The 72,089-nt window shown below is 43.8% G+C and overlaps 3 non-coding genes across 3 annotated transcripts; 2 read left to right on the top strand and 1 right to left on the bottom strand.

Annotated features, from left to right (window-relative positions):
• Positions 1-47,363: 47,363 nt before the first annotated feature.
• On the top strand, positions 47,364-47,435 carry Trnah-gug. The gene has a single exon. It is a non-coding gene; the product is annotated as a tRNA-His (tRNA).
• A 6,665-nt stretch (positions 47,436-54,100) lies between these two features.
• Positions 54,101-54,172, top strand: Trnah-gug. Its single transcript has one exon. It is a non-coding gene; the product is annotated as a tRNA-His (tRNA).
• Positions 54,173-54,742: 570 nt separating this feature from the next.
• On the bottom strand, positions 54,743-54,814 carry Trnah-gug. The gene has a single exon. It is a non-coding gene; the product is annotated as a tRNA-His (tRNA).
• Between the last annotated feature and the right edge of the window lie 17,275 nt (positions 54,815-72,089).

Genomic DNA, 72,089 nt, shown 5'->3' with positions numbered 1-72,089 from the left:
CTTAAAGGCAACGGTAGTGAAGTACGATGTTTATACCTTTATTCAGAAACAAGGAGTATGTATTGGTTCGGCAGTAGCCCCAGTTCTTTTGCAGATTTACCTAGGTTATTTAGATCTACCACTACATGGTGTCGTTCAGAACGTGCCTTCTGATGACGTCCTTATCAGACGTTATGTGGAAGAAATCGTTTGTACTATTGATCCTCCCTTGTCCGCGTCGTTAGCAAGCTTCGTGTATGAAGGTGCTCCAGAGCTAGTTTTCAGTGTAGAGGCCGAAAAACGATCATCTGCAGGTTTTAGATATTCAGCTGAAAACTCCGTCTAGCTTGTGTTGGCAATATGGCAAAACTACATCAAAATCACTCTTACCAATTAGTAGCCGCCATTCGAAAAATGTGAAGTCTGGCATTGGGGTCCGAAACCACATGAACGTGCCTTGAAAAAATTATGTTCGCATTCCATTAAGTCTTCGCTACAACACCTTTTTGACCGTTTTGGTGCGGCTGGCTATCCGGAAGATTATGTTTTCAAACAGTTATTGTTCCCTTAAAAAGAAGAGTGAGGGGCCTCCCAAACCCACCAAACGCGTAGTTCTTCCTTTGTTCCATCGCATCTCCCGCAATCTTAAATCATTTGGCAACCGTCACTGTATGGCAAATTGTTGAAGGAGAAGTTGTGGCTAAACAGATTGACGCCGTTAATTTCCGGGAAGACTTCATGTACAAAACAGCACATAGAGAAATATGTCAAGTGTGTGTCGGGTGTAGTCTAATGAACTCCTTCTTATTGTGGCGCTTGTTACCTAGGGCAAACCAAGCGTTGCCTCAATGACCGATTAACCAAACACAAACGTTGCGTTAAGAGCAAGGACGCCTACTCATAATTGTCAAAACATATTATTAAGCGTAATAATTTTGTACCGCTTTGGGAGTCCACCTTAGTTATCTTAACCGAGAGGGGTGACAACAAACAGTTAGTAAAGAAGTGTCGCAATATCATAAATAATGGTGATGCACTTAATACTAAATCCCTTAGTTTAGATACAGAGTTAAGAAGCGTTCTTCAAATCTGATCGTTTTGTTTTGTTTTCGAGCAAGGTCACCCACCAACACCCTTTCAGTCGCAACGTCTCCATTTGCAGACGCAACTAGTTTCGTTTTGCTGCTGCCAGTAACGTCACAATATCATGCGCGAAAATGGTGCGGCTGATTTTCGAAACACTTCTAAAACAGTCCCATAGCGCCATCTCGTTTGAGGGCGATTAAGCATAATGAGCTACCTCATCGAAGATGGACGCGGCACATTTTAAGGGAGTGCCGGTGAGTGTGTGTTCGAACTACCCCATTGCGACAGTTTGAAGATGCTTAGCGAAGTTCAATGTCGTAATTCCTGTGTGTTCCTGTGTTACGTTCTGTTGTAATTAGACGCTGTCTGGTTGTTCCTCAGACAGCCAGATTGTTAGTAATGATTTTGGTTTTTAGCTAATGTGAAGTCCTCGTGGTGACTGTGTACAAATGTTCACACCGTGACGTAGTTAGCCCTTTGAACATAAAAATGTTGCAATACGTCGGTTCATTCAGTACATACAGTACAGTCCTCTTTTTTTTTCTATACTCAGGCATTGAGAGACATGGCGGAAGACCACGGAAGGTCCAGATATCCGCTGCAGAACGAATTTTTGAAGCAATTGCCGATAGCAATGTATCTGACGCCAACCACTCGGACGACGGGACTGAAGTGTCCGACGACTTTGTCCAGGTGGTACGGTCCAGTCACAAAAATAAAAAAAAAAAGATTTTGGGAGGTTTCAAAGGGTAGATTACACAACTGTACTTTTTTCTCTTTTTTTTTTTTAGGATCCAAATTTTGATCAGTTAAACGATGCTTCAACAGCTTCTTTCTCGCGAACAAGCGAGTGATGAAGACGAAGGTTTCACGGAGGCCCTGAAAAAGCGCAAAATCCGGGAATCAGAATTTGTTAGCAACAAAGAATGCGGATCGCCGAGGTGACCGATACAATGTCGCTGAAGAAAGTTTTCAAGCTGCGTTCAGCTCTACGTGTTACTGAATCAAATAATCGAGACTCCAAAAGCCACGACAAATTCTGAAAAGTTCGGCCACTAATGGACGCTGTTAGAAAGTGATGTAAACTGCTTGCCAAAGACGTGATCAAATTCAAACCGAACCCCGAGGGGGTGAAAATGTTTGTGCGGTGTAGTTATGACGCACTCGCACATGACTTTAAAATCTACCAAGAAAAAGGAACAAGTATTGACACCAGCTATGCTCAATTAGGGCTTGATGCCTCAGTAGTCCTGAGGCTCTGTCAGGAACTCCCAAAGCATAAAAAACGTCGTGTTTTTTGACAATTATTTTACGCCAATCGCCCGGCTTTGAGACTTGCGAGCAGTTGGCATACTTGCCACAGGGACAATCGGAAGAAATAGGCTGATGAGATGCGAGCTCAAAAGCGAAAAAGAACTGAAAAAGGAGTGCAGAGGGGCGATGGACATGAAAGTGACAAAGAAAATTTACGTCGCTCTTGGCGATGGCTTCACAATGAAGTAGTGAACATTGCGTCGACGCATGTTGGTTGTGGTGCTGTTGGTGTAGCCACCAGGTGAAGCAAAGCCGCTAAGGAGAGGGGAGATCCCGCTTCCAGAGGCTGTACATTAGTACAACCGCTTCATGGGAGAGGTAGACGGGCTGGATTTTGTGATGGCCTTGTATCCAGTGAAAGCGAAAACGAGGAAGTGGCCTGTGAGAGTGATGTCTCACTTTATAACATTGACAGTGGCCAATTCATAGCTAGAACATTTGTGTGACGCCGGCAGCCAAGGGCTCTCACGAAAAAAAAACCAACAAAAACATGGTATGCTCTCCTTCAGAACTGAGGTGGCACTGAGCCTAGTTTGATTAAACAAATATACACAAAGAAGGAGAGGGAGGCCAAGTAGTGAGTCGCTCGAAGTTAGGAAACGCCATGTCCAGAACGCGACACCCGCACCGCCAAATGCTGTGAGGCATGACAAGAAGGACCAATGGTATCAACATGTACAAGCGCCTTTTCAAGAGTGGTGCAAGTATGACCGCTGCACGTCCAAAACAAGAGAGCGCTGCCAAAAATATGATGTGTTTTTGTGCGTCAGCTCTATTAACCACTGCTTTTTCTTTACCACAAGGACTGAACCAAATGCATAAATCCCATGTGCCATGTTGAATAAAATTAATTGTTCGTTTTTGTGTAATATCCCAAAAATGGTCACGATTACCACATCAGGATTGAGGCACAGCGTGTACATACGACGACGCAGCAATAATCGAACAATATCCATTCCGGAAAGTTTATATTATTTCTGAGTAGTATATAGTACTGAAGCATAAAGATGAGAAAATATAAAATTTTGATCAGCACCAGATCATAAATCAGGACTGAAGGGGGGTGTCGGCATGTTTCTTTGTTAGCCATAGCCGTCTATCGTTTTGTGTCCTTTATTTTGTTCTGTTTGGGTGTTTTCATGTTCGAGGCTTTTGCCCACCATCCTAGTGGTTTGTTCCGGAAAAGGGTGTCTCTAGTTTTCTTTGCGTGTCTTATCAGGTTTATCGGATTAAATGCTTAAGGTTCAACCCAACCTCTTTTTGCACTGGTTTCGGCTTTGTACGGTTTCGGCTTTGTGCCTAGTCCTTTGAGTACTTATGCGTTTCTGTAAAAAGTGTTCTCAATTTTCCTTATTATTTTTTTTTAGTTTTAAGGGTCAGTGAAACCCTATCTAAACACGAACTTTTGTGAAATAATGCTGAGCTGTGTTTGAGAATTTGTTTTTTCTGTTGTCCTTAGTATTCTTCCCAGTCTCGGGGGAAGAATACATCTCGCGCATGTGTTTTGAGCTCATTGATCAACCGGTGGCGTTTTTGCTGTTTCCGGGCGCGCTTTCTGAGTCAGAACCGTGCGCTTTGGTTTGGACGGGCAAAACTTCGGGCGAGCGCGCACGCGCGCACAAGCAAAGTGCAACTGCGACAGACTGGCCGACGAGACGGCGAGAAAAAGGGAGAGAGAGAGAAATCGCGTTGTCATGTTGGAAGGGAATAAAAGGGGGGGAGGAGAGGGCAGCCAGACGGCGAGAAACGCGGAGCCGGAACTAGCTTGCCCTCCACCGATTGGCCGGGACACAGGCGCGGCCTGCTACGTCACCGCGCTTTTTTGTGCGGCTTGAGAAAGAAGTTGAAATCAACCAACTTCTTCGTGCGCGCCCGGAAGGAGCGAAGAAGCGGCGCGACGTCACGAAAATGCGTCACATCCGCAGCCGCACGACCTACAGGCGCAAAAAGAAGCGTTGGTTTGGATCGCGCTTAAGTCACGAGGTCGCTGCTGCCGCACCCATCGCCCGTCGCTCAGAAAGGGGATTTTCTCGGCTTCTCCTCTCAGAAGAAGCCGGCGCAAAAGGGGACCTTTCCCATCGCCTCGCCGTGCTGCAATACAAGAAGAGGGCGAGGAGGACTTTCCGCCAGGCGGAAGAATATTTCTGCTGGTCCCCCTTTAAACTATTTCTTTTTTTTTTTGTTTGTTTGTTTCTCGGAGATTTCTTTCGTTCAGGTATGCGTGCAATGTGCCGCATACCTGAACTCCCACCCGATTTTTTTTCCTTTTGTGAATGCTTCGTTCAGACCCTCTATACAATTTTTAGTAGCTTGACACTTTTCGTGATGTAACGCGTTTGTAACAATAACCAAGATTGAATGAACCTCTTTCTTGCTGCCTTTAAAGGCAGGCCCGGAAGCAGAGAGAAGGAATCCGACCCTCACTTTCCTTCTCGCCACTGTGAAAGAAGGATATCGCCTTTCGTTTCCTCCTCGCCATTTTCCGATTTTTTTTTTTTTTTTTTGCCGGTTGTCTCTTTTTTTTTCTTTTTGACAAGCTTGGGCTGGAGGAAATGAAAGCTTCAAGGATTTGAAAAGATTATCCGGAAGCCAGCCGGCACACCTGCGACAAGGAGCTGAACCAACCGAGTAGCTGTTTTGAGTGAGCTCGGCACTTGCTGTTCCCATCGGTTTGGAGGACGATTCTTGCTGTTGTGAGAGCACAAATACCTTGTTCTGCTCAAAGAAGTAGTCATTGAATTATCAATTTTAATATAAATATCTGATTTGGCGTTTTTCGTTGTTTAGGGGGATTCATGGCGATAACGGGAAGTACGAGCAGCGTTTTCTGTATATCAGGGGTGACGCTTGTGGGATTCTCCTTGTAGTGGGGGTACCACTTAGAAACACAGAAGCTTCCTTGGTCCGGATAAAGACGTGTTTATTTGACTTAGATGCAACACGCTTGCCCGAAGGCCAACAATCTTGGAGATGACGGCGCTGTCTCTTTTGACAAAATCACCGGTCGGAGTCCGCGCTGCCGCTATTCACAGTATCACGGAGGGGGAGGATCAGACAAGGATATGAAGGCTCTGTCGAGCAGAGCCTCCCCCAGCGAGAGTCTTCCCCGTTGGATTTGGGCCGTGTTATATAGCCTGCGGGAATGGACGCGACCGGGGTGGGTCGGATGTAGGTGGCTCCCCGGAGGGGCGGACGCGTCCAAGTCATGATCCCGAGGGGTGTGCCTTAGGCAAATCACCCGAGAAGGACGAGGGAAAGCCGCCCACCAGGGAATACGGCTTCGCCCTCGCATCCGGGACGCGCCCCCACGTGGCGACGTCCCACGGCCTGCCTGAGCTAGGCCTAGATAGGGATGTGGGGAACCCGTGGTTCCCACACTCCCCCCTCTTTAAGGCTGAGGTAGGTTTAAGAAAAATGAAAATTAACCTACCGACTCTCGTAAACAAAACAAAACAAAACAAAAACAACGCGGCGGTGCCGGCTCCCACATGCTTGGGGTAAGAAATAGGCTGACGTCCTGCGTGACGTTCCCGACGACGTAGTCGCTCGCTCACCAAGGCGTAGGGTTCTTGGTGGAAGGTTTGCGGGGCCCTGGGACAGGTCACGGGACGGACGCGAACAGCTGGTCCCTGGTCGGCGAGTTGTCCGACCACCGCGCAGGTCCCGTGGTCGTGGATGAAGAGCGGGCTGTCCGTGGCCAGATGACGATCCCGACGCGCACGACGACGAAAGGTCGCTGATTCGGCCCGTGGCCGGCTGGGGTAGTGGGGCAGCCGCGCGGCCGTGGTCCATGAACGCCGCTGAACCGCCGAGGCCAGGAGACAGCAGCTCCCGAACGGCGCGAAGCCCCGTGCTGGCTGGAGATCCTCTTCGTGGATGCGGGGACGTACTGCGGTCGAATGACCACTGGGTCTCCGACCGCTTGTGACGACGCTCGCACCGCGCTCTTGCGGTGACGTGTAGACACGTGAGCGTAGGTGGCAATAACTGACCAATGGCCGTTATGCTACCCTTTCCCTCGGATGCCGTAGTTCGGGGGATTCCCCTACGGGTTGATCCGGGAGCTAACGCTCCGGGATCAACTCCGAAAACTTCGGATATTAGTTTTTCCGAGTTCGCAGATTGTAGCGAGACGCCTGTTGTTCATCGTCGGCGTTGTCTCGCGTTTTGCGTGCATATTGCTGCGGGGGTTGCGTTTGTTTGTCCTCTTCTTCTTCCCTTTCGTTGTACACTGTTAGCAAAAATAACACGCCCAGACGTGTAAACCGTTGTCCCATAGCGGACACGTCGAAACGTGTTCGTTTTACACGAGGCCATCTGTGTTTTTTGTGTACACATGAGGTGCTGAGTAAACTTAACACGCTACACAGTGTCTGCCTTCCGCAAAACCGTTTCGAGCGTGTTCCTTATGAAACATGGCGGCCAGCGGCCGAGAACAGGCGAGAGACGAGCCCAGCGAGCCGCGCGCCTTTCAGCCGAATTGAAAGCACACAGGGCGCGTTAGTTCTCGTTCGATGTCTTTTATACACAGTAAAGTCTCCAAGCGGCGGACGTAGCTACTTGCAAAGGTACGTACGTGCGTTGTCGGTGGTCGGCGGCGTCGGTAGCTTCAACGAGCCGCTAGACAAAAAAAAAATGCCGAACTCACTTAGATAAATAACTTGAGCGAACTATTTAGAATCGGGCGGTAACTTGCGCCACCTATCGAGATTTCTAGCAGCCTGTTTTTTAAAAAAAGACGAGTCAGTTAACACTGCGAACGACCACGACTACACAGCAACCCTACATACAACGCAGGCAACACAGCACACAGCTACACAGCACCGACATGTACACAAACACAACAACCGACACTCCGCCCGACACTTCCTACTCGATATCAATTTCTCCCCGCGGCGCATATAAGCTTGACATGTGCGGGTGAGCTCTTTGGTCGCTGACCATTACAGATTTATAGAAGAATGCACAAAACACGGCGCAATGGACAGCCGTGTGTTAGAACTGTTTGCATTTAAAAAGTATGAAGGCAAAATCTATAATGTTAGTCCGTTGCAATAAATAACGATACGTTAGCAATAAATCTTAAACCGGTGATGAAAAAGTTCAAATTTTTGTTATTTTTTGCTTGACCAGTGTTATGAGCAGTCCGACTAGCTTGAATCAGATAGGAAAACAAATTATTGGGATTTTGTCATTACGCATACAATAATAAATGAAAATGATCCTTGCGCAAAGCATTTTTTATATATTTTTGTGAAGGACATCCGGACATCCGCCCAACACTTCACTTCCGCTAGTTGCAGCAGTTGCAGTATGCGGGAGCAGACGCCTTCACTTTTGGGGCGTTTTGATGCAGTTTGTTGTCGTATGTCGTGTCGGTGTCGAGAAGAGCGGTGGGGCTTGGGAGTGTGACCTGTGTTTTTCGTGAACACTGGTGTGGGGCGCTCATGCTTCTTTTTTTTATACTGCCACCACCCCGAACGTTGAAGATACACGGGCCCGTAGCAGTGCATTATGCTGAATCGCGAGCTCCTTCTCTGTTGACGTCGCTTTCCTGGTACCACTCGTGGATACTGCAAGCGTTTAAACAGTGTGCACCGTCTCGCCTGCATCCCCGGTGACGTACTCGACCTGTTGAAACTTATTGTTTCCGTCATTTTAGAGTACGCAAGGCAGTTATCTCGTTGGTCTGGTTTCGGTTATAAAAGCAAGGCAAAACGCTCGTAGCTCCCGCCCTCAGTACACGTTGGACATCTTTCACACTTTGACACCGGATAACTGAATGAACGAGGATTTACATTCATTTCCGAGGTTACTCTCGCCGCTTCCTCACCGTTGAGCAGCAGGATGAGCTGGCGACAAGCCGCGGATGAAAGGCTTGAGCATCAACAGCCCAAGCGCACTCGGTGCCGATGCGGGCGACGCGGGTTTCTGTCAACCGGGAGGCCAGCACAAACCGTGACCGTTCCAGCTCTTCGTCATGACACGGTGTTGCAGAGAGCAGGGTAAAATACAGCTACACGGATCACCGAAGCAAACGACTGCTATCTTAAATCTTGGCTTGTGATTGCGCCTTTGTAGTAGATCATCTTATTCGTTTTGCTGGAGAGACGCAAACGACGGGCATAACAAAATCGCTTGCATATTCCGCATATCTCACAAAAGAATTTACCCTGTCACCTTGCGAAAAGCGCGAAACACGGAGTCCGCACCGTCCTAAGCTTCCCGTTTTTTACCTGCTTTAGAGCAGTTTGTACCTGCTAGTAGATATGCCTACTGAAACTGAAACAGGGCAGTGCCAGAGAGAAAGAGACAAACTTGAGAAAGCTTGCTCGCTCTCCAATTTCTCAACTCTCAAGTGATTGTACCATAATAAATGCACCAACGCGTCTTCCAAAATCAAGAAAGAGCTCTACGTTCACAACATAAAAAAATGGTCTCTGTACAAGCATCTGTGGGCAGGTAGGAAACCTTGCCCTAATTTATTCACGCCGCATGATTGGTGCAACAAACTCCTTGCAGGACCGAATCATCTACTCGAGCGGTGTGCGTCGCTATGCAAACGCAGTCCAACACGAAGCATAAAAAACGGCAAATTTAAGACAACAATCCGGAGTCCATTATTCAATTAAAACAACGTAATTTTGTTGAAAACACCCGCTGCTTCTTACTCACTGTATGTGTCGGGATACTTCCACAGTTTGAAACGGAACGAAGGAAGATTTACTTTTAAAAACGCTCGCTGCGTCCTCCCGGACCAGCTGGACCGGATCAGCTGACGACGACGGGACTGTACCCGTTGAACCTCCACCACGCAACAAACAATTTGCGCTCCGTGTTAAAAGCGTGGTTCAAACAGACCCGGAATACAAAGCACCGCACCACACACGACGAATGTTTCAGCTCTTTTTCACATCGCCGGGTTGCACCAAACAGAACGAGATCGCCGAAGTCAACGCCGCGCTGTCGTGAACCTTGGCTTGTGGTTGCGAACTCGTGGACCCTGTGACTCCCTTCGCTTTCAAAGCACACACGACGATTACGAATGCTACTTTCCGTCTTCCAGGAACATCACAGGGGCACTTCTCCGGTCACGTCTTCACTATGTGCTCGCAAACTTCGAAGCTCTATGCGAAGCTTCTCGCGTCCCGTCAAACCAAAACAGTAGCGGCGCCATGCGTACTTGCCAGATTTTCTCCGGTCAAACAAAAACAACGAAAGCCAACCGGCGCTTGCTTCCAGCGTACATCGGCGTTGCGCTTGCGCCGTGGCCAGATCGCTTGCAGTTGAAGGTTGAAGCAAAAACGAAACCAACTGCAATGTCACGTGTTCACATCGAGGACACGCTTTTTAGATTCATTTTAACTGTTTGGAGCAACTAATTAGACCCATGACTTTATTTGTGGTGTCTAAGAAACTGTTATCAGGACCCCTAAACTAAATACAAACATGGGCGACATGAGGGAAGCCGCATTGCCATCGACCAGAAGATGGCGGCGAGCACGGTAAGCGCGGGTTTCGCGAACGTCCTGCGACATGGCGCAATTGCTTTTGGTGCATATCTGTCTCCGAAACATGTTTCTTTCGCGGCATTTGTCTCGACGGTCCTTTCTAAGTGTGTCCCCAAGCATTCCGGTGCTTCGATAGCCGGCAATGCCGAGGTCGTCGCCGGGGGCGATGCGTGTTATCGAGGTGGGCTACACGGTTATGCGTGTATGACCGAACCAAAACACGTTTTTTACAACCTCGCATGATTTCTGAACGAATTATCCGTTACTCATGGTGTAAATTTATGGTAATTTGTGTAAATAGCGTGTTTATCACCCCAAATATTCGCCAAATACACGGGACTTGCTAACAGTGTAGGGTTTGAGAACGCAGACATGCACAGGCCCGCTGACTTTTTTTGAGTTCTTCTCAGTCAGCTTGTACACGAGTGGTGAAAATACTTCGTGCACTCGGTACGGGCCCAACCACTTTGGTGCCAGTGAAGCAGAAAAGCCTTTGCCGGCGTCGCTTAGAACATGGTTTCGTCTGAGCACGAGATCGCCTACTTTGTAGCGGAGATCCCGGCGTGAGCGGTCGTACTGAGCTTTTTGTTTAGCTCGTGCTACCCCGAGATTGCGACGGGCCTCCGAGAAAGCTTTCGTCATCCGGGTTTGTAGCGTACGCGCATGTTCAGTCTGTTTCGACTGTGCGTCGCTCACCCCAGCGTTTGCCCCCAGGACGCGGTCCATTGGATTCGGCAATTCTCTCCCAAATGTGAGGAAGGCGGGGGTGAAGCCTGTCGAACGATTGACAGTGGAACGGAGTGCGAACCCAATCTCGGGAATGTATGCGTCCCAGTCGCGGTGCTTTTCGGCAAATGCTGTCAGCATGGGTTTGATGTTTCTGTTAATTCGCTCCGTGATGTTCGCCTGTGGGTGGTAGGGTGTGGTTGTTCTGTGCTTGATGCCCAGCGCTTTGCAAGCGTCCAGAAATACCTTTCCGACGAAGTAGCTTGCTCTATCTGTTAGAAGAGCTCCAGCGAACCCGAATCGGGTGAACACCTCCATGAGCTTTTCAGTGATTGCTCGGGCCGTCAGCTTTCGTAGTGGGAAAAGTTCTACCCATTTGCTGAAGTGGTCAGTGACAACCAATAGATACTGGTGTCCTTTGGGGCTCCTTGGTAAAGGCCCGACCACGTCGCAAGCCGCCAAAGACCATGGTTCTTGGCTGTGGATCGGCTGCATTAGGCCCGGAGGTTTGCCGCCTCTTGGTTTGAAGCTTTGGCAAGTGTGGCAGGTGCGGGCGTAGCGGAATACGTCCCTTTTCATGCCCGGCCAGGTTGCGATGTGGCAAAATTTTGTGTACGTTTTGGAGCCGCTCGCATGTCCGGCCAAGTGCGAGTCGTGATAGTAACGCATTACTGCGCACCTCAGACTTTTTGGCACTACCACCTTGAACACATTATCTGTGTCCTCCTCAGATGGGATATACTTCAGCAGGAGCCCGTCGGCGTTCAGCAAATATTGATCCAGCGTGTCAGTACCAGTACCAGATACATCCCGACACTCGGCGTTTACTGCAATACTAGCAGTCGTACGCCCGGTGGACGCGCCGCCCGACTCCACAGAGTCCGACTCACTCGAGAGTCCGTCGATCACCTTTCGACAAAACGGATCATTCTGCTGAGCTTTCAGTAGCTGGGTGATTTCAGATAAGATCGACCAAAGGATGGCTAGTCGACATTTTCAAATCAACTGATGTTTTTATATGTTATTGTCTAGTGTCTGGTATGAACGAATCCAAACTTAGTTTTGACTAGAAAAAATACTTGGGGACAGGAAAAATCGTAAGGCATGAGGTGGTGGACAGTTGCATTAACGCGCACTGATGGAGGGGGCCCGTTTGAGAGTGAATAACTAAAGCAATAACATTAGGAGAACTCTAATACGTTTTAGGCGCAAATTATGGGTATAGCTTGCTTGTAATATAAAGTAATCATATTTGTTTAAATTTTATTTATTTTTCTAAAAATTGACAAACATGCCTGCTCGAACGACAAATGGCAAACTTTGGAGGTCTGTATCTCATGAAATAATTTAATCATTATGATATAATTTGCAGATATTATTCTACTAATATATAGCTAATATTTAAAAAATAACTAAGGTATCTGTGTGATAAAATAGTTAGGATATATTTAGTCAAACATGGAAAACAAATCAAACAAAGAAAAATTCCGATGCGAATAAAAAAAAAACACCACCCTCGATTTTTTTTAAATTTAAGTAACCTGTTATACTCTATTTCGGCATTCATTTCCATTAAAAACATGTTGCATCATTTTATTGAGAAAGAAGATACAACTCCCCAAAGTAGGGTCCTTTTTCAAAGCCTACACTTAGCAGTGTTTTATACAAGAACTGACTCTGAGTTCCAGTTTCATGAAACCAACACACATCTTTTATATATCTTTATTCAGATGAGGCCAATAATAACTAAAGAAATCGTTCACACACTTAAATTAAGGAGAAACTACTGTGTTCAAAGAGGTATCATATTACGGACTAGTGATCCGAGAAAAGATCATGCAGCCATCGGCCACTAGGAACTTTGTTTACTTTATTCTCCTGCGACACTATATGCTATTCCCTCTTCCGCTCTACCTTCATCTCTCTCTCTCTCTCTCTCATATATATCCCTGATATATATCCAGAACAAAAACATGTTCAAGCATTCCCTTTCTGCGTGGTAGCGTTCTGTGGCTAGCAAAAATCATTTCCTCGCTAAGCTCACGATTATGGCAAAATAGTTGCCGGAAACCGCAGACGACACTCGTCGCTAGTTCTGGCAAAACGGCCGATACAATCTTTTTTTCGCATTTCCCCGCTCGCTGTCAAGGACAAGGGGGTTCGCTTCAACCAGCAAAACATGGCCGCCGACGCCTGTTTACTGAGCAGTCATGCCTGTCGCCATCTCACTCGCTGGCGTCACGGGCGATAATATCAGGCACAATGGGCACACCAACCGGCAGCATTATCCCCAAATACTCGAGCCTCGCGTAAATACCCAATACATAGAGTGTAAACGCTGTCGCCATGTTATCGTAGTAAGACCGCCCCCCCCCCCCCCTCCCCCAACGGGGGACTGCAGTACGCGACGGCGTACTAACACAACGCCGACGATATCGACATCCCGGGCTCCGAATTTTCCCATAGTTCTACTCCACGGGCATTTCTCGAAACGCTTGATATTGTGTACGCCCGCCTGGAAGGATTTCAGGCGCGTAGTTAAGATAAGGCGGTTCTCCGCGGCAAAAGAAAGCAATTTCACAAAAGCTTAAAAGCGGCGGCGACGCGTGTGCGGTGAACGCTTGTAGTTTTGGTGTAGACAGGGTGTGTGTGTGTTCTCGTTGTTGACACCAGCCGGCGATAAGGCACTGCAGGCGGTAGCTCAGTACAGCAAGGGCTAATCCGAGTGACCATCAACGTAACCCCACCGCCAACCCCTCGCGAACCGGTCGCCGACATGGCTCAGGCTGTGTCATGAACCACGTGGTAGAAGCTCGGGTGCTTTCATATCAGCGCGTGGAGGGACGACAGTGCGATTCCGGAAAGTCTTTTTCGAAGGCCGCTGACCACAATTTTTCGTCTGGAGACTTTCCCTCTTTCTTCCTTTGACGTGGATCAAGCTTTGCCGACAGCCTCAGTTGTGACCTCTCTTTTCAAATGTACGTTTGCAGTGAGTAAGCTCCTCAGCCTCGGACTTGTCACTTGTGCACCCAGTAGTTCTTTCACTTGGCAATTATATGCCATCAGTTGGGGTTTAATTCTATTATTTATGTATACATTATGAAGACGTCCTGGAGCTCCGAACGAGTGTTTTGTGCAGATTACTTTTGCAAACACAAAAAGACTATACCAAAGCAGCGGAATTTTCGAAGTGTTGGCGAGTTGGACCTAAACTCGTTGAAGCAAATTCTTCCGCCTGACTGTTCCACCAAAGTGAGTGCGACGGACTACCTGTGCTACCATTGCTTCATGCACATCACTAAGGAGATCTCGATGCGAAGCTCTGAGCAGTGCCCTGACATATTCGTGCCAGCTGAAGAAGCAATTGAAGATCTAAATCGCAGCATACTACCTACAGATGTGTCGCCGCTGAGACAACCAAGCGTCGTAAGAAGTCGGGACAGGCCTGCCTATGTCAAGAGAAAGCAGACAGAACTGGAGCAGGTTGCTGTCAAGAATATACGCTCAAGGCTACGTATTGCGTACGACAGGGACGCACCATCGGGGTCGTCCGAACCAACATGCTCCACATGCACTGAGTGGGTGGACAACTTTCGGCAGGCCTTTGAAACCGCCACCTCTCTCCGGGAACGTTGTCAACTGCTTACACTCCTGCCGTCAACACTGACAAAGAATGAGGTTCAAAAGATGATTCCACAGGCCTCAATGTACCTCATCAGTAAATCCCGAAAACTCAAGGAAAAGCATGGCGTGTGGTATGAGCCGGATCCTTACACAAGGTGCAAGGTGAGCCCTGAGAACCTGTCTGCTGCCCTAGAGCACTTCACGAAAGACGAACTACAATGTTTGCGCCAAAGTCCCAACCAGAAGGACGTCATCTCTGTCATGCTCAACGGAGAGAAAACGTTCGTGCCAAAGCGCTTCATGACACGCTCAATACGAGAGGCCTTCCGTATATACAAAGACAAGCATCCCGATTCCGGCGTTGGGCTAACGAAATTTTATTCGTTGCGCCCTTGATGGGTCCAATGTATTCCACACCAGGAAGTGTGCGTTTGTGTGCGCTGCGCCAATTATTATCTTTGTATTGCCGCTCTAGAGAACGTTACAGGCTCAACATTCAACACTGGTGAAATGAACTCGGCATTTCTGTGCGACCCAGCAACAGAACTGTGCCTTCAAGGAGACTGTGATCACTGCCCAAAAGGCCAGTTTCTTACACTCCAGGAACTTGATATCCCGGAGGATGAAGAGATTGTGCTTGCAACATGGGAGTCCGGCGACCTTGTGAAAAAAACTTTGGAACCTGAGACTTTCCTAAAAGTCATCCAAGTGACGGTTGGAAGTTGGGTACTTCACAACCATATCCGGCAAACGCAAGGTAAAGCGATCTACGATGAAAAACAGTGCATGCAACGCGGGAGCATTGTCTTTCATTTTGACTTTGCTGAAAACTGGACCATCGTGCTTCCTGACGAAGTGCAAGCATATCACTGAAAAAAAAAACAAGTTTCGATATTTACATGTGTAGTGACGACAAGAAAATCTACAAACAGCTTTGCCATCATCAGTGAGGACCTGTGTCACGACGCCGCTCACGCTTGCTTGGCTCTAGAAAAAGTGAAGGAGTGGGTTGAAGACAACGTTGAGGTATACTCGTACGTGACGTACGTAAGTGACGGCGCCGCCAGTCATTTCAAGAATCGCTACCAGCTTCACCAATTTGCAAAGGACGATTGCCCACAAGCCCAGTGGTTATTTTCTGCATCTGGACATGGGAAAAATGCATATGACGGAGTTGGCGGACTCGTGAAGCACCAGGCCACGCTGAACAACCTGAGAGAACGTTCAGTAAGCGAAATTCAGACGGCCAGGACAATGGTGAGCGTTCTATCAAAGAAACTGAAAGGCGTGCATCTTGTATATCTGGACGAAAATGAGGTTGTTCGGTATCGTGAACAAAAAAAAGAAGAGTGGCTGACGGTGCGCGCCTTCCCTGGCATTCAGTCTTGGCACGCGTGGCGGCTCAGCAAGTCATCAACAGAAGGGACCTGTGACGTATATGTAGCACGGACAGTCGGATCTGCTTGGAAGCAACTTTATTAAATGGGTACAGCGAGGAAAACCTTAGCTTAAAGTGCCGAATTTGATTTCCCAAGGACTGCTCATTTTGTATGCAGGGACATCTTATTTATAACATTTTTCTTCACGGGGTATTTAACCTACTGTTTTTGTTGGTGGTTACTAATAATTTTTATCTGATCACTATAAAAAAAAAACCCAAAATGTTATCCTCGAGCAGGATAAAATATATCGGCTTGCCACGATTCATTCATACACCGAGAGCATCGAAGCTGCTCCAGTTAGGCACTATGGCATCCGTCACCTGAAATTGTTTGTAATCGTAAATACACAGCCAACCTAAATATCTTACTATTATATCTTTGTTTTTGTGTGTGGAAGTAAAGTTATTTATTTTACTCTAGATGTAAAATATACCGGAAGGTACAACTTCACACTGCATCATCTTTTCTCAAATCATTAGTCTCTAATATGATACCACTTTGTACGCTTATGTAAAATGCTGTATATAGTTTCTCCTCCCTTTTACTGTGTGACCGATCGCTCTTTTTATCAGTGACCTCATCTGAATAAATGTATATAAAAGATTTGTGCAAGTTTCATGAAACTGGAACTCAGAGTCACTTCTTGTATAGGACACTGCTAAGTGAAGGCTTTGAAAAAGGACCCTACTTTGGGGAGTTGTTTCTTCTTTCACAGTGCAATGATGCAACATGATTTTAATAGAAATGAATGCCGAAATAGAGTATAACAGGGTACCCAAATTTTAAAAAAATCGAAGGTGGTGTTTTTTTTTTTATTCGCATTGGAATTTTTCTTTGTTTGATTTTTTCCCATGTTTGCCTAAATATATTGTAACTCTTGTGTCACTCAGATACCTTATTTATTTTTTCAATAATAGCCATATATTATTAAAATAATGTCTGCAAGTTATGTAATAATGATTAAATTATTTCATGAGATACAGATTTCCAAAGTTTGCCATTTGTCGTTCGAGCAGGCATGTTTGGCAATTTTTAGAAAACTAAATAAATTTTTAATAAATATTATTACTTTATATTACAAGCAAGTTGTAAACATAGTTTGTTTGTAAAAAGTTTTAAAAGTCTCCTAATTTTATTGTTTTAATTATTCACTTTCAAACTTGCCCCCTCCATCAGTGCGCGTTATTGCAACTGTCCACCTCTCCCTGCCTTACGATTTTTCTTGTCTCCAAATTTTTTTTCTGGTCAAAACTAAGTGTGGATTCGTTTATACCAGACACTAGACAATGTCATATAAAAACATCAGTTGATTTAAAAATGTCGACCAGCCACCCTTTGGTCGATCTTATCTGAAATCACCCAGCTCTTCTTTGCTGAACACGATCCCCACTGCGCTCACTGCGTCTATGTGGTTCACGTTTTCGTCCGAGGAGGTCTGTGGTGTTGCCTCCATTTTGGACTGATTTTCGGCTCCGCGTGGCTTGGGGTTTGCCATTGGCTCGGCCTGGGTCCTCGCGGAAAGATTTGCGCAGTCTACGGGGGCTCGCGAGAGTGCGTCCGCCACCACGTTTGTGCAGCCTTTCCTGTACCGCACGACATAGTCGTATTTTTGCAGTTGCAAGGCCCATCTCGCTAACCGTCCTGCGGGTTCGCGAAGTCTGGACAGCCATATTAGGCTCTGGTGATCTGTTTCGATCGTGAACGTGGTCCCGTCGACATATATGTCGAAGCGCTTCAGGGCGAATACAATGGCCAAGCACTCTTTTTCACATGTGCTGTAGTTCACCTCAGCGGGTGTCAGCGAGCGGCTAGCATGCTACCGGACCAAGCACTCCCTCGTGCTCTTGGAGCAGGACCGCTCCCAAGCCCAGTTTGCTCGCGTCCGTTTGGATCACGAAAGGCTTGTTCAAGTCGGGCAGCTTTAGTTCAGCTGTGTCCTCGAGCGCTTTCGAGGTGCAGCGAAATGCCGCCTCCTGCTCGGGACCCCAACTCCATCTCACGGTCTTTCTCAGTAGCCGTGTCAGTGGCGCTTGGAGTGATGCGCAGTTCGGGATGAATTGGCGGTAAAAGTTTACCATTCCCAGATAGCGACGGAGCGAGTTTACGTCCGTCGGCGCCGGAAACTCCCGGATAGCGTTTAGCTTCTCGGGGTTTGGCGTGATGCGCCCGCAATCGAGCGTGAGCCCAAGCAAGTTGATTTGGGTTTCGGCTATTTGGGCCTTTTCTGGGTTTAAAGTAATACCCGCAGCCTTTCCCATACAAAAATGGTCTATGGTCGGCTATAGAAAATCTTTTGTATGGCCGGCTATAGAAAATTGGCCCAATTAGCTATAGCCGTTTCTATGGCTGTCTATAGCTTTTCCTATGGTCTGCCCTATGGTTGTCTATAGCTTTTTCAATGGAAATTTGTCTATCGAATTTTGTATGGCTTAATCTATGGGTCTCTTTGGAAAAGATGCTATAGCCGCCTATGGCTTTTCTTTTGGTTCCTTTGGCCGTCTATAGCTTCTTGTATGGTCTTCTATAGAGATCTCTATGGCTTACTTTATGGATCTCTTTAGACACCGTGCTATAGCTGCCTATGGCTTTTCCTGTGGTTTCTTTAGCCGCCTATTGCTCTTTGTGTGGTTCGCTATAGCTCATTCTATAGTTCATTCTATGGTTCTCTCTACCCATCGTGCTACGGCCGCCTATGGCATTTCCTATGGTTCCTTTAGCCGCCTATAGCTTTTTGTATGGTCTGCTGTAGAGATCTCTATGGCTTACTTTATGGATTTTTTTAAACACCGTGCTATAGCTGCTTATGGCTTTTCCTATGGTCTCTTTTGCCGCCTATGGCTTTTTGCATGGTCCGCTATAGCTCATTCTATAGCTCGTCTTATGAGTCTCTGTACCATCGTGCCATAGCTGCCTGTAGTTTTTCTTTTTACCGCAATCGTATGAAATGTGAAACAAATCATTTGTTGTCACTGGACATCTTTAAAAAAAACCTTGTGAGACGTGCCGAACTTCATAGCCCCATTTAAAACAAAGAGCTAACATTTCAACAAAACAACAACAAAAAACAAATGCACTCACTCAGGTGTTTGCAAAAGCGCAGGTAAACAGACACAAGGTATTGTTTTGAAATCTCCTAGAAGTTTATTACACACAGCCCATTCTGTAGACAAGCACACACTAAGCAATCTCTACTATGTGAAGAGGTACTACTGAGCTGTTATACAACTGAGAATATTGTAAAGCAAACAAGAACCAAAGGCAATTCCTGGGTAGTGTCTAGTCCCCCGGCAGCCGGCCGAATTCCCCCCACCCCCCTTCCCCCCGAAATTCTAATGCCAGTCGCCACTCATTGGCGCTGCAATCAGTTTATCAAAAGATGTTTCATCGAGATCGTTTCATCAACACGTGACGTTTATAAACAACTCAAAATATGCTTTTTTTTTTGTTTTTTTTTTTGTAATGATTTGCCAAGAAGTGGCGTGAACGGGTGGGCTGAGTCGGTGTGCACGCGCCTCAGGAATACAGGCGCGACGAAATGTCCCTGCAGCGTGCAATTCGCGTAACGAGTGCCGACTAAACGTGTGTCCATGAAGCGTCTATCCACGAAAAGGTGTCCATGAAACGTCTTTTCACAAAACGCAGAGAGAACAAGAATGTCAGTATTCTAACTACAATTTTCACATGATTTCAGAGAGTTAATGGCAGGCGACTGCGGTAGAATTACGTTGAAATTATTCTCCCAGCTGTCAGAAGATAGGCACTGCCAGGAGATAGACACTACAGAACGGTCAATTGTCGCCGAGTAGGTTGCAGCGCACTTACGTTCAAAATACCGGACTTGAAAGATGCAATCCGAAATATACGTCGACACGGGTACGGCAGACCAACCACTCAAACACAAAACCGAGAAGGAAGGGATCCGTGAAGATTCACCACGATGTAGCACAAGCTGTCATTTGCCGAACCGAACACTGAACGCACCACAAGGATGTCTTGGGCTTCTTTGAAGAAATCGCTTGTTGCCGACATAGGGGTAGGACTTTTCGATCGGGATACCTTTTACCATAGAAGCGAAATCCACAGCAGCCCCGCGGGCCGCACGACACGCGAAACTAGGTCCGCAAGCAGCCTCATTCCGGGATTGGCAGCGGCTATTACATCATCCGTCAAACCACGTGATCACGCTCCTTCCGTTACATGCGCACAGAGAGCGGAGTGAAGCGATAGAAAGTCTATCGCTTCACTCCGCTCTCTGTGCGCATCCGGCGGATGTCGCCGGATGTAAAGAACTGCCTTACAATCGTGCTTATACAGGACGATTTATTTTTTTTAATGACTGGACATTTTTTTTTAAAGAAGAGATGTCAGAGTTACGCAATTGCGGTTGGTGCCTTATCTGTCGTCATCAAAAACACCAAATCATTCATTTTTAAAGAGATGTAGTGCACGTGAAGTGGTTCACGGCGTCCTAAAAAGCCCACTTTGGACGTTAATCGCGTTACCGCAATCTTTTCGGCCACCGCAGTCCTCGCCCCTTCTACGTGGCGTTGTCACAGCGATGTGCATGATTTGTCGCTTTGGCTTCATGGCGTTAGGCTGTGCCACGCGGAGATGGAGCCCACATAAAACCAGAACTGTATTTCCGCGCCCAAATTAGGAGGACGCCGTATCAGGACGCCGTATAATAGTGTACGCGCGTTACTTCTTTTTAAGAATGGACGGTTTGGTGGCTTGCGATTATGGCCAACAACTTTCTAAATACACGATGCCGTTTTTTTTATAATCAGAAAGTTCATCAACAAATGTTAGGTAATCAGTCGGTTTTTGTTGCGTTCTTTCTTGAACCCAATCTTCACCTGGCCTTATAGCTCACATCCACAAAACGTTAATTTGCACGTTTTTTCGAATATCTAGTAGGTGAAAAAAAAAAAAAAAAAGACAACAAAGTTGTCTATAAAACAGAGGGCAGTTCTTTTCTGATATAAATGAAGCGTGGGGCACGCGTCTTGCAAGCAACTCTTTTTTTTTTTTTCCGGCCTATAAAAGCAAGCTCCCGGACATTCGAAATTGAGTTTATGAGGGGGCGGGCGCTTTTTCAACGGGGTATTTTGTCATGTTTCATAAGCTTTATTACTGGTCAGAAAAAAGCCACGCGAGTCGTATCACGTTGCAAACAGCTAATTCGGGTGTTTCTCAAGGAGCTCTAGAACTTTCCAATTGACATTTTGGTTCTTAATACATTTAAAAATGTTTGGTACTTACTCCTAAACATTTAGTTTATGAGGCATAATTAAAAAATACTGCAACTCTCGCAAGACGTCTGCCCAAAACATAAAGTTGGTTTCATTTCCGTAAAGTGGCTGCGCTCTAATTTTGCGTCACAGAGATTTGTAAGCGTCTTTAATTTTTATGCTTGGTCTTTAAAGATTCGTGAAAAGCATTCGCGACCTTATCTGTCAAGCCGCGTACACGCGCAGCGCGGCCTCCTCGGCAAGTTGTTCCCTCATCGAAGACGACAATGAATAAAAGGTACGATCAAATTCTTAATGCCTGAAGAAAGCGCAAGTTTAAAATAATTCTAAGAGTGCCAGTTGATTTTATTTCTACTATATTGAAATTTCAACACTCGTCGCAGGCAGCATGAAAGGAAGCACTGCACTCTTGGAGCAAACCAGTGCCCCAGCCAACGGTCCTACACTCAAACACGCATCACCGCCCGACCTGTTTGAAAAATAAATAATTTCCAGTACTTTTAATAGAAAAGGCGAATTTTCTACTGAGCGTTATATTTTGTGGACCCAAAAGTCCTGTAGCCGAGATTGGTAGTTCATAGCTTCAGGAAGACGAAGAACGACAGATGCATTACTTCCCGCGGAAGTACTGTTTTGACGTTGAATTCCTGATAAAATTGCATTTGCACAAATTGTGGCACATACCGAACTTGCTTCATTACTTTTCTTTTAGAGACAACATAACCAGGCATAATCTACAGATATTGCAGAATTTATTTTAATTGGCGTACAGCGCGAAAGATAAGTATGGGCATAAAGAACACAATAGAGCTCTGCGTTTCTACTGCATTTCTTTCTGTACTTTTAGACATAGTCCGCATGACTATTCGCGACTCCAACTAACTATAGGTGGCGCCACTCGTTTTCCAAAATGGCGGTTATAGTGAGGGTCCGAGATGTGTGCCGGCCGTTGAGCCTGTCTATAGTGTGCTGGCTTCACTGAGCGAAACAAATTATTTCTGGTAATACGCTGAAGCTAGGGTGTTTTGAGTGCAGGTGACCTCTTTACCCTGAAAACAAGAATGGTGTTTAGCGTAATATTTACGCAAGGATGCGCGTTTTAATTCTGGAGCGAAACCGAAACTAACCTCTATTTCGGATTAAATTTCTCGATGTAGCTCTTAATTTTGGATTCTTTCACAACTCAAGATGTGCCTCACATCGTAATTATTTAGCTAGAGAAGTTCTGCGCGGAAACTTTATTTTGTGACATACATGTCCGATCCAGGCTGATACTTGTTGTTGTTGTAGCTGTCGAAAAAATCAATCCTGATATTTGCGCGTTCTCGCTGCATTTTCTCGCTCAGATAATTGTCATGGGAAATAATGAACTGCGGGACTTTTAATGGGTTTTTGGGAATTTAGATGATTCACTAATTTAACATTATTTCTAGCACAACAATAAGAGAAGAATTCCAATTTTTACAATATGTCCACAAAACGTATAAATTAATAAACGCTGTTTACACTGCAACAACCCAAAGGCGGAATCCGAGTCAGACAGCTAAAATGTTTGTGTTTTTATAGCAAAGCGTGACGCTTAGCACTTTATATTACATCCAGTGTTTGAATGTTTCTCTATCTTGATAACGATGTCTGTGTTTTTATATTCTAAGAAGAAAGCAAAATTATACTTTTCTGGAAAAACTATTATGGTTAAATGGCGTATTTTCGTGATCTTGGCGTTAATTGGGAGAATACATTTCTGCGACTTGTATTAATATTATAATTCAAATAATATAATACACAATTTTTAAAGCTCTAGTCTAATTTGTTGCTTATGATCTAATTTAAAACGCGCAAACAAATATAACAATCCAAGGTGTGTCAAATATTATCACTGGTGCCAACTGCAGCATTTTAAATTAAGAAGTAATAAAGTAAGAATGGTCTAAAATCAATGAAAACATTCTAGCTAATGCGTGAAATCCATGTAAAATTACATTATTGTGGGTAAAGTATATTTTGCTATCAAAGTCGCGATTTTGACAATCGGCCAAACGTCCCAAATCACCGTCAATATCCTTCTAAACCAAATGCCCAAAAGTAAAAGACAAAAACAAAAAAGAACATTTTTTTTTTTTTTACTTATTAGTTTTTTTTAACATTTAGTCACTTTCGCTTTTACGCTCCGTCGTTTCGCCAATCTCAGCCTTTCTAGTTCGAAGGAAGGCCTGCTTCCACGTCTGCTCACTGCAAAACGTCTCGTTAGCGTTCGAAGCCGGTTAAACAGTAGTGAGTTTTAGTATTGCGTATACGAGCGAGCGCAAGAGCTCTGTGTTTGGGTTAGCTTTGCGTGTTCCACACTCCGCGTGTGCGGAGCCCGAAATTGCGGTCTTGGATGCCGCGTGTCGGTGAGGCGCACGCACAACGTGGGGCATGCAACTCTAACGCAAACGTACAGCGCTTGCGTTTGCTTTATGCGCAATACTAAAACTCGCCAGTAAGGTACAATTCCATACCGGCCGCAGCACTTCATTTGGGACAATGAAGATTGTTGTTTGCATTCGGAAATGACATTTCGCATGCCATGATCGCGAGCAGTTCCGCCGCGCCCGCTAAGCAGGAGAATTGGGGGACCCTCACTAGAGCGCTTCCCGTTTTCGCCGCGGGAGGGAGAGCGTCGAGCTGGAGACACGAATATTCAAAAAGTGCCAAATCGTTTCAGCCTCCCTCTTTTTATAGTTTTTTTTCATGGATGAATTGTGGCGAATTCCTGCTGGATTCGGGTAGAAATCTCGCACCTGTTCAAGGACATATTTCGGCATGATTTCCAGCTTGGTGACGACGTTGAGCTGGCCGCTGTTCCGCTTCTTGTTTAAGTAGGCGGGGAACGCCAGACGCCTAACTTAGCCAAGCAGCCCCAAAACTTGCGGTAGTACACCTTCCGAACCCCTGGGTTTTTTTTGGAGATCATCGCTGGCCTTCGTCCATCCTGAAAGAGCCCCGTACAACTATACTGGAAGGGCTGCAGAGGTTATCTGGGCATTCCATTTCTTAATGAGCGAACAAATGGGAACAGAAGAGAATGAAAACTTCGTAATACCTGCTGTCTTTTAATAAATGGCATAATATGCTACTATTGCTAGTTGCACTATTTTACGCGAAGAAAATTGTGATTTTGCGGTTCAATCTCTGTTTTTCCCGTTCTCTTTGCTGATACGCAAGATATTTGTCGGCTGTCGAGTTTTCAGTTACATTTGTTGACAGAAACTAAATGTACGTTTCGCCACGAAGCAATTTTTTTCAAAGGCTGAAGATAGATGAAATATACCATAAGCCGTTTCACTTTTTATGAAAGTTTGTTTTTACTCTTCTTAGTAGCTTCAACGAGGCGGCCGTCACTCTAGAAAAAACCTGTGGTACGAACCTATATATTTTGACCCAGAAATAGTCAGACCGTGTCCCTCTGACTGGAATATCTTTGACTTGTAATTACTCATGATTATTACTTTGTAGAAAAACAACAACAAAAAAACACAATAGTGACACAATCACTCTTCAGTGTGCCATTATTAGAACGACCACTTTTCAACTCTCTGGGTAGAGCTCAAAGTTCAGATAAAAATACCCATCTTTTTTCCTTCTGCTGTGATGTTCAAGTTCCGTTCACTCGAGATAAATATGCGGTGTTGTAGCGCATGTGGCCGCATGCGGAAGTATCTGAATGTAAAAGAACTTGTTCTTGGGCTAGTTGGTGTTGACTATCTGAGTGTGTTTTAGAGGTGCAGCTAAGAGTAAAAGAAAAAAAAAAAGGAGAAAAGCGAGTTAGCCCGAACCCTGCCGAACTCATATCCAGCCTGCCTAACTAGTCCGTGATGTTTGGGATTGAAGCAAAGAACCTTGACGGGTTACAGAGATTTTGTCGGGGGGCCGGTAAGCCCATTAGCACTCGTGCGAGAAGGCCGTAAAAAGCGAGGAGGAAAATGGAGGAGGAGAGGGGAGGAGGAAAAAAAGAAAAGAGGGGGAATCTCCAGCCGTCTTCTCGTTTCTTAACAGTCTCATAGGTGTTATCGAAAAAAAGTAATGAAATGCGTTGTTACTGTTACTTGCAAATCAAAAGAAGGCGCTATCGACCTACGTCACCTCAAAATAATAGAAACGCGTTACCGTTACCGATACCGATAAAATAAAGCGCACGTTACTTTTGCGTGAGTTTTCATTGGTGAAATAAAATATTTTAGTGTTTTGACGTTACAGGTCTCCATAAGCGCCATAGTTCAAGAACCATAATGTTCATGCACAGGCTTAGGATAATTATAGCGTGGTTCTTACGGTTGAGCCTGAATGCTCGCTAGGTAAAACGCAAAAAAACACACAAAAAAGCAAGAATTCATATTACTCGGCGCTTAGACGCAAGAAAAATAAATTAAGTGTAATTTTTGTTTAAGTCTTGGAAGAAGTAACGAGAAATGTACCTAATTTAGTTTTTACTAAAAATTGCTAATATAAGCAGATATCCCGGGAAAAGATAACCCTGTTTTTCGTCCCAGGTAAATTAAGTATTCATCGCAGAAAGCTCAATCTCAGTGAGATTGTTACGCTAACGGTTGCTATAGAACTTCAAAGTTTGGGAACAAGACGTCACCTGGAACAAAGGATAATCAAGAAAACCTAAATTTTTCTTTTAGCCGACGTCCACCAAAGCCTAATATTGTCAAAACAAGAACGGACATTGTGCACGATCGCTGGATTTATTTTAGTCAAAAACGAAAAACACTTTTCAAGAAGAAGAGGCATTGTTTCCTTTCTCCCTGAAAAGTTTTTCTTTTGGCTTTGTTTTTTTCTCTGAAATATATGCTAATGGCTCCCACGATGTTGTTTCCTGTTTTGACAATATTAGATATAGATGGACGTCGGCTCGTAGAGTATTTTTTTTTCTCAATTATCTTTTGATCTAGGTAACGTCATGTTCTCAAACTTTCGCGCTCTAGCCCAACCGCTAGCGTCACATCCTTTCTTCGATATAGAGCTTATTTACTCGGATTGAAAAACACGATTCTCTTGTATCAGGGACTCCGTGTGCATTACCCGCTACTCTACTGGAAAAGTAACGAGTACATTACTAGGCTACAGAATAAAGTAACTCGCTACCGGTAACGCCGTTACTTGTAACGCGTTTCCGCCAACATTGGTTCGTAATGACGACACTCATCGCGTTGTTTCCAAGAAAGCTGAACGTAAAACATATGGTGATACATCGAGAAATGCTTGTGTTCGTTTGAGCATCGATGGCAAGTTCGTCTGCTTCTTGCATAGACATTGCGATGATGTCAAAACGCCGAGCTCTTATAGGATGCTTGGAAAAAATAGGGGGTAGACCTTAAGGCATATAGCATTGAGGTCTACTCACTATCCTTTCAATCAAAGCCAATCGGAGCTCGGTGTCATTCAGACGTCACCGCAGCTGCTGCGCAAAAAGCAGGTCGTCTTGTTCTATCTTCGCATTACTTCCAGCGTCGTGCTTGGGAGAATATTAGCTGGATTAATAGCCGTCAAGCGCAACCAACAGCTGCTGTGGGCATTTCTCTCGTCACCGATCGCTTCCTTCTTTCCCTCCAGTCTTCCCTCCGTTCTTTAGGCGCTCAGCTTTGAAAGAAAATCGATAATCTTCAGAACCGGACACTTCGTCGACGTTAGATATCTTATCCTGGCGCCCTATCTGTTCACTCGTTTTATTAAAGAAAAAATAACGACTAAGTGCCAGCAACCCAGGACAGACAACAAAACACAGTCAAGCAAAAACAAGAGGTCGGAGGAACGAACTCGGCAATTTCAAGAAACCTCTTAAAGCGATTTCTTAGAACAGAAGCGTCCTGCCGACCACTTAGTTGCTCATGCCTCAGTTGTTTTCCTCCTCTCTCGCTCTCTTTCCATCTTCTGTGCCATCCTTCTTGGTTCATACTCTCCTTTACCCTCTAGTTGAATTTTTTATCGCGATAAAGTTTCCCTTTGTCTCGAAGGAGAACGCTCGCCATTCGAATATGATGACGAGACAGTCTAACCCAAAACGCTGTTTTTATATGTATATATATTTCAGGGAGCATTAACAAGGAATACGGCGACGGCTGAGACGAATGCGCTGCCAGAGTCCAGAAGAGCGAGAGAAAAGGATAACGGTCTTTTCTCTCAAGAAAATTGAGGCGCCACGGAGTCGCGCCTGGGGCTCCTGCTTGCCTCTTGTCAATGCAGGGGCTGTCGAGGAGAGAGGGGAGGTGTCATTTCTCACTCACGGAAGAGTTGCTGGAGACACTTACGACGTGTCGCGCGTCGGTCCCGACATCGCGCAAGAGGCACCGAGAGGAAGATGCGAAGGAGGATCCGAAAACGGAACTCAGGCGTCACGTCTTGTTCGGGAAACGGACGAACTCATCGTGTTCCGAGAGTCGATTATTGCGAGTGGTGGAGCTCAATCCCACCAGACGCCACTTGTAATATTTCCCTGGGTTTATGGCTCTAAGTTTTAGCAATACTTTTTGTCATGTTTGTTGTTTCGTTCTAGGTTGGAAAGCTCTCAAGGCTATTATTAAAACGAAGCGGTTTTGGATGTTTTTTTCTAACAGCTACCATTTGAATGCTCATGGTGGGACTAGCTACGCCTTCTTTGTTGTTGTCGGACAGGTTACATTGCTGTAGTTTGACTATAATCTATTGCATGTTAAGAAGAACAGGACAAACGTCTCCACAAAGCGGTGCTCTCTTTCTAGTTTAGCAGAACGAACATTGGAGATGGGGCGAGTGAAATCGCCTCCCTCCCAACGGAGCTTCTATTTTTTTTCTTAAGCCTTTGGGAACTATAGAAGACGTTTGAACGATATGCGTGAACCAGAAGAGGAAAGCACCGACTCTTTTGCATTGCTTTCTCTCCCTCTCTCTGCTGCTTCCTCTCTATGTGCCTGGCGTCTAAAATTTGTATTTCATTCACTTAAAACGCACTGCGTAAATAAAACAGAATATATGCGTTTTCGCTCTCAAGTCTTTTTATATCCAAATTGCTGGTTAGAAACATTCGCATATTTTTTTTAATCCAAAATACTATTTGTTACTTAAAATTAAGTTGCATTTTGAGCGAATTACTTTTAATTATTTGAATCGCATACATTTACATTTAACTGCTAGCATCTCTCAGGAAAAAAAAAATAATGCAAATATAAACAGATGGAAGGAAGTACATCTTTAAAATACGTATTTTTGAATAGAAAGTGCAACCAACATTTGAGAAACAATAATAGGGACATTTGCCACACTATGAAAGCTTCTGGTTTTCTTACATGCGCCAAAACACTCGTGCTGACGATTTTAGTTTTATGCAACATTTTTATCTAGAATACTTTGTTCATGAACTGGCAGGTATAGCTGGGCAAATCGGTCAGGGTTTTCTTTTGCCTACAAATATTAAGGTTCAAATTTATCACGCTTTTTTTGCTTCACAAATGAATCATTAAGATATGGTTTAGAGTAGAAGGACTAAAACTAATCAAAAAAAAAGAAACAAGCTGATGACTCTAAACAGAAAGGTACCGACATTAATTGAATACGTTCTCTATACTATTCATGCCAAACCATTTTTTTTTTAGTCATAATATCATGCAAGTTGCCAGTGCCTGACTATAGTTTATTATGTTTGAATTTATTTTCAAGTGTAGAATGTGTTACTTTTTGTCTAATTTTTAAAACTTGACTAAACACGATTTGATCATCAGTATCTGACGAAAGGAATTTTGGATCGTTTCCCATTACTCTAGGCTTTATTTACTTCAATCCTTGGTTCATAACCTGCCCACATTGTTCACCAACTTCGTCTTCGATCACATTGATATTCATTGAATAACTAAACAACACTGTGCGCTCATATTCTATAGGTAAATAGTGATCTTATTTTATTTTATTATTGTAACGTCTACTGTACTTGCATGGACATCGGAACTTGTCAAGCTTCCGATTTGAAGCTTTTTGTGCGGTGTCCTGGGCAGAATGTTTTGTAATAACGGTCAAGGTTCAATCGCTGCAGTAGCTCCCCTGATTCATCCAAGTGTGGGTCTTTCTGTTTTGGCACAATGTGGTTACGTGTTGTTTCCGAAAAATCAGGAGTATAGCGAAAGTAATTATTTTAGATGCGTTAGTAATAGTGCCCTGGTACATGCCACTTTGGAGCGTTTGGGGAAATCATAATTCGCAACGTCGCCACGGGATGGCGCCACAGCGCCACTGGCTGTGAAAAATGGCTAGGAAACACCTTCTGCAAGTGCCGACAGATGGCGGCGGGGAGCACAATTCCAGGGGCTAGGCGATAGCACGCATAGCAAAGAAGGCTACACTGGATTGGCTGGTTATATGGACCGACGCCCTGAAGTAACACCGTGCAACCGAAGGTCGCCCGACGACGTCCTCCCTTCGCCAATTTCGTCACATGGCTTCGCGTCACGTAACCTATACACCAGTTAGATTTAGTGGGAAAATTCACGTCTTATGACTTATACATAAATTCAGTTATTCCGCAATATTTAGCGGGGAAATCGACGTCACATGACCTGATGTCACGTGACCTACACACCTATTCAGCTTCTCCGTCAAATTTATAGGTGAATTTACATTACGTAACACCGACTGCATATACATACAGCCACGAGGTGCCGTTGTCGCTAGACGTTTGTGGTGTTAGAACGTTCCACGTATCCCACAGAATTGCCTAACCTTTGGTTATTCATCTTTTTAAGTTCGTGGAAGGGTCTGTGGGTAAATGAAAAACATGCTGAAGAGTCTGCCACAAGACGGACGTCAGCAATGCATTCCACATAAGAAAATAAAAATGGAGCATTATGTGAATAGGCTACGGGAGAGCACTGAAGCGAACAATTATTAGATTCTAATATTTTCCTAACACATTTTTAAAACAAATTTCAGGTTTTTGTCAGTCTCACTTTGCAGTCTTGGGCCCATCCCTGACACAAAGTAATGCAAATGTTTTAACAAGACAATACAAATGTCGATACACTCTTTAAGAATATTTATTGTAATTTGAATTCGCATTGCAAATCGTGGTTCGATGAGCAGAATACCACATTACCAAAGCACCCAAGCACCGAAGCACGTGATCTAAACAAACGAAATACAAAATGCCAAAAAAAGCCTAAAATCTATCCTTGTGTAATAAAAAAAAATAATAACAACGTTAAAATCGTGTAAAATTTATGGAAAAAAAGCACTACAAAAAAAAAGTTAAGCCTTAAAAAAATGACTCGCCGGTTACGATGGCAATGGGGTTTAGAAGGTCCTTCAAAGCCCAGTCAGCTTCATGCGCTGTTGGACTTAACGAACACACCAGTAGTAAAAGCTAAATGCTTGACCAAATTTAGTAGTGCTTCCATCTGATGAACTATTTGAAGGCCAGTCATAGAAACGATTCAATCCCGATTTTGACCATGGAAGTATTTCTGCGTATGTCAGTTAAGGATTTGGACAATTCTCGTATTAAATTTGAAGCGCTTAGGTTCAGCGAGGTATAAATGATTAGTTTCGCGTAATTTCCTTGAGCCTTATTAAAGGAGCTGTGCAACAGTTTCAGTGCTTTGCTTAAATAATTTGGGAGCTGGTGTCTCGACCTTTCTGAAGTAAAGAACAAAAACCGCTTTTGCCTGCGTGTCCTAGTTTTTATTGTAAAAATTGTCAAAGATTGATGTTTTCGGCACCTCTTAACTCTTTCACCATCTTCCGAGTCACGTGTTCTGTGACGTCAATGGGGGTTACGCGGGGTTCCGGTGAAGCTCTCTCTCTAGAGCCATCAGTGAGCAGCGAGAACTCACCCGCTCGCGACCGCGTGACCACATGCTGGCGGGTACAGCCAACACCTCCTAGAAGAAAAGGCCGTAGTGCTCTTCTCGTGACGTCGCAAAGGAAGGCCATCGGGGGCGCGCGTCGGAGCGAATGCAACGCGCGTGGATCGACCGTCGTAACGCGTTTTTAGTCACATACGCGTGTCATATTAGCTAAAATGAAAGCTGCAGATAGTAACGGGTCTAGAAAACATTTTATTACACGAGCAAAATATTACACCGCTAAATAATCGGTACGAAATGGCACGAGGTATGCGTACAAGACGTCTATCGAAAAATGTGATTGTTTTAAGTCGAAAACATTGAGTCATGCAATTATTGTTGTAGGAATGCATATTTTATACAGAAATACTTTGACAAAATGGCGAGACACGCAGTGATTTTGAAACAGCAAAACAGAACAGTTAAAAATCAGGTAGACATAGTCAACGCGGACAAGGCAAGACAAGCGTTTCTCACGATCATGTAAGCGACGTTATCGCGTGCAGTCACTGAATTCTTGCATCATACCCCGGCCACATGGCAAAATTAATGTAATTTCGATTAAATGACATTATGGGGTCGACAAATCCGCTTGCGGCGCTCGTATAATCACTCAAGACCGCGAGCTGATTAAATCCTATATGACTGAATCAAAATATATTAACTTTTCCGTGTGGCAGGGGTACTAAACTATACTTAGTCTACTAATTTACTTCTCCCTATGGGCTCGAGCTGCCTTAGAACAAAACATAACTTATTTTGTATATAATAATACTATCACCTTAATACAGTTAAGATTCTAGTATAAACGCGGAAAAGGCAATAAAATAACTTTAGTATAAATGAACACAGAACCAAAAACAACTCACTTTCAATAATCACACAAACTTGATTTTCATCTTCCAGTGAAAACTAGATTAGCGCGCATATTTACAAATGTCGACGCAAATGCATACGAATAATGACAAGGAACAAAATTGCAATTTATCATGCGATTAAAAAGAAAACGATTGCAGCATCTTACTTGCGTCCTACATGAACAAGAAAGCCCGTAAATAAGTTGTTTCTCACCTGTCGATCGTATCCATACGTCCCACAATATCCGTGACGAACACATTTGAACACGAACTCCAAGAAGCCTCTCTTTGTCGAGAGAGGTGTCTATCGATTAGTCGACCAGAGCCTTCGTTGGCTAGTTGTCACACGTCACTCAAACCGTAGCAGGACTTGTTTCACGAATGCACGTAAATGCCGTAGTATCAAGCGAACACAAAAAAAAAAAAAAAAACTACCCGAGACTACGGTGATGACAGAAATACGACGGGAAACAAGTCTCAAAAGTACCACACGAGAGCAGCGGCGACGAAAGGCTTAACGTTGTCGACCCATCTCTTGCTGGTGTGCGCTCCCTGCGACAACGACTGGATTTCTTTTCGGTTTGCTTCCCTTCTGAGATGTCTCAGCGTTCCTTTTCAGACAGTCAGCAGCTCACACACAACGTAAATTTACCAGAATCGGAGCCATGTGGCATCAGCAGCATCGCAGCCGGTCCTTTCGAAAAGTGTGGGGTGCTGCGGAACTGCACGTAGTCCCGCGGTTACGGGAATACTCATAAATATAATTTTGGTACTCTCAACCTTGGTAGCGCGTTATATAATACGTTTATATTATATATATATAATAAATTGTACAAGACTGCGCCTTTAAAACGTATATTAATGTCGGATAAACGCGCATGAACGAACACCACCGCGCCGCTTGTCAAGGGACATTGTTTTCACGTCGATAGCGTATTCTCACGTAGTTGCGCCATGGACTTCCTTCCTCCGCCATTGTGACGTAACCTCTCAGAGCGCTCTGGCCTTCTTCTCTAGGAGGTGTTGGTACAGCGCGAACGATATGGTGAAAGGAGGAAAATCTCATCCGGGTCCGGCCATACTCGTCCGGCTCTGTCCCCCTCCCCCTCCGGCTTCTGGCGGCTGTTCGCGGTAGCAGATAGAGCTGACGGTTTTGTGGAACTAGGATAGATGGCGCCACTAAAACTCCGTATAATAAAAGTTCTGTAGATGATACAGGGTTTTTGACGCATTTATATTTATGTTGGAACAACAAGATTTATAGAAAGTTACCTTTTATCCAGCAAGTATTCGTACAACTTGCTATGTTTCTACAAGACACGCATTGACGTCACGCCGCGTGTTTCTCATGGCCGCGGCTCGCGGCTGCAGGTCGGGGAGTATTCTAATTTTTGCCTCGCGATTACCCCGCGGAATCGCAACATTTCGAAGGAAGAAGGTGTGTTATCTGTCCTTTTTGAAAAGGTGAACAATGTCAAAAGTAGAAGATGCCAATTCTTTCAACGTCAAAATCGTTGCAGAGCTCCTCCAAGAAATTTTAAACAGTTATAGGCCTTTTTTTGACAGCATTGTTGAAGAATGCTTGACGTTGCATCGCGCTTATATTGCTCTTCTTTATACACGAGCATTCTTTTCTTTCGACTGCATTTTAGCCTCTCTCAGTGCTTCACGCTAAAACGTTTTCATTTACTTTGGAATTGCTCACTCAGACTTAGGAGAGGAGAGGCGAAGGGAGAGCAACCATTTCTTACTTTCTTTGTGATTTTTGTTAGCCTTCATATGCCTATTTCCGCACTTTTTTGTGCATTTATTGTTCGTTTTGGAGGAGACGAGAAAAGGGGGGGAGGGGGGGGGGGGCAGCGAAAAATATCGCCTTGCAGTCACCCTTCGTGAACGCGTCACCGGCTTTTCTTTCTGCGAAAGATTACTGGGCGCGAAATGAAATTAGAAAAGAAAGAGACAGGAGTAGAGGGTGGGAGCAGAGAACACAAAAAGTGCGTGCGAAAAGGTAATAACTAATAAGAGAGCCCAGGGTCGAAAAAGAGAAGTAGGGTCAGGAACATTGAAGCTCAGACGAGCACTCGCACCCGAAGCACCACAGGGAGCCGGATTTTATGCCCTGGCCCATCAGAGCCAGAATGGATTGCGGCAAAGAAGTTTCGGTGATAATGGTTGCTAGGGGACTTAAGACAATTTCCAGCAATAATTGAAGTTCCTTTTCTTTTTTTTGTCGGTTTGACTTCCTTACTCTTACGGGCACTGACAAAGTGTTGATGAGGAGCGCCGCAATATTACGTTCATGAAGCAGCCCTACGTGAAAATTAATATATTTGCTCCGATCACTATGCTTAGCTGTCCGTCGCTTTGTTCTGTAGCAATGTTCTCTTTTGTAAAGACGAGAGGCTGTTTGAAAAGGTCTCAATAAGAATAATAAGCCACAATGTCGCGACCAACAATATCATTGAAGGTATTGGTGAGGCTACTGCAGGGTCACTTGGAAGCATAATGAAATAATTATTTGGCTGCCGCCAGGTTGTCGGCAGTCGAGGAATTACTCCATGACGTACACTCTTAACAATGCCTGCACGTCTACTTACCCGCAAAGTACTCGAACAGCCAATCTCTGCAGTCTACGAAATCAGCTCAGCGAATGATGAGGCGGAACATCTGTTTAGACCTCAATATTAAGTCTGCGCTGTGGCATTACGAAATGCAAGCATAACGCATTGTATTGTGTAATGCCACAGCGCAGACTTCATTTTTAGTTCTAAATGGATGTTCCGCCTCATCGTTCGCTGAGCTGATTTCGTAGATCACAGAGATTGGCTCTTCAAGTGTTTTGTGGGAAAGGAGACGCGCAGGCATTTTTTAAAGTGTAATGCTAAAGAGAACAGCCATGCAGGGCATGTCACTTGTGGAAGGTCGACATCTAAGCTAGACCTTGAACCACACTGAAATTTCACAGTTACAGCTCTTAGTGGGAAGCTCCCCGGGGAATCGCGTGGTCGTCCGCCGCGAAAACTCCCATTGACGCCATAAGTACGTCATCAATCACGTGATCGTTCCTAGCCCGATGGCGAACACGCACACTACACAAATTAAAACCGCTACCTTTTGCGTTCAGTTAAATTAACAGGTAATAACAAGAAAAAGTTATTAACAAAATGACGTTCACTTTCAGTGCTGTTGGATTGGCTCGTCGGCTCGTATATCATTGGACAAGCTCTCGTGTGTGATGAAACAAAGTATAGAAATGTCATAAATAGTTTTAGCATAACGTACCCAAAAGCTGTGAGTACCCTGCTCCCTTCCCCCCCCCCCCCCCCCAAACCCCCACCCCACCAAAGAAAAGGAAAATAATAATAATATTTTCGGAAGGGGGCCTTAAATACATAAAAATAACAAATAACAATATTTCGTCGTCACCACTGCGGATGTGCCGAACCAAAATCTTAGCTCTGTCACATGGCGACGACGCTATTAGTTTGGGTAGGCAAAGCTTTTGAATGCGCTATTAACAGTCGAATTCATTAACAGGCCTCGACTCGACACTCCACCTTCAATTTAATTGCCACTCACGTAATCACTTGCACATGCAATGCTGCCGGTTGCTCCGATCACTTCTAACGATCGACACGTGACTTTTAAAATGGTTCTGTAAGTTGTATGAGCACTGAACACGATAGTCCCGTGGTATTTTCAAAATATCACAATATAATATTATAACCCTACTCTTTCAAATGCGATACCTTGGTACGTCTTCAAGACACTCTGCACGTGCCTTGACTCATCCAGGTTCTGAGACTCGGCGGTTGGTCATGCTGCAGCTCAGCTTATCAAACATCTTCTGCACTCATGAAGTGGTCCACAAAAGCATTTTATAATCCTTACCGGCAGTTGAGGAGCAGCCTCAAAAACACCACACAAAGAATAATGAAATTGGCGGCTACCTTTACCTTCAAAGTTCTATAATGTACAAAATGCATAATATTACTTTATAGGACTGTAATTAGGGTGTGTATTTTCCGTTTTTAACAGAAAAACAGCGATAAACATCCGTCGGTGACAAAAATACGAAATCGGTTAAAACCGAAAAACACCGGTGGTTGGATATTTTCGCCCTGGTTAAAACCGAAAAACACCGGTCATTGCACGTTTCCGACCTAGCGAAACCCTTTCTCGTAGACGTACGTCAAACGTGTTATCTCGTGGATCCTGCATTCTTCCAGTGTCTATACATGGCTTGCACGTGGCGTCAGTCCGCCCCCCTTTCTGGGGGTCAAAAGCGTCGAGTTAACCCTCTCATGCATGAAAAAAAACTACAGGGTATAAAATTTTAATTTCTTTCAAACTTTGTCTAGGGACATCAAACGTTGAAGAAAAAAAATATTTTCAAAAATTGGAAGACTTAGTTTGGGTAATACTATGTGTCCTCATATGAGGACGTCATGCAGTAAAGGTTAAAACACACATAAAATGTCTACATGTGGTAAATACTACAGAACAAAAACTATTTTATTAAGTTTTCAAACGAGGAAAAAAGAAAGCTGCCGGTGATATCACAAAGCTCTTAAGGGCCCAAAATTGACCTGACTTAGCTCATAAACATTACAAAAAACGAAGCGGTGATGAATAGCAGAAACACAAGCCAGTGCATCTTTGCGCCATCGATATTCGAATCCTTCTTTCACGAAACTTCGCAGCATTCACGCTTTTGTGTGAAAAGGCGCAAAACACTCCGGGCACAGTGGTACATTGCACCGACAGCAGATGTATCTTGTCTTGCTGCGGCAGCTTGTGCTACGGCAACGCTGGGCATACTTCTGGTCGCTCTTCTTCGGGAAATGGGGGCCACCATCTAACCTTTTTTCGATACACACGTCGTGCAGGGCCCTCTTTTTCTTGACTGCTGATGGAGAACCACTGGAAGGACGCCCACGACGGTTTGAGCTTTGTGCCACTTCCCCGCTGTATATCAGCGACCTTGCTACACGGCTTCTGAACTCAAGGTGGTCCATGAGCTCATCGGCATCCCTGTCCCACCTCCACACAAACCAGGCGTTCACTACTGTCACATTCAGCAGGTGGTAGAAAATTCTGAGGTACCCTCTTTTGTTGCGCACGTCGTTCCTGTACAGTGCCACCATTGAGTCCATGAGGTCCACGCCCCCCATATGCTTGTTGTAGATCTCCACTGAGTAAGGCCTTTCCACGTCAATGACTTGTTTGTCTTTTCTGTTGTATCGCTGTGTTGTGCCTACAGGATGGCGACCAGCGTAGCTTGACACAACATGGACTAGGGAGTTATCAAGCCATCAGGTGACCGTCACGTTGTCGCTCGAGGTGCACAGCGATGTGCTTCCCCTTCCTTTTCTCTTCAGGTCCTTGAGTGGTTCCAGTTTTGAATCGGCACCCTGAAGACGGTTTGCACGGCACGTTCCAACGTACAATATGCCATCTTCTTTCAGTTTCCTGATCAGCGGCAAGGACGTAAACAAGTTGTCAGCGTACACTTTGTGATTTTTTCCTTCAAGCCCTTGGGTCAACCTCAGTACAACATCTCCAGCCACACCACATTCGCTGGATGGTTTCGACCGACCTCCGCTTCCACCTTGATAGACCTCGAATTTGTATATGTATCCTGAAGCTCCTGCTCGAACCCAGACCTTGAAACCCCAGCGCTTGGGCTTACTTGGAAGGAACTGCTTGATAGACGATCGTCCCTTGAAGGGGATCATCATCTCATCAACTGATTGATACTCTTCCGGGTCAACAGCCAAAGAAAATGTTCTGTTCAGGGTGTCAATGACAGGTCTAATCTTCAAAATGCGGTCGTCATCAGTTGTTGATTCGTTGTTGTCATTGAAATGAAGAAATCTTCGAAGCTCCTCGAAGCGATTGACAGACATCGCGTCAGCGATGATACCCATCCGAAGACCGCTTTCTTTCGACCAGTAGTGCCGAATTCTGGGATACTTGATGTAGGTCATTACAAGACAAATTCCAAGAAATACCTTCAACTCTGGCACCGTTAGCCGCAGTGTTTCTTTTCCATTCTGCACAGCATAGAGGTTTGTTTGAAAAACAATATGCTCCAGCAATGACTCCGGGAAGAGACCAAGAAAGTAGTCAATTGGGTGATCTCCATGAATGTTGACACGGTGCTGTCCAGTGAATTCAGGAGGCTCACCCGCGTGGTCGTTGTCCTTGTTGTGAAACCATATTACGCGTTGCACTCCCGAACAATTGTTCCCGCTTGTAGAAGGACCCGCTGAAGCACTGTCCCTTGATGAAGTGGGAGCTGTGCTTGCGCTGCTCACGTTTTCATCCGAACTGCTGGAGTCTTCCTCCTCGGTTAGCAGGTACTCACAGTCGTCCGAGTCGCTGATCCCAGACCCATCTTCGCTATCGCTGGAGAGATCTAGGAGTGCATCGATATCCTCTCTTGAGAGGTTTTTCCTTCCTGATGTCATCGCAAAAGCTTTCAAGTATTTTGTTCTGGCATCGAGCACAGTTATGTTTCACCACAAAACACTTTTCACAAGCACACTTAAAGACAAAACGTTTGGCGCGCATACACGTGCAAAAACAATGAGGCAACTAGTACGACAGACCTGTCGTTTTTACCATTATATTTGTGGTGGCGCTGTATGTGAAAATTACCATCTGGTGCATAGTGTTCTCATGTGAGGACAGCTGTACTTTCTCGTATATCTACATTATAAATATAGAAAAACATAAAAGCACTCGTGTGCACATCAAATAGATGTTTATCACCCAAAAGACAAAAACGGAGACTGATACGAATGACTGCGGCTGAGTTTGGATTTTTTTGTTTTCCGAATTCTGCAAGATCGAGTATTTCCGACCAAGCTGTTGGCGGGAATTTTAAAAGATGGCACAGACGACTAACGCCATCTATGAAACACACTGTGAAGCTTCTCCTGTCCTCAATTGAGGACACCATGCATAGAGAAAGATGTTAGAAGAGAGCACTTATACTTTTTTATTTTGTTAATTAGCTGTCCTCATATGAGGCCACGATGCATGAGAGGGTTAAAGCATTGGAGGCTAAGCTCTCACACGCCTTTCCCCCATTGTGTCGCCCAAGGCCCCTTTTGTGGAAAAATTAACGCAGCGGAGGGTACGCTTGCACGTGCCTTTTCCCCATTGTGTCTGGCCAAGTAATGTCAGTGCAAGCCATGTATTCAGAGGCCGCTGTGGTTCCTGGAACACACTGCCAACATCCGTGTCGCACAGGGCTACTGACCTTTCGGAGCTGAGATGCGTTCCTTTTTATCTGTTTAGTTTCCATGGGCTTTTGGGGAAACGGAAAAAGGGTTTTGTTGGCGGGGTAGTTTTTCGGTTGTATATAAAAGAACCGTTCTCTAAAAAAAAATGTAGACGTGTTTGAGAAGGCGCGTCCGTCCCGCGTCTGCGGGTTTTCTCAACCTGAGACTTGCTTCCCTTAGTCGTCACGCGGAGTAGAAGGCCAAGCGGAAAGCTCAGGATGACTACACTACAGATTTCATGGATGAATCGTCGTTCTGGTTCCGCGTGCCAATTGTTAATCCGTGCTTAAACGTGGAGCTGCCAGAAGGATTTGTGCCTTATGAAAGTATATATCGGCTGATCCTCCGAGACGAGAGCTAGTTGAGTGACCTAGAATCAGAGTTGCTTTCTTACCGCCAGTATGCTGTGACTAGCACCGTTGATCCAGTGTTATTTTGGAAACTGAATTTACCTGACTGGCCACTACTGTCCCAAGCCTGGCTAGTCATTTTGGGATTTCCCATGTCCAGCAAAAATGTGGAGCGTGTGTTTTCAAAATTGCAGGTTGTGAACCGCAAGGAACGTGCTGCCATGACGGATGCAAGCCTCTCAAAGTATGCTTGCATCCACTATAATAACCAAGTGTGAGAAACATGCTTCCTCGAGAAGTGTATGAAATATGTGAATAAAATTAGAACTCTCTGTCTGTGATCAATCGCATTTTTTTTTTTGCACCGATAATCACCGGTTTTAGCCTCGTCGCGAGACGTTCCACCGAAATACACCGGTGTTTCGAAAATAAATAAACACCAAAAAACATCCGCCGATTTTTCTCACAAATAAACACCAGAAAGTACACACCCTAACTATAATTCATTATTGCATTATAGAACATTGAGGATTATAGGGTTGGAGGTAGGTGGGGAGGGGGGGAATCAGCGGGAAACGAGGAGAGGGATGGGCTTAGGGAATTGGTGTGGAACGTGACGTGTATTTTCCCGCTCAATTTAGCGGCAAAGCTGAATGGTTATATAGAGCACGTCACGTCAACTAACATGACGTCGATTTCCCCCGCTAAATTCAGCGACGAAACTTTACCGGTGCCTAGGTCACAGGACGTGTATTTTCCCGCCAGGTTTAGCGGGTAACTCAATTGGTGTTTGGATCAGGTGACGACAATTTTGCGCTAAATTTAGCGGGGAAACTGAATTGATGTTTTGTCCAAAACACGTGAATTTTCTCGCTTAATTTGGCGGGGAAACTGAGTTGACGTATAAGTCACGTGCCGTAAATTTTCACAATATGTATAAATCACGTGACGTTACGTGACGCGACTCGACTCTCTCCGCTAAATTTAGCAGAAAATTCACGGACGGATGAACGAACTGACGAACGAACGGATGGAGAAAATTTTGAAAATGGGGGTGGGGTAGCGTTAACAAGCATTTTATGCTTCAAAATTTGCCCGTGACCACATGGAGATCTTAAACGTACATCAAAAATGCAATTACAGACGACGTATCGGATAGAACGTGACCCGCCTACTCAGGTTCTGTGCGCACACATCGGCATGCTGCCAGCAAAAGAAATCTGCATTTGACGACACCAGGCGTAGGCACAGCGCGTGCGCACTGACGAAAGCAGTGCCAACGCTGCGGCGTGACGTGAGATCCGCACGTTGATGTGTGTCTAAGGACGGGTTGCGATCGTGGCCTTCAAGACGGCTGCGACCTGAAGCAAAACGTCGGTAATGACAACGGTGGTCAAACGATGGCAGTTCCGATAAAACGGGCGTTTGCTCCATGTTGAGCGATCTTAGATTGCAAAACTGAGCGCGTCGACATCATGCATCTCACTCCTAGAAAGTTTTCGCCTTCTCTAATGCAAAGGACGCGGCCATAAAAGTGATTACTCTTTTTACGAAATCGCGCGTTCGAAGTATAGGGGTCCGCCAACCTCGAATTCATTTAAATGCGAAGCGTGTTTTGCGCTCCGCAGGTGCCAGGGACGCATAAGCCGAGTTTGTCCCGCTTAGCGGAAATTGCGCCTTTGCTACGTCAGATGCGTTTCATGGTTTCTGTATGCATTTTCTAGCCAAATTTTCATACGTCGTAAATATGTTTTCTAATAGTAATAATATGCATAAATTGTACGCGTGTCATCTAAGAAATGCCTGCTCGTCTACTTACGCGCAAAGCAGTCGACGAGCAAATCTCTGCGATCTACGAAATCAGCTCAGCGAATGATGCGGCGGAACATCTGTTTAGATCTCAAAATTAAGTCTGCTCCGTGGCAATATGCAAAGAAAGCACGACGCGTTGCATCGTGTAATGCCACAGCGAAGACTTCATTTTTAGTTCTAAACAGATCTTCCGCCTCATCATTTGCTGAGCTGATTTCGTAGATTGCTGAGATTGGCTCTTCGGGTGTCTTGCGCGTAAGTAGACGCGCAGGTATTTCTTATAGTGTCATTTGTCGCTGTCCAATTGGGTCTTTTGACGTAAGTGATCTACCTCCAATGTAGCAACCTAACACTCATCTCAACAAGAATGATACGTGCGTTAAGAGAGGAATAGTAGTGATGACTGCGTCAATCCGTACAATTTAATGCTTTTTTCCTCTGAGAGTAAACCTGTAGTAGAGTTGTATATATGCATCAAATAATTTATAACGTGTGTTGACAAAGTTATCAAATTGTAGTAAGATTCTTAGCAGCAGCTAGGTTATCTAAATATTAAATAAGATCAATTATCACAGGTGTCAAACCACTCTAAAATAAAAATTACAGATGTGAAATATTCTGACGAACGCAGAAGCTACCGTATACACAAAATCGCGCAGACATACACACGTATTTCTATCTTGAATATTCTAAAGTATTTTGTACGTGTAGGATGTAGCCCAGTTCACTTCATTTAAAAATATAAACATGCTTAGCTCTAAAAAAAGAAAACGATTTACAAAGAATGGTAAGTTTCGTATGACTGTCGACTCCGCCATTTTTTAAGCATTTGCAATAGAGTGTTTGAGAGTTAATTATAAATTGAAATCGAGATGTACGATATCCTAAGACATATTTTGAAAGTCTTAGCGGCGCTTGCAATATGCGATACAATTTTATTCACCAAATACGTATTTCCGCGCAATCAGACCCGACACCAGAGATTTATTCCCTGCATTAGGACAAATGTGATTTGTTTACAAATGAGAGAAAACATCTTGTTTGAACGTTGGAAAATCCTGATATCCCCGTTCATGCGTGGTTATTTGCCAATAATGCAAGTTACACTGACGTCTGGTGGCCCGCGAAGGTGAGAGGGGCACATCGTATTTTTTTTATTATTATTATTCCCTTCGAGAAACCGGTAAGAAGTAAAGCGGTAAGCCGTCAGCGTGCGCCGGTAGACTCACTTTTTGTGACTTCTTAGTTGACGCCAAGTGTGAATTTGTCTTCCGACGACTTTGGCGCTTCTGAGCCTTCACTTGCACGTTCGACCTTGGTGTGTTTTTGAACCCTAATTCTGATAGACGCATGAGTCAGGCTCATTGTGTAGTACAGTCAGTCATTCAATACGCTGGTGGTCACGAAACTTCGGTCAAAGTTTGGTACAGGATTATAAACTATTCACAGAAAAATGCTCCCGGAGGAAGCATTTTTCTTTGGCCACCTCATTCTCAGTGAGCCACCTCAAACTCGCAGTCATAAGCAGCTTAAAAAGCAAAATTGTCGCACACCAACATTTTTTTACGCCCGTGGTTGATGACTGTATGCATTATTATAATGCAGTTAAATGCAAAGGGGCAAGCGAGCTGGACAAGAATGATGAAAATAATCCCTGGAGAAGGGGAACAAGAGGGACAAAGGACAAACACAAATCTCCAGACACAGCTATGCATGCGTGAATAATTCTTTATCGATCTCTAACAGTAGAACTTATAAATCAGCTTTTTTCGTTTGTTTTCAAACAAAACAGTCTTTGCCAGCAAAAAAAGAGCGAGGCAACTGAGCTTATATTGGTTCGCAGTGCCTCTGCTTGATGTCGCTACTTATTGCGCTGAATTTTCATGGCAATAGCGGTATTGCGAATTCAGTTTGAGGTAAGAAGAGGAATTAGGAATGATAATATCTTGGAGAATGTTGCAGGAAAAGGAAGTTTGATCAGTTGACTGCGATTACAGAGCTGAACACGCTTATATCAACGAGAAACCCTGTCAGTGTTAATACTTCACAGCGCACAACAGACAACCCATTATCAAAACAGATCCACACAAAAAAACAACACTCACGCAGCGCTGTGCGGATCTGTTTTGATGGTGTGTTGTCTGTTGTGCGCTGTGAAGTATTAACATGATTAACCAACTCACTCAAGCTGAAGTGCTGTCAGTGTGACGACGCGTCACGTGGATCTATCGGAGTGGGTGCGGTTCTGGCTAGATTAGCTGTTCTGAGCCCCCTAGTCAACGCTTTCCGGTAGCGTTACGCAAATGTTTCCTCACCAGCAGCGTATTAAGGGACTGTGATACATTATTCAATTCAATTCGTCACTGTAAACATAAACAGGTGGTCTCCGATCGGCTGCTGCCTTTTTGTATTCGGCTCTCAGACATATGCTCTCTGCACTGGCGCTACAGATGCGTATCAAATTAGAATCACAAGTAAGATAAAGACCGTTTTTATTTCAATTCCCCCGTCGTGCTTTTTTTTTCTGCAATTTTTATCGTTAACAGAGGTTTAGGTTACGAGAGTATCGCTCGGGAGATTGTGGCATTTGTATATGTGGTTTTAAACCATTACGTGTTCATTCAAAAGGACATGGGAAACATGAATCGAAGGTGATTACGTGTTTGGTTATTGTTTAAGTAGAACCAGAGGTTTCAAATTTTTGTTGCAGTATTGTACAATTCTATCTTACCAGTTCTCAATTTGCTAAAGTTCATAATATATTTGTTTGTGTTGTTCACCCTTTCATTGTATTAGGCTATGTTTTTATAATTCATGAAAATATTAATAATGATTTGTCTGGTTTTACATTAAGCAAATGTATTTTCGAAATAACTTTGAATTTACCAAACCAAGAACATTTACTAAAGAACGCATTTCGCTCTAATTTGATTTTTCTAAACTGAATTTTTACAGTCGTCTTCGTATTGATAAAAAGACATTCGGTTAAAGTTGCGCTGTCCTCGCGTAGCGCCACAGAGGCTGGTTACACTATTTCTCCACGGGGTGCGGTGCCCTCTGTGCCGAGAAGCGCTCCGATTGCACACCAAAACTTGAAAACTCGTCGAAGTTGGGCGGTTTTTCAGAAAGCCGTAAAATACCGCGCGTGCCTTCTATCGTTCTGAAATTTGTTGAGTTAGTGTTCTTCAATGATTGTCAGCAAGATTCTAACTGAAACAATGCCACTAAATTGAATCTTGAAGTAAATAATCACGCGAAAATAAAGAACGACTTCATTATTCCGAGCTTCAATCATTGTCCTAAATAGGCCCCTGGCCTAGGGCCGAAACGACACGACACAAGACTTTTTAGCGCGATGCGTAATTTTCGCAATATCGAATTTGTCCACTTTTCGTGAAACACCCTGTATATATATATATATTATATATATATATATATATATATATATATATATATATATATATATATATAAAGGATTACTCTCTTGGTCAGGTTTTATCTTTTTTAAACAGTACTTTTTAATTTTTTTATTGCTAGTGTTAAATAGGGAAAAGTTTCTCACTGAGTTAAAGATTTCCCTTTGGATTCTATATTTACAAACCGACATTGCCCTTCGGTCGAGGAGAAATTCTAATTTTGTCGGATCCACGCTCAATTAGACGTCATAGTTTACTCAAAAGATAACACACAGGAAATCAACTGTCCTCCTCGGCAATGTCGCGACAGTAATAGTCGCGCAGCTTTTGCCTGGACGTGTATTCATTGTCGTCAGGTAATTAAAGTCAATTAATTAACTTATCCCGCACACTAAGCTCAGTCACACATACGAAATTATCTTACTCAAATCGCCGCACCTTGATTGCGATGTCTATAGACATCCAGAACGCTCGGCGCCGTCTAATGACCAACCACCTCTGGCGCAAAGTCGACGCGTGGACCCGCGCGGATAATCACATTGTTACGCTTCTCTCACCCCACCGTAGCCATACACCCAAGTAAGAACTTTCGGAGCACCTTTGGTGCGCGCCTAAGTTGGTAATTTCGGAGCGACATACTCGGGCTGGAGCGACTGCCTATCATCAGTCGCACGCTTGATCAACGACGCAGCAATTTGAACTGGCACGGCCCATCATAATTTGCACGGGTAGCGCTGAAATAACTTCAGACTGTGAGAAGGCAGGTGAAACCTAGCTTTCGTGTTGATATCATCGCGCGTCACGTACAACTTCCGATGGTAATTTGCAGTTCTAACGGTCGACCGGATTGTTTGCGCATTCGTGCCGATTGATACGGCTGGCATTGCGATAGAAGCGCTAGTTTGGGAACGTGTATATGTGGCGTGACTCGAAACCGAGCCAGGCAGAATAATTGCGACGACCGGGATATGAATACGCGCCTAACAATTTGCACCGCGGTAGTCATATCCAATTCCCAACGACCGCATGCATGGAGCACGAACGCCCCTGACATGTGTTTCTCGTAACCTCCTTGCGCGGGCGCTATTTGGCATCATTGGCGAGCTCATATTTATGCGCCGTGAACTTCTTCGGCATAAGCCATGCACTAGCCTTTCAACTGCGTCGTGGTTGTCCTGTGCCGAGATAAATACAGTTTTGGGGTGTCTTCATGAAGTTCCTGTAGGTTCCAAAGGTGGTCAACTTATCTGAATTTTGAAAAGATCGTATAAATATATGCAGAATCAATCCCGAAAAATGCAGACAGAAAGTACTTTTGATGTAATCAATAATTTTTATTTAAGATCGATACCTCTCCCGAACGCGATGACGTAAAAATTGCAGACAGCTCCATCTGGGGCTGTGCGTATTTAATGATAAGAACTATATTATACCTTTACCAATCGAAAAGTTTTAAATATAACTCGCAGCTTGTTTTTTATGACTTTTTGAATATAAAATAATGTAAGAATTAATTAGAGTTGTGTAACGCAATATATAATTGAAGAAAACCTTTCGGCGCTCATGTTTAGTGAACTTTGGTGAAGGCTAAAACGCGTTATGTTTTCAGTAAACGTCGCTCCCTATACAAGTGCACAATAATAGAAGACATAATTATAAATATTTCCAAATCTAATTAATGCGAAGTATAATGAGCTTAAGAATGTGAAATCCATAAATTCTTTACATCAAATTTTAATATCTCCAGATTGTTAGCAAAATAATCGTAAAATTACTGACCAGAATGCGATCAATAACGATTGTTACACAATTACCCTTCAAAACAAACGCTATTGTAAAAAAAAATAATAATCTTGAAATTCTTTAATATGCGTGACATTTCTGTTGATTATAGGATTACATTTTGAAGTACCCCGGGCTTAAGTAGACATGATGCAAGTGAATGCCTTCACCTTCTCCAAATATAAGCGAGTATTCCCTCTTATGTTTGGAAAATCGTGTGCCGTCAATATGGTGCCAATATGGTATCTCGCCTTCTCGTTTACATATTGTTTTAGAAGTTACATCTTGCAGCTTCTAGAAGAGTACCTAATTAGGGACCGACTTGAATGTCTTTAAAGGTTCAACAAAAGATTGGTTTAAAGTGGCAACGTCATTGCTGTGTTGCATTTTGGTTGCGAAATTGATTAAGCAAGACGGTTTTCTTTCTTATTACAATACTAATTTATCCTTGAACCTCCTCTCTCCTCTCCCCGCAAACGTTTGGCATAGTTGGTGGTATTAAAATATTGGGCTCGCGTTATTACTCAAGAAACAACAAAAACAGAATACAAAACTCCGGTGGGAATGGTCAATTGTTTTCAGGTTGAACACTCAGCAGAATTGCAATCCTGACGGTTGACCAACGCCACAAGGTGCTATTTAACGCAAATTCATTTTAGTCTAACAAAAGTTGTTACTTTGTTATAGATTCCTTTTCTCATTTCATTATTGGAATAAAAATATGATTCCGCCGAAATCATCCAACAAACCGAAACGTAGGCTTTCTCGGCAATTATGGAGTGCTGTTAGCCATTAATGAAGAATAGCCATTATAAAAACCATTAAAATAACGAAGCCTGAGCCTTAGGATTGCGAGAGCGAGCTGCGAAAATTTTATATATAATATAAAATAATCTGACTTTGTGTTACAGTTGCAAAAGGCTAGTTATATGAAAAAAAAAATTCTATCAATACAGCATGTGAACACTAAAAAGCAGCTGCTTATACTAGAGCGGAGCCTAAAGGCAAGTCGTAGTTTCTCCGTTCGCCTTTTTTCCTTCTTCGCCGTCTTCCATCCCTCGGACGTGCCGTGATCGTATAGTGGTTAGTACCTTGCGTTGTGGCCGCAATAACCCAGGTTCGAATCCTGGTCACGGCAGTGTTTTTTTACACACTTATTAAACAGTTGCCTATTCCGGGGTTCCCCGCAGGTAAAAAAAGAAGCACCGATATTAAGCTTTTGTTAACTTTGCCGGCTATATTTATTTTAAACCGCTGCTTTATATTGCGACGTGTTCAATGTCTTAGGACTTCGTAAAATCTTAGGCAAGCGTTATTGACAAGCACTATAGATGAATGACTAGGCCCTTTCCTGTGTGTTTAAGCTCGAATTGTTTCGGCGACCCTCCTCTCCAATGAAACAACTCGTTCTTGTCTCTTTTTCGATATAATGGCGTCTTACGTAATGCAAGAAATATGCATTCATTTTGCGATTCTTTGCTTACTTACAAATTTCCCATTAACTACATCTCCGCCCCATTTTTCCGCCCTCTTCTGTATCTGATCTCAACGGAAAGTTGATTAATAACTCGTATCGAACTCCTTTCAAGATAAATATGTTTACTAGTTCTAATAGATTTCTCAACTCGTTTTTAAAACATACACCACTTAGACTGTCGGGGGTGGAGTACATAAGTTAGCCGAAAGAAGAAATGGCACTTCTAATAAATCGCCGAACCGAATCCAAGTGATGTGTATAATTATTTTCTTAGACGGTAAATAGTTTTGCATTTTACAAAAAATATCACGCGTGCTCCTAAGTGGCGCATGCCAACTATAGGTGCAAAATCGAATGACTATTTTGCGTGAAAATAAAACAATACATTTTATTTAATCAAACATGTTTGATATGTAAATGCATAAAGGTTTTGGGTCATCCCACGTTTTAATCCAGCAAAAAACAAAGAAGGAAAGAAAGGAACCGCTTTGTGCTCACGTTCATTAATTGTCTAATGCATTTTCTCAATACCTCATGGCAACGCTTTAAAATTTCGACATAAAAGTTGATTAAATTCATGTTGGTCATAAGAAAAGGCTCTGCATATATTTGTTAATTTTCGTTTAGTCAAGTCTCGGATGTTTAAGAAAGGAGAGTTACCCCCTAGGCTACACCAACGCCGTAACGTACAGAGGCGGAGTCGTTTAAATTAAGTTTGGCAATTTATTTTATTTATATTAAATTCACGTGTCCCACGCAGTAGATTATCAAGGCCATATTTTAATGCAAGACAGACTTGGCCAGAGGTGCAATGGTTGCATATAAATATGTCAAATTGATAAAGCATGCAGATTAGCGCTATCGATACTGGTGTGCCCTTGATAACTAACTATCTCATACCGATCAATATCGAAGACAAAATATAAGTTTATTTTCGTTGAAAACATAAGTACGCAACATTAAATGTTAGAAAATAAATAAAAACGTGACACCAAAGATTAATAACGTCTCAAATCCCTCCTCTCTGGAGCAAAGTTGTACAAAATATATGTTTTTCATTACTGATGTAAAAAGAGCAAACATTTATAAAATGCACCTATAAATATTATATACATAATTAGTACAAGAATGAACAAATGTAGAATATTGAGAATATATATATATATATATATATATTCTTTAATTTTCGGGTTCAAAGCATTAAATTACATTTTGGAAGTACTTTCAAATCGCAGCTCTTGTAATACCTTTAATTGATATGGCGCGAATTTTTCTACACTGTTTAACACCGACTGCATTCACTTTTGGTGATTTGTTTGAAAATTGTGTATATATTGATTTTACCTAAATAAAACCGTTACAGCACGTAGTGTTTTTGTCTATTTGTGCCTTGATTAATTTAAAATAAAAAAATGTGCTCTTCAGATATCTTGACGCAGCGAAAATGGTTCACTGCCTCATACAAAAAAAAAAGGAAATAGTTTCAGAAACTGGAGCTAAGCTTTTTTTCTCTGCCAAGGTTTTCATGTCTTTTTATATTATAAATCTGAACGAATACAGCAAAATGCAATTCGTTCTAGCATATCGGCAGTCGAACTTCAAAAAGGGAAGCTCAGGAGGGCGCTGTTTTCAAAGCATAAATACCAATCGAAATGTTAGCCATCGAGCCAAAAGAGGGCGCCAATCGTTCTAGAGTCAGCAAGGGCGCTCAAGGGGAAAGAGACCCATTCCGAAACCCCATCACGCAACATTGGCGATCGCCATCGCTTGGGCACAAGGTTTGCGATTGGGTCAGAGTCCTCGCTGGACACTGACGCAGCACTTGTGCTCAAGGAAGGCGGAACCAAATAATTAACTCAGCAACTACTAAACGGCGCGCACTTTCGAAAAGAATCTGCGATATTCCGAACTGAGAAAAATGAACGGAACGTTTCCTTCGCAGATGTCATGCAGTGTGGGGCTTTCGTTTTCTTCCTTAACCAAGCTTAAATATATTTCAAAAATATTGTTCGGCATGTGACACGACGCCATATTGCGAAGATAACTGTGTGGTAAAAACGTGCACATTTAGTGAACAGAATGTTACGCCGAAAACGAGCTGATGATGGCTGAAAAGTATAGTGTCCTTCATTCTCGCTAGTCTCGAGGTTTTGTTGTATTTGATTTAGTAGTGTGTAATATTTTGAAATGTATTCAATCTACTGTGCTTTTTATGTGAATTATTTAAAAGTGTAGGCTAAGAAGGGTGTTCCTCGTAAATTGACTGAAGGCACGTTTCAGCACTGCAAAGCATGGATAGTTTCAAATGAGAGTCGCCCGCCCTAGTTAACTTAAAAAAAGATAAACCCGAAGTGTGGCAGGGATTTGGCGCTTTTTCTTGTTTTCTAAATACAGATATTGTAAGATTACAGTATCACGTGAACCATGCACTTTATAAATATTATACAGCATTTTAGGAAGCTGCGCTGAATTTGGTTTCTAAACAAACAAATAACAAATTTCGTAAAGTGATATGTCTAGAAAATTGACTTTCTATAAATGTTTACTGTTCAAGAGTCGCTACTATGTTCTTTCCTCTTTTTATTGGTCTTCAGGTCTTTGTTTATTCGTTCTGTGAATTATTTTTCTTGCCATCTATAGCGATTGTGAAAGGGAAGTGCCCGAGCAACACGCCTAAGAGACGCCCAACTTGGCCCAAGTTTAGCAATCCTAGGGGCCAAAAAAGGTTTTTCTTGAAAGAATTACTTTGTGATATCAAGGTAAGTGGCTTCTGGGGGCGACATGACGCCACCAGAGGTGAAACCAGAAGTGTAAAGGCGCATGCTCCCAATAATGACCCAAAACAGAGCTGTTTTGGTCTCCCTCGCCACCACAGGTGAAGCATTGGAGATTGATTATGGCACTTGTATGGCGAATTAGGCCCAGAGAAGCCGTGTGAAGCTGAGCAACCTGCGGAGGGTAAAGTCTAATTCTGCATTTCTTTTTTCTTACAATGTAGGGCCAAACAAATTAAATTCCGGCAAAAAAATAAAAATGTTAGAATATAGATTAACGTTTTGGGGCTTTCAGTGTCCTAAAAATGGCAAGACGAAACCCAAGTTTTGGCACAATGAATTATGCAACCTGGGTGAGGGATTCGTAAGATTGTCATTCACATGGCAATTTCCATCTTTTAGTCTTAGGGGTTAAGGACATGATGGAAACGTATATGCTACATTGAAAGTAACCACTCAAGTGCGTGACGGCTTGCATTGGACAGACAATTCAACCTAATTTTAAAACAGAAAATATTGTGACAATAAAAAATTACTTTCAATTGGTAGCCTATCATGGGTTGCAAGGGATAGAAAGGAAAAGAGAAGTGTGAATTGAAGTAGGGGGGATAAAGGACACGCGAAAATTTCGCAAATATATTTGTAAATGGAGTAATTCTTCACAAATATCGAAATTTTGTTGCTGTTCAAGATTAATTTTACTTTCAATAAGCAGTTATATCATTCAAATAGACAAAATCACGATTTTGAAAAAAAAAGACTTACTGATATTAGCGAAAAAGTAGTAAGACTGTTAAAATAATGAAAGCATAAGAATCACATTTGTGTAAAAACAAAACTGTCGGAAACCGCAGAACATTTATACAAGTATGGCATACTTTTAAACTAACTACTTAGAAAGAATGCTGCATTAAAGGGCAACTCCACTCAAAAAGTCTACCCTATCGAAATGACTGATATCGCTTTAAGGGGTCAAAATACGATCATACCCAAAATATCATGTCAAACTGACGCCGCATCACCGATTAAAACCAATATTAAAAATGTTATCCCGGCTCGGTTAGCGGCCCAAAAGCGGGTGAGCAACGCTGGCACCGGCTGAGCTAGTGAAGCAACACTGGGCAATGACGCAGGTTTAGTCCTATGCTCTCGTACGGCCGCCGCGGACGTTTCGTTTCCCGTGGCATTCTGCGATTCTGCTGACGGCAACAGGTGCTTACCACGTTATCCTGTGCGCTGCTATTTTTATTAGCCTCCAGGCAGTTCATTTAACTCCAGCATTGCTTCCGCGACAGCACAGAAGAGAGCGAAGCAGTGCTGCTCGCTCACGCGCGTGTCGTGGAGCCGGAGACTCGCTGGACTCGCGTTGGGTGATGTCTAGCACGACTTGTAGGGCTGTGTTTTGCACCAACAATCCGGTGCGCAACTCGGAGCTGCGGTTCCACCAGTCCCCAAGAGACCGGAAGAGGCACAAGGTGTGGGTCGGTGCCGTTCGCCGGATAGACTTCAGTCTTCGGTCCTCGGAAGACCGTCGACTCCGAGCTCCAACGCAAAGCTCTGCTCCCAGCACTTTACGTCAGACACCTACACACGGGATCTGCGGCTGCTGACTGTTGCGGGTTTCTCCGCGAAACATGCGTCTTTGAACAACGAAACGATGCCGTCGCTTTTCGCGTTTCATCCGTTGGCTGCTCCAGCACGAGCGGCCGGACGCAGCAGGTCGCAGCCCATCTAACTAGCGCGCACATAAAGGCACATTGCCTTTGACAACTTAGACAGCTTGTGGATACATCTGTCCATCTATGTCTTATTATTGATTTTTCTCTCGGTTCGCGAGCAAGAAACAAATACAGTCACGCTGCGCCGGCACTGACCGCATCATATTTATAGCAGTCGTATTCGATTTTCGGCCCGGCAAATTTATAACTACACACTAAAACTTATTACATTTGGTACATATTAACAAAGTGAAGCGGTAAAACAGAAAATCTGCAACTCACGTTCTGTTTTAAAACTCCACGTGCGACTGAGCCGACATTGTTGGTGCGTCAGCTCAGAAGCGCGGGACGAGAACTAGGTCATGCCGACGACGCGCCACTACTATCAGTGTTGCCAAGCTGCTTCAGCCGGTAGTTTCGGTTTCGTCGTGCCGCCGAAACGATACTTGGATTCGTGATATCTACAAAACTATACACAGTATCGAAAAACAAATTATATATTGGGATTCAGGGTCGCTGACTTCGACTAAACAGATCATAACCCAAAAATTCTAAAAATGGAGTGGAGTGGCCCTTTAATGACCGTCAGCCCGCATAAATTACCTATTAAACTAGTTTCGCGACTTTTTTAATATTTGTGCTCGATAGTACGGACTAAGATTTCTTTAAATTGTTTTTATGTTTGATCTTTTCAATGTTCAGACGATGACAAGTCGATCTGCCCAGGGGGCATCTTATGTCTCTGCTTTATTGAACAATTAAGCCAGTGCAGCAAAACTGCTAGCCTTGTGTTTTAATGCGCATCATAAACTACTGATACGCGAACACAGTCTAGGATGTCCGCTCATACAGGTTCCTCCACGTAATCAGAGGGTGATTCGGTCTACGGTCTCCGAGCTAGGGATCGCTAGAATACTCGACCTCCCAACTCCCGTACATTCTTAACATTAAACCTTCTTTATATAGAAACGTACGGTGCTTTAAACATATTTGTGACTGTAGTCGAAATATAAATATGAAATTTAAACACCTTCCGCTGTTTACAGCACTGCGTATGCGAGCGTAAACAAATAAATTGAAAAATGAACAAAAACCCACTGCCGTGACTAGGGGTCAAACCTGGGTTATTGCGGCCACAACGCAAGGTACTAACCACCATACGATCGCGGAACGTCTGGGGGACGTAAGAGATCGAAGCAGGAAGGAACGTGTACGATGGGAGTATAAGGTCATCGCAGACGGCATCACGTTTTTAAATTAGAAAAATTTTCCGCGAGCGTTTTTTGTTACGTTTAAGAGTTACCGTGTATTTCAGCAACCGGCACTTGCGAAGACAACTGTACAAGGTTTGACACTGCGTCCGACTACAGCCAGCACCACAATCCGTTGGAGTCAATCAAAACTCAAAAACTCAAAACCTCAAACTCGTTATTTCTCTCCGTTTGGAGAGAAATAAGCAGCACAAAACACTGTATTGTCACGGCGCTCGTTTTCTTTGTGTGTTTCCTATCCTATAACTCTTATTTTTGTGTACTTGGGTTACCTGGGGATAGGAATCACATAAAGAGGACGAGCGCCGTGACAATGCAATGTTTCGTGCTGCTTGATTTGCTCCAACAGTTTGTAGTGCTGGCTGTGGTCGGACGCAATGTCAAACCTAGTACAGTTGTCTTCGCACATGCCGGTTGCTGAAAGACACGATAACTCTCAATCGTAAAAAAAAGTGCTTGCGGAAAAGTGTTTAGAATTTAAAAACGTGATGTCACCTGCGATGACCTTATTCTTCCATCGTACGCGTTTTTTCCTGCTTCGACCTGTTCCGTCCCTCGGACGTGCCGTGATCGTATAGTGGTTAGTACCTTGCGTTGTGGCCGCAATAACCCAGGTTCGAATCCTGGTCACGGCAGTGCATTTTTGTTTATTGTTTATTTTTTTTTATTTATTCACGCTCGCATACACGCTGCTGTAAACAGCGAAGGGTGTTCAAATTGCATATTTTTATTTCGACTAGAGTCACAAATATGTTTCAAGCACCGTACATTCCTCTATAAAGTCGAACTCGGTGTAAAATAGAGCATTCGCCCCATATATATATATTTTTTGGCAACCAACCTAATGGCGTTATCTATTGGGTATCTCCGGAACGCACTTCCGGCTCACGTATATTTTCCTAACTTTTTAGTCGTCACTGTTTTGTAATAAGGCTGAATTCCGTCTGACAGGGCTATAAGTGGCTATTTCCGGAAGGAAGCCTCTGTATTTGATTTTGCAAATACTGCGAAACCTGCCGTCTAGTTCAGAACCGGAAGCGGTTGGTAGAAATTTCCGCACTGGCGCCATCACGTTTCAACTCACGCGACGAAGAGCAAATTGACCTGTATCTCAGCGGCAACTGTAAATGTCTACACCGATATTAAAAAAAAAATCAAACATAATGAATTTATCAGTAGAATTATGAAAAATATAAAAAAAACACTGCCGTGACCAGGATTCGAACCTGGGTTATTGCGGCCACAACGCAAGGTACTAACCACTATACGATCACGGCACGTCCGAGGGACGAAGTAGGTCGAGGCAGCAAAGAATGTGAAAGACGCAAAAACAAGGTAATTGCTGGCGGACCGGTTATGAGTGGGACTGCACTTTACTTTAGATTAGAATAACACGAACCGAACACGGTAGAATTAAGTGGGGACTTTTAAACGCACTGTTCAGGAACCTTTCGAGCCTAAAGAAGATAACTCTACGATTTTTTTCTGTCCTGTATTGCTCAATTTGCTCTCTGTCCCAAATTACTAAATATCGTAGATGCCTCGCCTCTTGCGCTGCCAAGGTATCACGAAATTGGCTCACAAACCTTAGAAATTATAGCCAAAAAGGAAAAACACGAAAAAAAGTTTTGTGTAGGAGATAGATGAATTGGGCACGTCATCAAAATCGTCAAGTAATTTGAATAGCTGCTTATTCAAAGATATTTCAGTTCCATTCGACTTTTTCTATGTGACCGTTCTAATCTTAGTTTATCTACGGAAGGTATATACACAGCGACATACAAAAATCCGAACATATAAGCGGTCTCGTCATTGACAAGTAAAAAAAAGACAGCATCACATTTTATTATAGTGACTACTGTATGAGAGCGAAGCCGTGCAAGGATGTGCTGGTTTAGAGAAAAATGCAGTATACTTCATAGTTGTAAAGCACATGGTAAGCTAAATTCCCCGATTCGAATTGCGTGAAATCATGACAGAATGAACACCTATCCTACTATTAGCGATAGAGCGGATCTACGTGTGTCGATATCTTGCAACAGAAAAAAAAAATATTTTAATACGAAGTAAGACTGACTTCGCTTCCTATACATATCTTGTGCAATTCAAGTTTATTTTTATTTTTAAATAAGCCATGAGACTATCTGTGCCAAAGGTCTCAAATTCATTCGAGTGTGAGGGCCACTTATAGCTCACCCTCGAAAGAACATGGGCCAACATGGGGGCGCGGGGCTGGGGGTGGCGGGGGGGATATTTGGTTATCTTGGGAGAAAAAAATGAGCAAACAGCAGTGGTGGTTCACGTTTAGAAGCAGCCGATTGTCTTTGCGACACCCCAGAGATTTTCTATTCAAGCAACCGTGTGATGACTCTTTTTTGTAAGTTCACCCTTTTGCCATTTATTGCCTATATTTTGGATATACAACACTATACATGCACGGCTAATGTTATAAGAAGATTTAGAACAATGCAGCTACACGCTCTTGGCACTGGTAGTTTTTAATAGAACGAGAGCAAGCCACTGTCCTTGCCCTTTCACACAATTCAGTAGGATTAACATGCATAGGAAAATGTCTCTTCATTCGGCAGCTCTTGCTTTCCTGACGATTTTTTATAGTAGGATTATAAGATAATTCTTTAATATTAAAGGTATTGTCTGGTGTCTGACAACTAGAAGCCCGAGCTCATACTTTTATTTTTAGCAGTTTCTCCTGCTGAGCAAGGGTTTTTGCACCCGGTGTGACTCCTAGTGCAAACAGCTCGCTCTTGTAGCCCACTGGTGATATTGCCTTTCGGCTTGATTTGCACAAGAAAATAATGTGCAGCCAATATTTAGATGAAGGAATACGCCGTCCGAAAGATAAGCACTATAGTGAAAAATGCCTGAGCACGTTTTATGAGCAGAGTTCTTTTTTGAGCGGAAATAAATTGACGATATAAAACTACAAACCGAGTTATCGGAGCTTGAATAACCAAAGCGGCAATGCAGGGAGTGTCTTAAGAACTACGTGCAGATAGCGTTAGTATAGATCAGGGGGTTTCAAACACACACTGGAACGCGGCCCGGAAGCATTCTCCGGCTATGAGCCCCCGTCTCCCACCTTGAGTGCCACATGCGTCATCAACTATATTATTGCGCATGTGGCACTCGAGGCATGGGAACGGGGGCTCGCAGCAGCGGGAAGCTTGCGGCCCGCCTCTGAGCGTCGCGGGCCGCGTGTTTGAGACCCCTGATCTATGCTAGCGTTATCTGTACGTACTTCGCAAGACGTTGCCTATCTTACCGCTATTGTTCTAGAGCCGATAAATAACTAGGCACTTAAAAAATATCAAACTGAGCTGACTACAGGTTGGTAAGCTGAACGTTTTTATTTTGACTGCTACTGGAGCTTGTCGTTCGCCTATATCTGGTGTGTACTCACAGGCATTAATGTTTTTCGAATCTTTGGTTATATTGTACAAGCAATCCGGATTTGTATTTTATTGTTTTTGTATCTCGCCACACCGATGCACCGCTATAATTTTTTTTAATAACTGCAAAATATAGTTGTCTTTTCTTTTTTTTTTTTGCTTTGTTTAGTTTGCGCGACATTTTGGAAGATCCCTAACGTTAAGCTTTTAAGTAGCGCATTTTCGTTAACCGAAGGCTCATGCCTAGTAAACGTAGTATTGTAAATAAGACTCATGTGCATGCACATGTCAAAACCTGTGGTCACTAGTGCACCGCTTAGCTGCGTTAACACCCAAGATACATGTTGAAAAAAAAAAAAACACGTTTAAACGTTATGCGGAAACTGTTTCGCCGCGGAAACTATTTGGCCGCTTTTCGTGTGATTTGCTTACAAGTGCCCTGCAGGAAAGTAGGCAAACGAGAATTTAGCGAGTGAGTTAGAAGAAGCATGTCTTTTAGTCCAGGAAAGGTGCGTCTAAAATGAGCCTTCCATAAGAGGGCCGTGTTGTAAAGGGCCAGCTGGAAAGATAACGGCTACAAATTGGCCGGCTACAACGGATCAGGTAAAGTAGAACGCCTCAGAAAACGGTTACAGCGGGCCGCGAAGAAAGTCGGTTATAACCCGGACAAGAGGAATCCAACTTGTCACGGCTATGGCTTAATAAATCTGATCGAATTATGGGGCCTACTACACACCAAGAGTCTTACGAATAAGCAATTCTCGCCGAGGCGCTTGGTCTGGACGCGATATATACAAAATGGCAGCGAAGTCACCTTCCACGTCTCCGCGTAAACTGCTATAACCTTGATGATCGCAGAAATGACCGCGTAACGGCTTCAAGTTGACCACTACCTTTGCTAATTGAGCATTTTATGCTCTCAGTAAACGTGCGCCGTTTTATAACACGAAATTGGTTGTCGTCATAACTTTGTCTTTTGCTACTCTACATTGGTGCATGTAATTTTCTTATGTTCTTCACATTTCGCCTACGAGGCGGCACTAGTTTGTGTGCCACACTTGGATAGGCGGTACCTCCCTGCTCTACACTTTTGTTCCTCCAGTAGTGTCGATAAAGACGTGGGAGTTCTGTTGACTCTGCGGAAAAGGTGGCGCAGGGCTGAAAGCACCAAGGGCGGCGAATCGGAGCTACAATTTGAAAACGACGAGTTTGAAAATTGTGCCATCACAAAAATGGTGTAAGGAATCAGACATAAAAATTCAAAGCAGCGACGCCTATTTTTTACACACGCGCTGTGTTATCAATTCCAGCAATTTTCGGGGTTTCTTGTTAGAGCGGAACTCTTAGGCGCCCGTTTCCTGCTTGAGCGGCGTCGGCGTCGGCGTCGGCGTGACCGCGCGTTTCATTATGGGACGTTTCCCATAATGACGTCACATGTGACGTCACCGCGCGTTGCATAATGGGGAATTTCTCCCTCCAAATTTGGCGGAAAATTTTCCCCGCTAAATTTGTCAGAAAACAAATTCCCCGCTAATTTAGTGGTAAAATATTCCCCGCTAAATTTAGCGGAAAACGTTCCCCGCTAAATTCGGCGGAAAAAATTTCCCACTAAATTTAGCGGAGATTTTTTGCCGCTAAATTTAGTGGGAGAATGTTTCTGCTGAATTTATCGGGGAATTTTTTTTTTGCTAAATTTAGTGGGAAAATGTTTCTGCTAAATTTAACGGGGAATTTTTTTCCCGCTGGTGGGGATTTTTTTTTTTCAGCTAAATTTGGCGGGGAAAGTTTTCCGCTGAATTTAGTGGGGAATTACTTGCGCTAATTTTAGCGGGAAATTAGGAAACATTTCCCGCCAAATGGGAGAGGAGCAGGACAAGAGGGTACGGATGAGGAAGAGGGACATACCCTCCCTCCGTTCCTCTTCCTCATCCTCCTCAAGAGTTGCGCTCTAATTCGGCGTAACACGGGATTGTAAAAACCTTTTTTTCTCCCGCTCCTAGCATATAATCATGTCGTTTAACACCTGAGACTGTGGTGCAGAAAGGGAAAACTTTTTGTCGAATGAACAGACACAGAACGGAATGTCTTAAACTCAACAAACTGGTTTATTTCTCTAACGTCCTATATGTCGTCACGAATGAAGGCGACGAGAGGATGAACGGTGAATTGAAAATAAAGGTTTAATTGGCGACCTTCTTCCAGACAAAATAAAGAACGAGCGTCGAGTCATCGGAAAAGCGGGTGGGGAATTGGCGGCTTAACAAAGTGAGAACGTGACTGACTCGACAAGGTCACGGGCAGCTCCTTATCTAGTGTGCGCCGGCATCGCGAAAATTCGACCCAGAAGGTTTGAGCATCGAGCGCTTGGGTAAAAATGAACCGGCGCTTTCGAGAACAAGAAGCTGGGTCAAAATTATAAAAGTTGCGCCCTGAGAAGAAATAAACGCGAATCTTTTAGAATTTCGTGACCGAGAGCTGCCTGCTCGTGCCCGCACTTGGCATTCTCTCTCCCCCCCCCCCCCCCCCCCCCCCCATTTTAAAAGAGAATCCTCCCGATGCAACGCAAGAGGAAGACAAAAATGGCTTATAGAATATACGGTGAAACGAAATAAACATACCGCGTCACAATCCTAACGCGCGTTATAACGGCATGAGTAGAAACCACTACGTGGACTACTTCGGGTCGTGGCGGGCGGCGTCCAAAGTAGCGTTTCAACAGATTCTCGCTGAGGCCGCGGCAGGGAATGAATGGGCGTCCACAGCTACATTCTGTCTCCGGGCTGGAACTCCAAGTCGCAGCAACGAAAGTTGTAATGACCAACGTCCACACGTTGTTGCTCCTTCATCCGAAGGCGGGCTAACTGGCGTACCTCTTCTGCCCGTTGGGTGACCAGCTGGGCGTCTTCAGTGCCGTCCTCCATCAGGTCGTGGGGCAGCATGGCGTGGAGCATTCTCGTTACCTTTCTGCCGTGCACCAGGTGAAAAGGTGTAATCCCAGTGGCTTCTAGAACCGCTGCGATTAAGTGAGCAAACTTGTAAAGTGTAGAGTTAAGTGTAATGAATTAAGTGTAAAGAAAGGAAGTGTAAAGAAAAAGAAGCCCAAAATTACGTGTAGAGATTGAAAAATCTATAGTGTAAAGAAAAAGAGAACCGAATTCAAGGATTATCAGAAAAGGTAAAAGAGGCATTATTAAATGTCCCTAGTCCAGCGGTGCGACTGTTATAATTTTTTCGCTGTGTTTTTTTTAGCTTCAGCTGGCCCAGTTCTCAAGTTTCTCGAACCACCGTGTTCTACGCACACGTGATGTAGGGCAACACCTCATCCCAAGTCTTGTGCTCCGTCCACGTACATCGAGATCATGTGGGCGATGGTGTTGTTAAGTCGCTCCGTCAGCCCGTTGGTCTGCGGGTGGTATGCCGTGGTTCGGCGGTGGTCGGTGTGACTCAGGCGGAGTATCTCTTACGTCAGCTGCGTCATGAACGATGAGCCTCGGTTCGTAACCAGGACTTGGGGAGCGCCGTGTCGGAGGACGATGGACTCACTGAAGAACTTGGCTACTTTTACAGCAGTTCCCGACGGGAGTGTTTCTGTGTCGGCGTACCGGGTGAGATAATCAGTTGCCACGATTATCCAATGGTTTCCCTGCGTCGACAGCGGTAAAAGTACAAGTAGGTCCATTCCAATCTGTTGGAACGGTGCAGTCGGGGGCGCGATCGGCTGCACCAGGCCTGCCGGCTTCATCGGCGGTTTCCTCCGTCGATGGCACTTGTGGCACAATCGTGTCTAGAGGGCGACAGTGTTCGAGAGCCTGGGCCAGTAGTACTTCTCTCGGATCCTTGCGAGAGTCCTCCTTTACCCAAGGTGACCAGATGTCGGATCATCGTGGCAGGCTTGGAAGATCTCTTCTCGGAGACTTGTAGAGTTTACCATGAGCCACGTCGAGTTGCTGTCCTCGAAGTTCTTTTTGTAGAGGATACCTTGCCTGACAGCAAATGTTGGGATGGCACGTGAAAAGGCTCAGGAAATCGTTCCCCCTCGTGGTCAATCAGTGCGCGCAGTTAAGGATTGTCCCGTTGTGGCGCTGCTATGCCGTTAACGCTCATGGTGCCAAGAAAGCGATCGTTATCGACGTCGTCCTTGGCGCAGCCGGTAGCTGACTCGACGGTGCTTCAGGACAGGCAGTCGGCGTTGCTGTGTTTTCGGCCTGATTTGTAGACCACGGTAACGTCGTACTCTTGCAGTTGTAGGCTCCATCGAGCGTGGTGTTCTGATGGGTCCTCCAGGCTCGCTAACCACCATAGCGAGTGGTGGTATTTGACCACTGAGAAAGGGCTCCCGTATGAGTACGGTCGGAGTTTCGTGATGGCCCACACGACGGCCAGACATTCCTTCTCGGTCGCCGAGTAACCTTGTTCCGCGTTCGAAAACGTCCTACTAGCGTAGGCGATCACGCGTTTGTACCCTCTTGTCGTTGGATCAGTACCGCTCCGAGTCCTGTATTTTTGTGTGCGTGTGAACTTCCGTTTCGGCTGATGGGTCGAAGTGCCCAACAATCGGTGCTGACTGCACTGGTCGCTTTAGCTTGTCCAAAAGACTGTTGTTCTTCCTCGCTTCATTCAAAGTTCACAGCGTCTTTTGTGAGGTGCGTGAACGCCGCAGAATGCTTCACGAAATCTCGAACGAACTGGCTGAAGTACGCGCAGAGCCCGTGGAATCTTCGGACGACCTTCTTGTCGGTTGGCGGCAAAAACCGCCCACCGACAGCCCACAGAGCTACTTTTAGCCACCTTCTATACGCAGAGATCTCTATTGTTGAAAGCATTTTCAGACACAAACACATACATACAATGATTGCCAACCACCTTCTACGCAAATATATCTGCGAAGAAGGTGGTTGAGAATGATTTCATTGCGGGTCTGACCATTTGGTCTCTTCTGATTGTGCATGTTCTTTGTGTTTGAAAATGTTTTCAGCGAAATTTATTTATACGCGCTTTGCGGGATTACCTTTAAAATTTGGATTTCTTTCTTGGTTTCCTCGGGACCAGATGTTTTTGTTTCTTTTCCTCGTTAGGGCAGGCGTTTTGGTTGGGAACGAGTCGTCGAAAGCCGTCTTCGTTTTTCGCGCGTGTTTTTTTTTAGTACTAGACAAGTTGATGCAAGCAGTGTTTTCTGCCTGGCCCATCAATGGCTGCCCAAACAGACCACATCAAATGCCATGCCTGGCAAAAAAAAAACACAAAAAAACCTGCACTTTTTTTTTCTTTTTTAAGAAGTGCGCGTTGCGGCGCGTTTGTACATAATCAGTGAGAACATCAACCACGCAAACAGCTCGGCTTTCCATCTGGCCTCCTCGCTGTCGCCTCCTCCACTTTCTTGTGTTCGGGAGATCGGAGACTCACAACGTCGAAGGCTTTGACGACAGCCCGCAGAACGTGAGAGTGGCTGTTCTGACCCACGTAATTAGCATGCTCCAAGCCTCTGCCCAGGGACTAATGGGGGGGGGGGGGGGGGGGGGGGGAAGACTCTCCTTCCGGCAAAAAAAGAAAAAAAGCTCCCAAAGAAAAACTTGAACAAAAGGTAAGCCCCCGATTTCGGTACATCAAACAATTAAAAAAAAATCTGATTCCGGTACATCAAACATAAAAACACATACAGCTCTAAAGGGTTCTTCGGTTTGTCCATATTTTGCACCCTAAAAAAGTTGTTGTCAAAAAGTATCTTCATAAAAAAAACATAAGGGTTTCTTTTTAGCCACTTTTTTATGCGAAAAGTTTTTTGGGAAAACCCGCTAAGAAGTTCTGTTGAGCTCTTTTTCATAAATAAGTTTTTTATGGACAACCATTCAAGAGCTTTTTTAATCACTTTTTTATGCAACGGTTTTTCTCATGAAACTCTGAGAAGTTCTTATCAGCTCGTTTTGTGATGAATCAGTTCACCATAAAAATCCTTATTGAATTCTTCTAAGATCTTTTTAGGGACGACTGTTCTTCATAAAAAAAAACTCCTCAGGTACTATTTTAAGCTCTTTTTTTTTCACCAAGTAACTTCAATTAGAGGCTCATATGAAGAGGTTTAGAACATGAGACGATGTATAAGAAAGGGGCAATACACAACGCGTCTAAATTAGGGGCGTGTTTTGGGTTACCCTTTTTCTACGCTGTCTCTTGTTTCAAATCTCTGCAAGGGTACCTTATAAAGAATCACTTACTCGAAAAAGAAAGAAAGAAAAAAAAAAGAAAAGAAAAATGAACTCTTCCCCAAAGTGCCCTTGATGATGATTTTTCCTCGTATTTTTACGCTTCAAAAAGCCAATAAAATATTAGCCCTTTTAGCATGTCAAATACGTCCACAAACAGGCTGAGAACAATAAGGTCACTTTTTATGGAGCTCTTGGTGTATTGAAAAATTGCTGGCTGTCGTGGTGCTTCAAGAGTACATTTATAACTGCTGTTTATGTCAAGATTAAAAAATTGAGGTATAGGGCAATATATGTAAGGAAAACAAGAGGTGCCCTAGATTCTGCAACTTCTCACTCTTTATAGGGGAAATCATCAGAGAGGATAAAGTTGCTGAGCAGCATAATTACGTTCATTCGATATTATTAGAATAAAACGGGGTGCACAGCTAAATTTTTTATCTGCCTAAAATGTAAATATTCTGGTTTTTCATTTCATTTCATTTATTTGCACCTTAAGGGTCCGTGAAGGGCATTACATAAGGGGGGGGGGGGTATTCAAGTTTTATACAACAGAGAAACGCAAGTACAAGAAAAAACAGAAAAGGAAACTAAAACACACTTAACACACTCAACACACTCAGGTCTGCTCAAAGTTACACAACTCATAGCACTAGTAGGACGATAAATGAAGTTTAATACACGATAGAAAATGAATCGGATCCACAATGGTGATAATGGACGATGGGAGGTTGTTCTAGTCGCTGATGGCCTGAGGGAGGAATGATCGATTGAATGCGTTTGTAGAGCCTGAAATACGCTTGATTTTACATGCGTTGTTAAGGCGTGAAGATGTTCGGTCGGGGGGTGATAGCAACTCATTTTTAAGGACTGGAATGTGGTAGTAGATTTCATGAAGAAGGCAGAGCTGAGAGACTTCCCTGCGGAGCTGCAAAGAGGACATGGTTAGTTGACTTTTCAAGGCGGAAACACTGAATGAGTGATCATAAGTAGACAGGATGAAACGAGCAGCCCTGTTTTGAACTGCTTCGAGGTTGTTAATTAGGTAAATTTGATGGGGATTCCAGATGGTAGCGGCGTATTCTAATTTAGGTCTGACGTACGTGTCGTACGCCAGTTTTCGAACCAGGGGAGGTGCGGATCGTAGGTTACGTCTTATTAGTCCAAGGGTCCTTGATGAGTCAGCAGTAATGGCTTCAATGTGATTATTCCAGGATAGGTCGGGTGTTAGTCTTACACCAAGATATTTATACATAGAAACATTCTCAATTAAGTCGGAGTCCAGGTAGTATTGGTAGAACAGTACAGATTTGTTCCTAGTGAAGCGAATTAGTTTGCATTTAGATTTATTTAACGACATCAACCAGTCATCGCACCATTTGTTAATTTTAGATAAGTCACTTTGAAGTTGGTCGTTATCTTGCACACATGTTACTTTGTTATAGACGACGCAGTCATCTGCAAATAGACGTATTTTAGAGGAAATATTGCTAGGGAGGTCATTTATATATATTAAGAATAACAGAGGCCCTAAAACAGACCCCTGCGGAACACCAGAAGTCACGTTTGTTAGGGATGATTCTCGGTCATTAATTGACGTTAGTTCCACGCGGGACGAAAGAAAGTCACGTATCCATGAAAATGTGAGTGGGTCAATGTGTAGAGATGACAACTTAGAGAGTAGGCGTTGATGAGGGACACGGTCGAAGGCTTTTGAGAAATCAAGAAAAACGGCGTCAGTCTGAGTATGACATTCAAGGTTAGTGTGTAGGTCACTAACAAAATCACAAAGCTGAGTCCCTTTTGAAAACCGTGCTGCTGCTTGAAGAAAAAAGAATTACTTGCTAGGTGAGACATGATATGGGAGTAAAGTATATGCTCTAGTAATTTGCAAGAGATGGAGGTTAATGATATTGGGCGATAATTAGACACAGAAGAGCGACTACCCTGCTTAAAAACTGGGACTACCCTGGCCATCTTCCAGTCAGAGGGAAGGCAGCATTCAGAAAGTGATTGGGTAAAGATCAATTTAAGAAACTCGCTTGAAATTATGCTAGTATTTTTTAGGATTTTAGAGTTGATATTATCGGGACCAGCAGATGATGTAAGTTTTAATTTATCAATTAGATTTTTTATTCCGGCAGAAGTAACAGTGATAGGGGGCATAGGCTCGTAGGTTTGATCGGGGAATATGGGAACGCTGTCCAAGCACTCGTTTGTAAAAACTGAAGAAAAGTAATCATTAAAGACTCTAGGGCAGTCGCTCTCCTGGATGGGGTCGCCATTAGCGTTTTTAAGATGGATGACAGGGTTGCTACTTTTCGGCAAGATTAAGCTCCAGAACTTCCTTGGGTTACTATGAAGTATATTAGGTAAGTCGTGAAAAAAGAATTTTTTTTTAGAGAGTCGAAGACTACTGGTGTATGCTTTTAGGGCAGAATTGTAAGCATCCCAGGCTTGGGGGGTGTTCGTACGTTTGGCTTTTGTGAAGAGTCTTTTCTTCCTATTGCCTAATGAGAGCAGAGTTTTTGTAAACCAAGGATTTGTCGTGTCAGAGCGTATATGAATGGTTGGAACAAACATGTGTACCAGATTATTTATTTTACTCTTGAATAGCACCCAATTTTCTTCTACTGATCTACAATAAAAATTAGAAATGAAATGATCGAAGAAAATGGTCAACTCATGGTTAAGTGATGCGTAGTCAGCTTTGTTGTAATCGTGAATAATTTTGGAAATGGGATGCTTCATGAGAACGGGAAGTGACAAGTCGATGTGCAGTACTTTGTGATCACTGAGCCCATCGCAGTAGTGAATGGATTTGACAAGGTCAGATGACGTAGTTAAAACCAAGTCGAGGATGTTGTCAGAGCGTGTTGGTTTATCAACTAACTGTGTGAAGTTTAGGTTGAGACACATATCTAGGAACAATTTTGATGCGGTGGAGCTTCCTGGTGATAGATTAGGCCAGTCTATGGAAGGGAAATTAAAGTCGCCAAAGAGGAGCATGTCAGCTTTCGGGAAACGATTTTTTATGTCCAGAAGCACGGAGCACAGTTCTGTATGAAAGGATGAAGCACAATCCGGTGGCCTATAACATACACCAAGAATGACTTTGCTGGACGATGTAGAAATGCATATACACAGAAATTCTAAACCATGGTTAACTAAACAAATGTTAAAAGAGGAAATATTCTTTTTTATTGCGATTAGCACACCGCCGCCTCTCCTGCTGGGCCGGTCGTGCCGGAAAATGTTATAGCATAGATGTGCAGGGAAAAGTTCTTTATCTTCAATATCAGGTTTTAACCAGGTTTCCGTGAGAATGACTATGTCAGACGAATTGTCCTCAAGAACACTATGCAGCGCGGTACGTTTTGGAATGATGCTACGGATATTTGTGAAAAAGACAGATAATGTTTGATTTTTATCGCGCGTTACGGTATGAGGGGAAGATGACAAAGCTTTGTTTTTTTTACGTGTACCTAGTTATGCGAGCTCAACTACAGACTGAGACTCTACGTTAAAGACGAAACGTTTGTTATTGATGTGCAGTTTGTTAAAACGAACTTTAAACGGCACATTTAGACTCTTTCCATACTCATAAAGCTTACTGCGGGCAAAGCGTACGGCCTCAGAAAAATCCTCACGGACGGCAAAATGTGTGTCTTTCAGTTTGAATCCTGCAGCCAAAATGCTCTCTTTGTCTTTAAACCGGGAAAACTTGACGATGATTGGCCTATGTTTATCAGGTTGAAATTTCCCCAGACGGTGCGATCTCTCTAGATTAGAGGGATCCAGCTGTACGCCTAGATTGTTAGCGCAGAAATCGATAATTTTTCTTTCCGATTGGCTCCATGTTTCCGCCTGGTCATCTGGGCAGCCAAAAAATAAAAGATTCGATCTTCGAAGCCTGTTTTCGTTATCGTCACACTGTTTCTGGATGCTGGTTAGCTCGACGGACATGTTAAGAACGGGTGAAATCCCAGGTGTGGCGCTCGTCGCAACAAGACTAGTTTCCACAGCAGATAACCTGGTAGATAGTTGCTGGACGGTGGCGTCTGTTGCCTTCAGTCCGCTATCTAAGGACGCGACTTTTGCGAAAATCTCCGACTGTGAGGCCTCAATTCTCTGAACTGTTGCAAGAATGCTTTCTAGTTGCTCACTGACCGTCAGTGGGCCCGGGTTAGATTCCACGTAACCCGACAAAGCTAAGAGTAGTCGGGAGACTAAAGATATGTATGAGTAATGAAAACAGCAGTAACAAAGATACTTCCATGAAGTGCACACATTGTCGTAGGGGCTCGACACTAAAAAAAGGCACAAATCATTACTGCGGAAACATTTGGCATTCCTAAGGTAACTAACCTGAATAAACAAGTGCGGTTTCGTCATGGCGTCAGCAGCGATGTCGAGCCTCAACTGGCCAGACCGTTGAAGCGGCTTTAGTAGACCCTCCCCAGGCTCCGTAGTCGTTGCTCCTCGTTGCCAGCCGAAGTTGGTGAAACTGGCTGAGCTTAGCAGAGTGGGCGTGTGCGGCATTTGTACGGTGTCATCCTCCTTGAACAGATGATGTGCGTCGTCGGTGGAACCACGGGTCACGGTCGGGCAATCCACGGCAAGCTTCGATGGGACGATAGCAGACAGGAGCAGCACCTGAATAAACAAGTGCGGTTTCGTCATGGCGTCAGCAGCGATGTCGAGCCCCAACTGGCCAGACCGTTGAAGCGGCTTTAGTAGACCCTCCCCAGGCTCCGCAGTCGTTGCTCCTCGTTGCCAGCCGAAGTTGGTGAAACTGGCTGAGCTTAGCAGAGTGGGCGTGTGCGGCATTTGTACGGTGTCATCCTCCTTGAACAGATGATGTGCGTCGTCGGTGGAACCACGGGTCACGGTCGGGCAATCCACGGCAAGCTTCGATGGGACGATAGCAGACAGGAGCAGCACCTGAATAAACAAGTGCGGTTTCGTCATGGCGTCAGTAGCGATGTCGAGCCCCAACTGGCCAGACCGTTGAAGCGGCTTTAGTAGACCCTCCCCAGGCTCCGCAGTCGTTGCTCCTCGTTGCCAGCCGAAGTTGGTGAAACTGGCTGAGCTTAGCAGAGTGGGCGTGTGCGGCATTTGTACGGTGTCATCCTCCTTGAACAGATGATGTGCGTCGTCGGTGGAACCACGGGTCACGGTCGGGCAATCCACGGCAAGCTTCGATGGGACGATAGCAGACAGGAGCAGCACCTGAATAAACAAGTGCGGTTTCGTCATGGCGTCAGCAGCGATGTCGAGCCCGAGAAATGAACAACTTCAAAGACTCATAAGCCTTAACCAGAGTTCATGCAACTATGACCTATTTTCATGCAACACCAAGGGCTTTCACAGTCAGCAACAAATGTGTAGTGTCACTGAAACTGTAACGTCAACAAAACATGTTCATGACCGAAAAAGTAGCTCTTGGGAACTGTTGTTGGCATATCAATAAAAATCCTGGGCCACGTTGGTAGGCTAAAGCTTGATATTCAATTTTGCAAGAATCTAAAAAACAAATGCTCATACATGGCTATGCTACGCTAACATATTTATTCATTAGTATTCCAGTAAAAAGATGATAGTCTTAACGCATGATATGCTAGTTCTGGGGAAAGTTAAAGGCTGTAAGAATTATAACATATCTTCTTCAACAGAAGCATCGTAAGTAATCGCGAAGGAGGGAGATTTCTCTCCCATTCCGTCGAATCGTTTGCTCTGAAATCTCTGACATTTATGGGGAATGGGAAGGCGGGGGGGGGGGGGGGAGGGAGAGGGAAAGAATGGTTGCGGTGAAATTGCACCCCATTCTTTGATGTTACTGCGTGGCAACAATGCAATATTACCTACTTAAACAACACCGCTAAAATGTAACCTTTTTCTTAGAGTACTCAGAGCAACGGACAGTTGTTAGTAGATAGCCATATGTCAGAATTCTTATATGTTATTATTATTATGTTCGCGGATTATTTTAAAAATTGTTTTTCTTTCGGTAACCAATCTTTTCAGCCTGGTGACAATTTCCTATACTGTCATTATTTTTTGTATTCTGTGCGTGCTGATTCAGCTGAAATCGCCGAAGCGATTAAAAACTGAAACCGAAGTTTTTCAGTGGCGCGGATGGGATACCAAGTTTTATTATCAAAGGATGCAGTGAACTGTTCGTTCCGATTCTAAAGCATATCTTCAATCTTTCTCTTAGTTCGAGAACATTTCTGTCTCTTTGGAAAACATCGGTGGTCATTCCGCTTCTAAAAATTGGCGATGCGTCCCTTGTTACAAATTATCACCCAATTTCCTTGCTTTGTGGCTTTTCGAAAGTTTTCGAGCTTGTCATCCGCTAGAGAATGCTATTTTATTTCCGACAAAACATAACTTCATTGCAGCATGGTTTTTTGAGTGGCCGGTCAGTCGAAACTAATTTATGTACATTTTTAGATTTTTCTGCCCCCTTTGTGGCTAATAGAGGACAAGTCGACTCAATATATTTTGATATGACTAAAGCGTTCGACAAAATGAGCCATAAATTACTCTTGCGTAAACTGTCTTCATATGAAGTGTGTCTTGAATTATGCGAATGGTTTGACAGCTATTTGTCACTGCGCCCAAACTCTGTTCGGGTTGGTGACTGTTTCTCTGAAATTTTTTTTTCGTCGTCCGGAGTTCCCCAGGGATCAATACTTGACCCTCTTTTGTTCTTGATCTTCATAAATGATATTGGGTCTTTTGTAAACAGTTCCGAACTACTTCTTTTTGCTGACGACCTTAAGTTGTTCAAAAGCATTAATAGTCTTAAAGATTGCGATGTCCTACAAGGTGACGTTACCAGCGTTCTTCAGTGGTGTAAAAATAATCAATTGCTGCTAAACCCCAAAAAACAAAAATGATTTCTTTTTGCCGTAGGCATTCTGTTTTTGAGTCTACTTATTATCTCGATGGATCGCCAATACAGCATGTATCAATCTTAAAGGACCTTGGTGTGTGTTTTGACAGCGCTTTATTTTTTTTAAATCATGTGTCATTGGTCGTGGGCAATGATTTTAGAACGTTAGGGGTAATTTCTCGTTTGATGCGTAATTTTAGAAACCCTCATTCATTGGTTAACCTTTTTAATTCTTTAGTGAGGTCACGACTCGAGTTTGCTTCTGTCGTATGGAACTCGATTTCTAACACACATGCTATGAGCATAGAAAATGTTCAGAAAAGACTTTGAGCGGCGCTTTTATTATAGGTATGGATATTTAATGAAAATGTTATCTCTTCCTCTACTGTCTAAAAGGAGGACGGTTCGTGATTTAAATTTTCTGCACATGGTTGCGAATGGCGCTGTTGATTCGGCTCAACTCCTTGCAAAAGTGAACTTTCATATTCCATTCCGAGTAACTAGACACTTTGTTTGTTTTGATGTTCGCTGGCCATGTAACACCTCACCCCTCTTACGGATTCAGTCATTATATAATACCTTCGCTCCACCCCACCTTGATATATCTGCATCAATTTCTATGTACCGTCGCGATTTAAATGATATTATTCTAGCCCCTTAGCATTATGTTTGTCTTGGATGTTTTATCTTTTTAGTAAATGTTTAGAGCCTATGTACTTGCTTGCTCATTTTGCTTGTTGTGTTGGTGCACCAATAAGAAGACCAATGTGGTTGTTTTTGGGCACCCAAAAATAAAGATTATTATAGACTATTATAAAGATAAGAATCCGGTCTTTCAAGATGTCCGCCGGGAGACTTTGCAAAGACACAAAAAGCCAGACCTAAAAGTTAAACATCTATATCATCTTCACCGGGCAGCTAAATAGACTTCAAAAAATATTTTGTGCCCATGAAGAGTGATGTCATTTCTGTACCTTGGCAGGATGCGACGTCCATCACATAGTCGCCGGGCAAAAGGCAGGCTGCTGCACCTGTGACGTTACGAATATCTAACAGCGGCACCAGGGATGGGCAAGATACTTCCAAATATGTATCGAAATAGAAATACAAAATACTTCGTCAAAAATGTATTTAATTACAAATCTAATTACATTTCCAAAAAAGCATTTAAATACAAGATACAAATACAACCAAATGTATTTGGTCTCCTCCAATTACTTTTCCAAATACATTCCTCAAAATTTGCGTCAGCGACTTCAGGGCACCTGCAACGGGTCTCCGGGTATCTCATTTTATTTTTGCATCGCACACTCGGGAGTTAGTGTGCGAGGCTCTAGTAACGCAATAAAAATATAATCACAAAAAAAAATGTAATCAGCTTGGACGTAATAGGTGAAAAAAGTACAGAGCTTCAAGCAGCTTTTTGGCGATTACATTTTGGTATAGACCAACAAAGAACCGAGAAGACCGAGACGCGCAGCACTAGCTAGAGAATGTTTTATTGTTGCAACTCGCACCAGTTACAAAAATCTGGACGACCCACGCATTTAGAATGTTCCAGGCAAAACTATGGATGGAAATCAGGCTGGAAAGCATCACAAGTTATCACAGGCACTTATTTAGCCAGTCTGCCTGTGAACGTCGATTTCGTCACTATTCTTGCCCTGGACTAGCACCGTAATCACAAAGTCACTAAACGTTAGTGCTTGATAGAGAGACATTGCATTCGGTGCAGAACGTAGTTTTCTTCCTGCTCTGGACAGTGACAATAAACTTGAGGGATGTATTTTCGCCCATAAAATTGTATTTAATTACAATTGTATTGCAAATACCCACGTCTTAGTATTTAAATACACACGTCAAATACATTACCCAATTTGTAATTAAATAAAAATGCAAAATACACAAAGTATCTGAAATACGTATTTCAAATACTTGTATTTGAAATACTGCCCATCCCTGAGCGGCACTAATCCGTCCATAAGTTTTTAGAATAAAGAAGGGTCGAAAATGTTTCTTCCTGCCATGGTGGGCTACTTAA

Source organism: Ixodes scapularis, unplaced genomic scaffold (genome assembly GCF_016920785.2).
Source record: "Ixodes scapularis isolate PalLabHiFi unplaced genomic scaffold, ASM1692078v2 PGA_scaffold0__279_contigs__length_252992795, whole genome shotgun sequence".
Classification (NCBI taxonomy): Eukaryota; Metazoa; Arthropoda; class Arachnida; order Ixodida; family Ixodidae; genus Ixodes; species Ixodes scapularis.
This window is presented reverse-complemented; position numbering and strand designations above follow the sequence as displayed.